Source organism: Sciurus carolinensis, chromosome 2 (assembly GCF_902686445.1).
Source record: "Sciurus carolinensis chromosome 2, mSciCar1.2, whole genome shotgun sequence".
Taxonomy (NCBI): domain Eukaryota; kingdom Metazoa; phylum Chordata; class Mammalia; order Rodentia; family Sciuridae; genus Sciurus; species Sciurus carolinensis.
The window spans coordinates 119,479,713-119,550,109 of NC_062214.1; the positions used below are offsets into that span (position 1 = coordinate 119,479,713).

Consider the following 70,397-nt stretch of genomic DNA (forward strand, 5'->3'; position numbering starts at 1 on the left):
ATATCTTTGCCAACCATGCCTCAGATAGAGCGCTAATTTCCAGAATCTATAAAGAACTCAAAAAACTCTACACAAAGAATACAAATAATCCAATCAACAAATGGGCTAAGGAAATGAACAGACACTTCACAGAAGAAGATGTACAAGTAATCAACAGATATATGAAAAAATGTTCAACATCCCTAGTAATAAGGGAAATGCAAATCAAAACTACCCTAAGATTCCATCTCACCCCAATTAGAATGGTGATTATCAAGAATACAAGCAACAACAGGTGTTGGTGAGGATGTGGTGAAAAAGGAACACTCATACATTGCTGGTGGGGTTGCAAATTAGTGCAGCCACTCTGGAAAGCAGTGTGGAGATTCCTCAGAAAGCTTGGAATGGAAACACCATTTGACCCAGCTATCCCACTCCTTGGTCTATACCCAAAGGACTTAAAATCAGCATACTACAGAGATACAGCCACATCAACGTTCATTGCTGCTCAATTCACCATAGCCAGATTGTGGAACCAACCTAGATGCCCTTCAGTTGATGAATGGATAAAGAAACTGTGGCATATTTATACAATGGAATATTACTCCGCAATGATGAATGATAAAATTATGGCATTTGTAGGCAAATGGTCGAAATTGGAGAATATCATGCTAAGTGAGATAAGCCATTCTCAAAAAACTAAAGGACGAATGATCTCGCTGATAAGCGGATGAGGACATATAATGGGGGGTGGGAGGGGCTAGCATTAGGTTTAGGGTTAGGTTTAGAGTTAGGCTAAGGAGAGCGGTAAGAATGAAGGAAAGAAGGACTGTGTAGAGGGAAAAGAGGGGTGGGAGGGGTAGGGGGGAGGGGAAAAATAAAATAAACATCATTACCCTATGTAAACGTAAAAAAAAGAAAAAATAAAAAAAAAGAATCTTATATGGCAAGGAAAATCAATGAACTATGGTTATATGAAAGTTCACAGAAAAGGAATACTATTCAGTGATGAAAATCCATAAAGCGTCATTTTACTTTAATATATGAAAGTGCACAGATAAATATCAGAAATGTATGAGGGAAGGATTCCAGATACTATGAACACATTATATCATTTCATTTATGCTTATTTCTAAAACAGGAAAATTAAAAGAAGGATGATAATCGCATGTATGTCTTTTTCTGTAAAGTGTCTGTCCAGTTCCTTGGTCCATTTATTGATTGGGTTATTTGTATTTTTGGTGTAAAAATTTGTAAGTTCTTTATAAATTTTGGAGATAAGTGCTCTCTCTGAAGTATGTGTGGAAAAGATTTTCTCCTACTCTGTAGACTCTCTTTTCACATTATTGATTGTATCCTTTGCTGAGAAAAAACTTTTTAGTTTGAGTCCATCCCATTTATTGATTCTTACTTTGATTTCTTGTGATTTGGGAGTCTTCAACATATCTAGTAATCAGAGAAATGCAAATTAAAACAACTCTAAGATTTCATCTTACTCCAATTAGAATGGCTATTATCAAGAACACAAACAATATTAGATGTTGGCATAGATGTGGGGGAAAAGGCACAGTTTTACATTGGTGGTGGAGTTGCAAATTGGTGCAGTCACTCTGGAAAGTAGTGTGGAGGATCCTCAGAAAACTTGGAATGAACCCACCTTTGGACCCAGTTATCCCACTCCTTGGTTGATACACAAAGGACTTAAAATTAGCATACTACAGTAACACAGTCACATCAATGTTTATAGCAGCTCAATTCACAATAGCTAGATTGTGTGGAACCAGCCTAGATGCCCTTCAACAGATAAATGGATAAATAAACTGTGGAATATTATTCATTCATAAAGAAGAATAATCATATGGCATTTGCACATAAATGGATGGAATTGGAGAATATCCTGCTAAGTGAAATAAGCCAATCCCACAAAACCAAAGGCCCAATGTTTTCCCTGATAAGTGGATGATGATATATATAATGGGGGTGGGGGGAGTGGGGAGTGAGAGAAGATTGGAGGAATTTAGATTATGTAGAAGGAAATGAGAGGGAGTGGGGTATGAAAAATGGTGGAATGAGGCAGACATCGTTACCCTATGTACATGTATGATTACATGAATGGTATGAATCTACACCACATACAACCATAGAAATGAAATGATGTACCCCATTTGTGTACAATGAATCAAAATGCTGTCTGTAAAAAATAAAAAATAATAATAATAATTTTTAAAAAAGGATGATAGAAAATTTTAAACCAGACCATTTTGTTTTCTGCTCAAATACTGACCCTTTCTTACAGTGGAAGCAAAGTCCTTACAAACAGCCTACCCTAAGTGATGGGCCTCACCCTGTGTCCTCTGCTGTCCCCACTGCTTACACCAATACAGCCACACCAGCCTGCTTGCTGTTATGCTATCATTCTATGAGGCTTTCTTCTGCCTGAGGGTCCTCTGACAGTTGTTTTGGCTTGAAACAGATATCCACCGGTTGTTCTTCCAATTCGGGACATTGCTTAAATGTCACATTCTCCACACAGCTCTCCTGTCACTGTTAAATCATGACCTCCCATTCTAACTTCTCCGCCACACTCCGTGTCTCATTTCTCTCCTTATTATCTTCAATATACTATATAATTACCTTATTTTTTTTTACTTTCCCTTTTACTTTATTATTTTTTTTAATTGTATACAAATGGGATACATGTTGTTTCTCTATTTGTACATAGAGTCAAGGCATACCATTTGTGTAATCATACGTTTACATAGGGCAATGATGTTTATTTTTTTCCCTTCCCCCCACCCCTCCCACCCGTCTTTTCCCTCTATACAGTCCTTCTTTCCTTCATTCTTACCGCTCTCCTTATCCCTAACCCTAAACCTAACCCTAAACCTAATGCTAACCCCTCCCACCCCCCATTATATGTCCTCATCCGCTTATCAGCGAGATCATTCGTCCTTTAGTTTTTTGAGATTGGCTTATCTCACTTAGCATGATATTCTCCAATTTCGTCCTTTGGCTACAAATGCCATAATTTTATCATTCTTCATTGCGGAGTAATATTCCATTGTATAAATATGCCACAGTTTCTTTATCCATTCATCAACTGAAGGGCATCTAGGTTGGTTCCACAATCTGGCTATGGTGAATTGAGCAGCAATGAACATTGATGTGACTGTATCTCTGTAGTATGCTGATTTTAAGTCCTTTGGGTATAGGCCAAGGAGTGGGATAGCTGGGTCAAATGGTGTTTCCATTCCAAGCTTTCTGAGGAATCTCCACACTGCTTTCCAGAGTGGCTGCACTAATTTGCAACCCCACCAGCAATGTATGAGTGTTCCTTTTTCACCACATCCTCGCCAACACCTATTGTTGCTTGTATTCTTGATAATCGCCATTCTAATTGGGGTGAGATGAAATCTTAGGGTAGTTTTGATTTGCATTTCCCTTATTACTAGGGATGTTGAACATTTTTTCATATATCTGTTGATTACTTGTACATCTTCTTCTGTGAAGTGTCTGTTCATTTCCTTAGACCATTTGTTGATTGGATTATTTGTATTCTTCGTGTAGAGTTTTTTGAGTTCTTTATAGATTCTGGAAATTAGCGCTCTATCTGAGGTATGGTTGGCAAAGATATTCTCCCACTCCGTAGGCTCTCTCTTCACATTTCTGATAGTTTCCTTTGCTGAGAGAAAGCTTTTTAGTTTGAATCTATCCCAGTTGTTGATTCTTGCTTTTATTTCTTGTGCTATGGGAGTCCTGTTAAGGAAGTCTGATCCTAAGCCAACAAGTTGGAGATTTGGACCTACTTTTTCTTCTATAAGATGCAGGGTCTCTGGTCTGATTCCGAGGTCCTTAATCCATTTTGAGTTTAGTTTTGTGTAGGGTGAGAGACAGGGGTTTAATTTCATTCTATTGCGTATGGTTTTCCAGTTTTCCCAGCACCATTTGTTGAAGAGGCTATCTTTCCTCCATTGCATATTTTTGGAACCTTTGTCTAATATGAGAAAATTGTATTTATTTGGGTTTGTGTCCATGTCCTCTATTCTGTACCATTGATCTACCTGTCTATTTTGGTACCAATACCATGCCATTTTTGTTACTATTGCTTTGTAGTAGAGTTGAAGATCTGGTATTGCAATACCCCCTGCTTCGCTCTTGCTACTGAGGATTGCTTTAGCTATTCTAGGTTTTTTATTCTTCCAGATGAATTTCATAATTGCTTGCTCTATTTCTGCAAGGTACATCATTGGGATTTTAATTGGAATTGCATTGAATCTGTATAGCACTTTAGGTAGTATAGCCATTTTGACAATATTAATTCTGCCTATCCAGGAACATGGGAGATCTTTCCATCTTCTAAGGTTTTCTTGAATTTCTTTCTTTAGTGTTCTGTAGTTCTCATTGTAGAGGTCTTTCACCTCTTTGTGAGATTGATTCCCAAGTATTTTATTTTTTTCGATGCTATTGTGAATGGGGTAGTTTTCCTAATTTCTCTTTCTGAAGATTCATCACTTATGTATAAAAATGCATTGGATTTATGAACATTGATCTTGTAACCTGCTACTTTACTGAATTCACTTATGAGTTCTAAAAGTTTTCTGGTGGAATTTCCCGGTTCCTCTAAATATATAATCATGTCATCAGCGAACAGGGATAGTTTGAGTTCTTCTTTTCCTATTCGTATCCCTTTAATTTCTTTGGTGTGTCTGATTGCTCTGGCTAGAGTCTCAAGGACGATGTTGAATAGAAGCGGTGAAAGAGGGCATCCCTGCCTTGTTCCAGTTTTTAGGGGGAACGCTTTCAGTTTTTCACCATTTAGAATGATATTAGCCATGGGCTTAGCGTAGATTGCCTTTATAATGTTAAGGAATGTTCCCACTACCCCAATTTTTTCTAGTGTTTTGAGCATGAAGGGATGCTGTATTTTATCGAATGCTTTTTCTGCATCTATTGAAATAATCATGTGATTCTTAACTTTAAGTCTGTTGATATGGTGAATGACATTTATTGATTTCCGAATGTTGAACCAACCTTGCATCCCTGGGATAAAACCCACTTGATCGTGGTGCACTATCTTTTTAATATATATTTGTATGCGATTTGCTAAAATTTTGTTGAGAATTTTTGCGTCGATGTTCATTAAGGATATTGGTCTGAAATTTTCTTTCCTCAATGTGTCTCTGTCTGGTTTAGGTATCAGGGTGATATTGGCTTCATAGAACGAGTTTGGGAGGGTTCCCTCCTCTTCTATTTCATGGAATAGTTTGAGGAGTATTGGAATGAGCTCTTCTTTAAAGGTTTTGTAGAACTCGGCTGAGAACCCATCTGGTCCTGGACTTTTCTTTGTTGGTAGGCTTTTGATGACCTCTTCTATTTCATTGCTTGAAATTGGTTTATTTAAGTTGTGTATGTCCTCCTCGTTCAGTTTAGGTAATTCATATGTCTCTAGAAATTTGTTGATATCTTCGAGGTTTTCTGTTTTGTTGGAGTATAGATTTTCGAAATAGCTTCTAATTATGTTTTGTATTTCACTCGTGTCTGTTGTGATGTTTCCTTGTTCATTCCGAATTTTAGTAATTTGAGTTTTCTCCCTCTTTCTCTTTGTTAGTGTGGCTAAGGGTTTATCAATTTTATTTATTTTTTCAAAGAACCAACTATTTATTTTGTTAATTTTTCCAATTGTTTCTTTGTTTCAATTTTGTTGATTTCAGCTCTGATTTTAACTATTTCCTGTCTTCTACTACTTTTGGTATTGGTCTGCTCTTCTTTTTCTAGCACTTTGAGCTGTAGTGTTAAGTCGTTTATTTGTTGATTTCTACTTCTTTTTTTGAATGCACCCCATGAAATAAATCTTCCTCTAAGTACTAGCTTTCATAGTGTCCCAGAGATTTTGATATGATGTGTCTTTGTTCTCGTTTACTTCTAAGAATTTTTTTATTTCCCTCCTGATGTCTTCTGTTATCCATTCATCATATAATAGTGTATTATTTAATCTCCAGGTATTGGAGAAGTTTCTGTTTTTTATTCTGTCATTTATTTCTAATTTCAATCCATTATGATCTGATAGAGTACAAGGTAGTATCTCTATCTTCTTGTATTTGCTAACAGTAGCTTTGTGGCATAAAATATGGTCTATTTTAGAGAAGGATCCATGTGCTGCTGAGAAGAAAGTGTATTCGTTCTTTGTTGGATGGTATATTCTATATATGTCCGTTAAGTCTAAATTGTTGATTGTGTTGTTGAGATCTATAGTTTCTTTATTCAATTTTTGTTTGGAACGATCTATCCAGTGGTGAGAGAGGTGTGTTAAAATCGCCTAGTATTATTGTGTTGTGGTCTATTTGATTTCTGGAATTGAGAAGGATTTGTTTGACGTACGTGGATGAGCCAATGTTCGGGGCATAGATATTTATGATTGTTATGTCTTGCTGATTTATGCTTCCCTTAAGCAGCATGTAATGTCCTTCTTTATCCCTTCTGACTAGTTTTGGTTTGAAGTCCACATTATCTGAAATGAGGATGGATACTCCAGCTTTTTTGCTGTGTCCGTGTGCATGGTATGTTTTTCCCCATCCTTTCACCTTTAGTCTATGGGTGTCTCTTTCTATGAGATGGGTCTCTTGCAGGCAGCATATTGTTGGATTTTTCTTTTTAATCCAATCTGCCAGTCTGTGTCTTTTGATTGATGAATTCAGGCCATTGACATTCAGGGTTATTATTGTGATATGATTTGTATTCCCAGTCAATTGACTCATATTTGTTTTTGACATGATTTGGTTTCTCCTTTATTTGGCTATTCCTTTAGGCTAGCGCCTCCTGTTGCTGATTTGCATCGTTGTTTTTCATCTCTTCCTCATGGAATATTTTGCTGAGAATGTTCTGTAATGCTGGCTTTCTTTTTGTAAATTCCTTTTACTTTTGTTTATCATGGAAGGATCTTATTTCATCGTCAAATTTGAAGGTAAGTTTTGCTGGGTATAAGATTCTTGGTTGGCATCCGTTTTCTTTCAGGGCTTGGTATATGTTGTTCCAGGCCCTTCTAGCTTTTAGGGTCTGGATTGAAAAATCTGCTGATATTCTTATTGGTTTCCCTCTGAATGTAATTTGATTCTTTTCTCTCGCGGCCTTTAAAATTCTGTCTTTATTTTGTATGTTAGGTATTTTCATAATAATGTGCCTTGGTGTGGGTCTGTTGTAATTTTGTATGTTTGGAGTTCTATAAGCCTCTTGTACTTGGTTTTCCATTTCATTCTTCATATTTGGGAAATTTTCTGTTATTATTTCATTGAATAGATTGTTCATTCCTTTGGTTTGTTTCTCTAAGCCTTCCTCAATCCCAATAATTCTTAAATTTGGCCTTTTCATGATATCCCATAATTCTTGTAGATTCTGTTCACGATTTCTTACCATCTTTTCTGTTTGGCCAACTTTGCTTTCAAGATTAAATAATTTGTCTTCAATGTCTGAGGTTCTGTCTTCCAGATGTTCTATCCTATTGGTTACGCTTTCTATGGAGTTTTTAACTTGGTTTATTGTTTCCTTCATTTCAAGTATTTCAGTTTGTTTTTTTTTTCAGTATCTCTAACTCTTTATTGAAATGATCTCTTGCTTCCCGTATTTGCTCTTTTAACTGTTGATTGGTCCGATCATTTAATGCCTGCATTTGCTCTTTCATCTCCTCCTTCAATGCCTGCATTTGCTCTTTCATCTCCTCATTAGCTTCCCTGATCATTTTAATTACGTACATTCTGAACTCCCTTTCTGACATTTCTTCTGCTGTGCTGTCATTGGGTTTTATTGATGTAGTATCTAGGTTTGTTTGGGACATTTTCTTCCCTTGTTTTCTCATATTGGTCAGCTGTCAGTGGGACCCTGAGATATTGCAGTTTTCCGCTATTGGCTTATAGTGTCCCGGTAGATTTCCAGTGTATCACCTCCCAGCCTTCAGTAGCCTGATGTCTTGGAGGAATCTGATAAAGCAGCGCATCCGAAGAAAACTGCCCCTAGCCCCCTACTGGTTCCATGGTTTGGAACTGGTTCTGTGCGGAAATGCTCTCACTGTGGGCCTGCACCGTGCAGCTGGCCGTGTGGGAGGAGCCCACTGCCGGAGTGTGGAAGGCTACCTTGGGAAGACTCTAGCTTCCCTGCCCGGCTCCGATAAGCCACCTCTATCTGGGCCTGCCACCCGGGCCGAGGTTTACCCAGTGGGCAGACTCACCTGTGGCTCTATTTCAGTCCGAGTCTCTCAATGCCTCCCTTAACTCCTGGGTTCTGGAGCGACTGGGGGTGCAGTCACCCTCTAGGCCACCATCTTGGATCGCCCCGTGAAGAGAGCCTGCGGCCGGAGTGGGCAGAGCCGCCTGAAGAGGTCTCTGGCTGCCCTGCCCTGATCCCAGAGGCTGCTTGCGGATCGAAGCTCTCTGTTGGTTCGGGGACTTGTGGCTGGTTCTATGTAGAAAACCTCTCACTGGCGGTCTGGTCTGAGAAGCTAGCCTTGAAAGGCACCTCCCACCGCAGTGGTCCAGGCTACTTGGGGAGGTCTCTGGCAGTCCTATTCTGGTCCCTGAAGCTGCTTGTGTGCCGGAGTACGCTGCGCTGCACTGGCTCCATGACTCGGAGCTTGTTCTGGTCAGAAAGGCTCTCACTAGCGGTTATAATTACCTTATTTAGGTCTTCATTTTCTTCTCTCTTTAAGAGAATATAATAACTGTGAGAGTTGAGTTGTTTTCTACAATATCTCCAGGATCTGAGAGAACATTTGGCCCTTTATACACATTTGATAAATAATTGTGGAATAACAGTATGCCAATTAAATTCCTTGAACTGTCCATGCTTTGTGGTCTATATAATGTCCAACTCAAATATCTCCAACAAACTATACAAATACAGATATTTGATAAGCAAAGAATGATTTCTTCTTCTTTGAAATGTATGTAGGGAACCTAACAGTGCTTCCTCTGGTAGCTATTAGGATGAGCTCTTTCACTATTTAGTTAATTCACAGGAGCCTTCTGTAATATGTGAACACTAGAGAAGAAAGAAAGAATCTACTTCTACATCTTCACTTTTCTTTGGGGAACAGTAAAATTTGGTGTTTGATTATAAATAAAATTCACAAATTACCTCCTCTTTTGAGAAAATAGAATCAAATCATTGAGAGAGCCTCAAACCCCAAAAGACCATGATGCAAGCAAATAAATATGCATGACACCTTCATCTGGACTTTCATCTCCTCTTCTAATATGTACCCTGAAGTTAGCAAAATTATCTTTAGTGCTCACTCTTTGCAACCTGTGGGTGATACGAACTGGATGATCCAATTTCTTAGAAGTCTCCCACTTGTCTTTTGCTCTGTGGAACATTATTTTCTCCCCTATCTCTGACCTTCTCAGCATTCATCCAGGATGTGAGTGGAAACTTTATAACATGTGAGCCATGCACTCTCAATGTTTTTCAAAAATAACAAGAAACATTTTCTTCTTGTCTTTGAGAACAATGAAAATACTTCATTAGAATAAAACTGACAAAAAGTTAAGGTTAAAATAGTGGATTTTCTTGTTTACCTGAGTTCTGATGGATACTTTTTACTTAGTTATCATTTCCCTCTAAAATGTGATCTATATATGTATATATATGTGCACACATGCACACAGATATATACATATAAAGAGGCTTAGAATTTTATGAAAGGATTATATTAACTAAGTAACCTAATTTATTTATTTTGATGATTTTTTTTACTTGATGAATAAATATGGCATATTTCTCTTTCCAAAGATAACATCTCTCCCAAGCTTATATATTGCTTTTCATTTCCATTTTTGCTGTTGTTGCACTACAGGATTTACTCTAAACTGCAGTTCTGGACAAGTATTATTCCCAAGAAATACTCTGAAACAAAAGGCAAGTATCAATAATGACTTGAAACAAATCCTTTGTCAGTGATACTTCTCTATATAAAATAAATTAAATGACTAAGAGAAGGATCCTCAGTAAATAGAACAAAAGAATGTCTAAGAACAAAAACATAACACACTGAAGTATAAGTTATTGAAACAAGATATTAGGGGACATAATTTCTCAAAATACTTTTGTGACTGAGTGAATTATTTTCTTAGAAACATTTAACAGACTAAATTGAGACAAGGCATAGACTCAAGGATTCAGCAGTCCCAATTTGCTACACTGGTTTTCATGCAGGTTCAAGGGCAATCAGAGTCTTAAATAGTAGTCCTTCCGATTTTAGTGCCATCTCAATGGATCTCAAAAGAGTCAATCATCTTTGTGTAATATGGCCTGAGAAACTCTGATATTGTCTCCCCATAAACAAATATGACAAGAATTTCTCTAATTAGGGTCAGAGAGTCTTACTTTTGAGAAGCGTTCCTTGACTTTCTATTATTTATAAAATCTAAAGATATTTCCAGGAGTGAAAAATAAGTCAAATTTCACTGAAAATGTGTTAAAAATTTACTATCAGTTCCATAATCATAAAACTTAACCAATCTTTCAATTACTCCTGCAGCTGACTGGACTATGGTTAACAAGTACAGGCACTTTGGACTTATCCACAGTCACTCAGACCAGCTGATCTCCCTAAGGCCAATTCCACAAATGGTATGTAATATTCATATATCCACCTGGAGGTATATAAAAATATTTAGGCAGATCAATTTAGAGACCAAAGCATAGAATTCTTCCTAACAATATACACTGCACTGAGCTCTCTACAAGGGAAAAACGTATTTTTTAAGTACTAAATCTTGCTAGGATACACAAAGTAACATAAAAACCTCTTTATCCTAAAGTGACAGAGGTTTTTTTAGTATCATTATAAAACACTGTAAGTAACCAAAAGTAAAAATAAATATTAATTTGTTCCCTATTAGGCAATATATTGAGATGTGGTCTCTTAAAATATCTTGATTTAGTACATTATTATTATTTCACTGTCATAAAAAATAAATGTAAAGTATCCATAATAGTGTCAAAATAATTCCACATATGCAGAAAAGCAGTACAATATCAATAATGCAGGTAAAATGAGTATATTCCTAGTATCTAATCTAGGGTTCCTGGTGAAGTAAAATTTGTCTCCAATTCATATTTTTTCCTCCTTGCTATTATTGTGACTTTTAAAAATAATATTGTTTGTTCAGAACTGAGTCTTGCAAGTTTGCAGGTCAGTTTTGCTGCTCAAGAAACACTTTGTTTACCACCTTATAAAATTAATAATAAATTCTATGTCTCCAGGAAAAAACAACATTCGACATTAAACAGCGATAACCTCTGTCACCTCCATGACTTCTACAACAATGAATGTGTCCGACCAAGAACACAAGCTCTCTGTTAGCCACTTTATCCTCATGGGCTTTCCCTCCAGCCCACAAAGGCAGCTCCTCTACTTTGGGCTCTTCTTCGTAACCTACACTCTGACCCTGACGGGCAACGCAGCCATCGCCTGTGCTGTGAGGGCAGACCGGCGCCTTCACACTCCCATGTACATCCTCCTGGGGAATTTCTCTCTCCTGGAAATATGCTATGTCACCTCCACCGTGCCTAACATGTTGACCAACTTCCTCTCCACAAGTAAGTCCATCACTTTTGTGAGTTGTTTCGCACAGTTCTACTTCTTCTTCTCCTTTGGGTATGATGAGGGCTTCTTCCTTTGCTTCATGGCCTTTGACAGGTACCTGGCCATCTGCCATCCTGCATTACTCACGCATCATGACCCAGCAGCTGTGCACTGGACTCATCATCTTTGGATGGTCATGTGAGTTCATCCTCTTTCTAACTCCATTTATTTTAATTTCCCGGTTACCCTACTGTGATCCAAATATCATCAACCATTTTGTGTGTGATCCTGTCCCACTGATGATGCTGTCTTGTGTGGAAGACACCACCACCCAGTCCATTTACTCTGCCTTCAATGCTTTCTTCATGATTGGCACTTTGCTCTTTATCCTTTGTTCTTATGCTCTGGTGATTCTAGCTGTGGTGAGGATGCCCAGAGCAGCAGGCAAATGCAAGGCTTTCTCCACTTGTGCTTCTCATTTGGCAGTTGTCACCCTTATTTATTGTTCTATCTTGATGATGTATGTTGGACCTGAATCAGGACACACGGTAAAAATGCAAAAAATCATTACCTTATTTTATTCTGTGATAACACCTCTGTGTAATCCTCTAATATATAGCTTGAGGAACAAGGAGATGAAGGATGCTCTGAGGAAAATTTTCAGAACTGAACAAGGTGTTCATAAAATATAAGAGAGACAGACTACTTCTCTCAAATGCAACTTACCTTAGTAAGACAAGGATGATATGTGTCTACAAATTCATCATATTTTATTAAGGACTGATACAATGAAGTTCCATTATCATCTTAAACAGCATTGACCATGAGAAAATGGATTGAAAATATTGTCTGGACTTGGAGAGCAGAATTTATTATTTTTAGCATTATGGGGTTTTTTCTTTTCTTTCTTTTTTTCATCCTAGGGATTGAATTTAGGGTCTTCTATGTGATAGGCAAGTGCTGTATCACTGAGCTACACACCCAGCCCCAAATGTTTAATATCTAGTAAATGTAGATCATTTTTACTAGATCTCTTTCTTAAAATTTTCTTTGCTTTTTTATTCTTTCAGATAAACTGTAATTTAGTTTATTTCCACTTCAAAAAAGCTTTCTTTGTATTTTTATTGAAATTCTATTGCTTAAAATTTATTCACGAATTTAGGAAGAAATAATATCATATAATGTTAAATTTGTCTAATCAAGAATATTATCTTGAATTATTCTTGATTTATTTATGTGTTATTTCATGTATTTTAATAAAGTTTTGTAGTTTTTAGAGAAAAAAGAAAGGCAGGATTTATGTGAGTTCTGCAGAAAGGAGTGTTTTATGTTATACTTTGTGTAAGAAATATAAATGAAATAGCTGAACAATTGCCTAAAAACTACAAACTATAAATACTTTGGAAATTCCTTCATAATGACTTTAATAGTAAGTTTAAAGTGTTCATAATTTTAATACTGATTTTCATCTGTGGGTCTTAAGGAAAATTCATGCAATTTTCATTAGTCTTGATTATATGGAAGGAGCAATAAAAATGACTCAATAAATTACTGTGTTATTACAAAAGTGTTTTTTTATATTTGTAATTTTGTTTAAGTTAGTTATTGACCGCACTTTGTTCACCCAACTTATATTTGTCCTATTATTAAGCTCCTTGTCACTTGATGGAATTGCAAATTATTTGGTACATTAAGAAGCACTTCCTTGAGACACAGATAAGCTTTCATTATATCTCCTCCTCAGTTCATACCTCTGGCCTCAAGATGGGAAGTGGAGTCAGTTTCATATAACCTTCTGACTGAGGAAGAGAGGACCTCAGGTTTGGTTCACAGGTGGATTATCTGAATATGCCAATAGTCAAAAGATTCACTGTACTGGTCAGAGTGATTTATTCTAATTGTCAATGGTTGCTGCTACCTAACAGGGACATGGAGGAATAGGAATGGAATGTAGAGGATACACTGGGGCTTCTTTTGGTACTTTCATGCTCAGTGATATCATTGGATAAGAAAGTAAAATGTATACAGCCTTACAAGGCAAAGCAACTAAGCTCTCAGAATCCTGAGATCAATGTCTAGGTGACCCCAGAGGCAAATGACTTAGGTCATCTGAATTGTTCTTTGAAGATGAAGAGCTACAATAAGTGGTGGAGGAGGGAGATGATCATCATTAAATCAGTTTTGGAGTTGAGTTTGAGGTACCTCCAAAACATCCAAATAAAAATATCATCTAGCAGCCAGGTCAAAACACCGTATAGCAGTTCTCACTGGGAACTCTAGGAATATAACTTGTAATTTAATGTAATTATGGCAAATAAGTGGTAATGAAAGTTTTCAAGAATAAAATGGCCTAGGTGATAGCATAGCATTAAAAGATTTGAAGTCTTGGAATTCAGCCTCACAGAACTTTAATATTTAATGACCAAAGGGAGGGTGGCATCTACAAATGAGAGAGAGGAGCTGTAGCAGAAATGTGGAAATTTATGTTTTCGTGTATCCGTTGAAATTTTTTAAAATGTTAGAATGTGATAAATATATAGAATGGAATGCTATTCAACATGGAACCTTAATAAAACCGGGTGGGGGGGTGGAGTAAGTTGCATCCCTGACATCTCCTACACACAATCACGTAAACCTGTCTTTCATTATTTCTCTCCACCTAAACTCATTACCCTCTAGCTATATAGTTTACTTAATGTCAGTTAAGTAAAGCAAATGTCAGTTAAGAAAATCTGGGACTTTTAACCATTTTTTTTCATTGCTATATCCATGATCATTCAGAAAATTGCCTGAAACAGAGACAGTGAATTATTATTGTTAAATTAACAAATCAGTTCTCAATATTAAAATATGAATATAAATAAATAAACATGTACAGTCAATTTTATGTTTAAATACAAAGACAAGTCTAACTATAAATGTAAGACAGATAGAAGAGAAAACCTCCTATGTTAAATGGTTATATTATCATTTTTTTCTTGCTGATAGACTCTCTAGTGTTTTCTACAATGAACATGTAGTTCCATTTGTATAATATAAGCAGGAAATATTTGTTAAAAAATTAATCTTACAAGATATCCCCAAAATGGAAAGCCTTCACAAATCATTGCTCTAAAACTACACATAGGACAGAAGGGAGGTGGAGGGCGTGGAGAGTACCATGACCTGACTATGAGTCTCAAGACTTTTTCACCATAAAACTCCACAAAGAGGATTGTTTAAAAGGCCAATCCCATGCAAAAAGCTTAGGAAATTACCATGATGTATCAAAATGTTATCACTGCCCCATACCTGAAATTTGAGGATTCAACATTGCAACTTGAAAAAACCTAAAATTTGAAAAGCTACTTCAAAGGTGGGGAGACTCTCTAAGAAGTCTTAAATACATAGGTCTTAAACTCACTCTCACTGCAAATTAGTTTCAATGTGGTACAACCTATTGAGGGGAAGAGCAGCAGAGTTGTAAATTGTAAAAATCAAACCCAACTACAAATGATTGCACCTTGTCCTACCAGGTCAGTATTAAATGAAAGTATGCTCTTGTGAGTCTCTTTTCCTCCTCCCAAATGACACAAGGAAACAGGAAAGACTCAGAGCCACACGCACTGCTCAGGGGAGGCAGAAATGACCATGGAGGCATCCCAAATGTACTTCTCACAAAGGTGCCTGGTCCTCCACCAGCCTGGATGCTTCCAAACCTGTTCTCAGCAGAAGAATGATCCGGCACCCACTGCAGGTGGACCACTTCATTCTAATTGATGTCAGATGCCAGTTTCCGCTCCACAGTCACATCCAGAAACCCAATCAGGACCTACTGTCCATCAGGGGCCCTTAGCTTAGCTAGTAAATGACTTCCTGATTCCAAAGGAAGGAGCTGTTGTTTTTGCTCAATTATTTATTTGATTAATTATTTGCAATTCCACTAAATATTTGTTTTACTAGACAGTGAATGAGTTAGGATGATCCTGGCATATTCAGGCTACCTGGCTCAAGTTCTCCCTGTTTCACTGACTGAGGCCAGAGACCTGTGGTGAGGCAGAAGCCAAAGAGCTTGCTACAAGTGCCTCAGAGTCAGGGTTGCCATGCCATCACAAAGAAGAGAAAGATAAGAAAAAGCATGTGGAAAAAGCTGAAGAATTATTGTATAAACATACAATCTCTAAACTTGCAGTGGGGAAATGTGTGAAAATGTTCTGGAGAATGCTGCTTTTTCAGAAAGTTTGACTTTGCAACATTTTCTTGAAGTGATGTGATTTTATGGAAGCATTTTCCTGAGTTACATTTCACCTTAGACTAAAAAGGATGAGGACTGATATTGAGGTACACAGATTATTGTAATAATGAAAAGTTCATAGGAAAGAAGCTACATAGCCATTAAAATGGCAGAAAATCAATAGATGTTATCTATAACAGATCCTCGAGTTGAATGTGAAATGGTTTCGAGATGGAGTCTGGAACCCAAAATGCTATCTGGTGTCTCCCAAAGTATAAACATTCAGGGAGCCAGGACCACCAGGCAGAAGAGAGGCTCTCGCTGGTGACACATGGCTGGTCACGAGCCCCTCTTCCCTGGTACCTGCCAAAATGCCTCACTAAGAGAATATGGTCCTCTGTTGCAAGTCCCAAGTCTCCACCTTGCAGTCTCTGTTTGGAGAGAGGCATCATTTCAGCTTTCCAACGACTTTTATTTATGGACATACTGCCAGCGGAAAGACCTATGTAACACGAACTTTGTTGGAAACTTCAGCGCTCCCACATGTCTTTGTGAATTGTGTTGAAAGCTTTATCTTGAGGCTACTTTTGGAAAAGATTTTAAATGAGTTGAGTCATCTTAGTTCTTCAGAGGAGTCATGTTCTACTGAAATAACCTGTGAAACAGTTAATGACTTTGTTCGCTTGTTTAAACAAGGAACCAAAGCTGAAAGTCTCAAGGATCAGACTGTAAACATTGTTCTAGATAACGCAGAATTATCTAAGAGATATGGAAGCAAATCTTTTGCCTGAATTTCTTAGGTTTCAAGAATTGATAGGCAGAAATGTGACTGTTATCTCAGTGGAATTATTTGAGAAAAGTTTCATCCAAATACTGGGTACTTTGAGCCACTTGTCCTGTATTTCTCTGATTATATCATAAGGAACCTTCAAAAGATCTTATCCCATGATCCTTCTCTAGAATATTCATCTGATTTTTATGCTGCCTACCTTAATATTCTTCTTGAAGTTTTCTATACTATTTGTCGGGATTTGAAAGAGCTTAGACATCTAGCAGTACTTAATTTTCCTAAATATTTTGCATGTGTGGTTAAAAGAGAAGCAAGTAAATTGCGGCAGCGTCTGGAATTCCATCCAGTGCTTGACAAAGATCCTCTGGAGGATGATTGCAAAGGCTCATCCTAAAAGGAATTGCCGGATGTTTTGCTCCGGAGCATGGTGTTTTTTCTGCTGTGTTTTTCTGATAATATATTACTCATTTCAGTCTGAATGGATTGCTTAAGGGGATGAGGGGAATACAACAAAAATTCAAAAAAATATTACCTACAATCTGAAAGACAGTGGGTCTTTACCACTAACAAAATTAAAAATAATTTTACAACCATGCAATGAGTCCCTGAAAGCCTCTGGAGAAAATAGTTATAGATCTGCCTTTGTCTCCAACAGGCTGGTTAAATTTTAACAATGGTTTTTTTTTATGTGTGGTGGTGAGGTAAGAGAATAAGGTTCCAAAACATTCCTTCCTTCCTACAAAGAATATGTCACCCCTATAATAAATGTTGGTACACAATAACCATTGGGACCGCTGCCCTCCTGTAACCCTTAACTCAGCAATTTAGATATTAACCAGAGGGACCTAATAGAAATGGTCACATGAGATTACTTGTCTATCACTTTAACCACGAGAATAATAAGAATAGTCTTAGGTCACATAGAGTTTAGATGTTAAGGAAATAAACATTGTATTAGCTCATCAACGTAGTTAGATATTCTTAAAACAATTGTGATTAGGTAAGGATGATCTGTAAGGTTGTTGTTTTCTGCCTATGCTTTGGAAACCTCTTTAATATTAACCACAAGACTGCCATTATAGCCTGAAGAAAAATGTATATAAACCCAGCCTTCCCCAGAATAAAGTGGGATTGATTGCACCAGAACTAGAGTCTGTGTCTTTCATTCTCCATCCATCGCTGACGCTGTCTCCCCGCGCCCCATTTACCAGTGTGGAACCCATGGACTCCTGCTAGGGCTGGACCCCGGCAGTAAATGTGATACTCACAAACTGTGAAGAAAGCCACGTGTGGGAAGCTGTCCTTATTTAGCAGAATCAGACTAGGTTAAGCCATGGGACATAGAGGCCTGGCTTCTAGGAACTGCCAGGAAGTATGTGGCGCTGCATGGGAGTGGTTCCCTGTCTCCTTCTAGAATTTTCCCCCTAAGAGGATGATGCCCCTAAATTCACCCTATCCTGTCCATCACAGAAGCAGCTTCTCCTGGTCCTTGCCCCCTTTACCTGTATATTATAAATAAAGGAGAGTTGGGTGACTCCATAGGTAAAGAGGCCAGAGTTGGTATGGCCGCACCTGTCATACCCCCTCTCATAAAAAGAGTATTGGCTCTCATGTGTTTATTGAGTAGATAAGTTTTTTGGGTAATAGAAAAACCACCAACATCCTCCTCCGGCAGTCAACCCTTTCCTCCTCCACACCGGGATGTGACAGAGAGGACCCCAACAGCCATGCAGACTGTTTATCTCAGGGAAATATCAAGTTCCCAGTGGGAAAAGCTACAGAAAGATGATACAGATCCTGGACAACTAAAAGTTCTCTCAGTATATACTCATGTGAAACTTCCATACTACTCTAAGTTTATTCTAATTGCTGCATACCTTGCATCATACAATCCAGCAACAAGTGACAAGAGAGTCTTCCTTAAGCATAATGGAAAAATCAAGAAAACCAGCTTTCTAAATAAACATGAAAAGACAAGCAGTCATCTCCTGGGCAAAACCATTTCCATTAGACAAATTATTAGCAATATTATATATCATCATGGACAACAGAGTTGCTCCGACAGCAAATATCTTTTCCCAAATCACCTCTCTAGTGACCCTTCAGCTGTTAACCCTGGTTTGCCATGATCATCAGCTTGAAGGACGAAAATACAAATGCACAGTTTCACTAGACTTCATCAGAGCTGTTGCAAGAACAGTGAATTTTGACATAATAAAATACTTGTATGATTTGTGTGAAAACAAGCTGCAAAGCCATATAGACACTGGGACAATGACTAAGCAAAGTTGTGTTCATCCAACTACGTAGCTGGCCAGGGAAAGGAGTTCTTTGGCTCTGTTGGATTTGTCTAAACAGGTGCTGGCCCAGCATAGAATCTGATGGAAATATTCTGATTAGTCTGAGTGAATGTGAGCAGAAGATTATTTACCAGAGACCACGGAGTATTTGGAAGCAACGTGTTAATTATAAACAGCAGGGTTTGAGCACAATCTGTTCTACTCTTAATGATGTTATCCTAACACTGAAACCCACTTACTTAGGGCTGCATTTTGCTCTGTGAACTATCCCCTGCACTTTGAATGTGCCAAAATCCCTTGTTTATATGCCCAGTCTTTTCACTTCCTCTCCATAGGAGCCTCTACAGTTGCTTGCCAAAGCAGCTTTCCTAAGGTCACTGTTTTAAAAGATCATAGTTGCAAAATATAATAAATATAAGTTCTTTTTAAAAAAAAGTGTAAACTTTCAGCATCCATGAGTTGGCATTGAAAGGAGAATAAGATTGGGGTGGGTGACAGAAGGAACCTAGTGATCTAGGTGATGCCACTCTGGATAATTGCTCTAAATTTCTCCTAGCCAACAGGCAGAGTGAGTAGGCATTTAAAGGCCCGGGGCTTCCATCAGTTTGCTCAAGAAATTATGAGGATTATTCTGCCACCTTGTGGCTTGGGATCCACCTGCGTAAAGCTTGAAGAGTAAAAGATACTAAAAGGAATCACAGATGCCTCACTGAAGAAGGAAGGTTCAAAAAACTACCCTCCTCCCTCCTCTTTCCTCCTCTTTAGAAGTATGAACTTGTTCCAAACTGCCCATCGCTATCCTCAGGGGATGATGGTGTATTTACTTAATTGCTAAAAATGAATAGGATCTGAAGTTTACCTCTTGGATGGGATTTTTGCTGAGATAGAGTTCTAATTTTTTTTTTTCTGATTCAAGTGACTTGATGCACTATAAGCTCCTTGAGGTCCAAAATGAATTAATTTTCTCTCCAGAGTCCAACTCCCAATGTCTCTTCATTAAATCAAGCTGTTTATCAAAGCTAGTACTTCAGTAACAATATTATTTAAGAACTAAGCCCCCAAAATGACTTAAGTGTTAACCAGAGTGAATGAAAGGCATACATACAAATTTTACATCTGCTAGCAGTAGCCAGATTCAAATTAGATATAACTTTCACTAGTACTCTTGAAAAAAAGAGTCAAGCTGCACTTAAGCCCAGTCTTATCTCTAAGCCACTGTGAATTTGTTGTGTCACTTTTAACAGGTAGCACCTCCCTGACACTCTGCATGTAAAATCTTCTGGCACAGAGTCCCACATAGGACAGGCTTGTGGGAAAGGCCCAGGGGATCTGAGTGCAAAACGAGACCCCATGTGATTCTTCCACACACTGAAGTGTGATGGTCACTGGACCTTCAGAGGGAGCATCAGTCCCATTCCTGGGTGACCTATAGATGCAGGAGAGGGCAATAACTTTAAACCACCACATCTCTGGAATAAGAAGGGCCAATGAGCTCTCTCTTAGGAAGTAATTGGGAAGGTACTCAGGATTTGGGGAGTCAAATTTACTACCATTGAAAGGGGAAATTCAGGAGTCCTTGAAATCACTAGTGACATCCATTCTCAGTCTGACTTTTTAAGTCCTCAGGCAACCTGTAGGTAACAGGTGGGCCCCAAACCAGAGGATAAACTAGGTGACAGTCTCACTGATGGATTCAGGGAGGGCCTTCACCTTCAGGCACTGGAAGGAAGGCACCCTGGGAGGGTTAAGTGAAGCACTGTGATTGTCCCTAATGTTCCTAAAGGGCAGTGTCTAGCGGCAGAATATGGCCAGAGAGGGTACACAAGAAAAGGGAGGGGGGCTTTCCTGCAGTTTGCTATTTTTTGTATTACTGCTAAAGAGGATCTTTTGGGAAGATGAGCATGTGTCAAAGCTGCTTCAGGTATCCAAATCTTGCATGCCAAAGTTGGTTCTAGAAATATAAAGTGTACTCACCTGGGAGTCCCTTGCCTGTGCTGACTCAATGTTTACTTCATCATAAATATTGCTGCAAAAAGTGTCAGAACACTTATTATGTTTATCTATAAATACATTTTAGATTATAAAAAAAGACATGTGATATCATTCATTTTCAAATTCGCATGTCCATATGTTGGGCCCTACAATGGAATACACATGAAATATTTATTTGAAAATCTTGCCAGAGTAATCTTATACAGCACCTCTTTTTTCCCCTTATATTTTTTGGATGACATGATGACAGAACTCAGTGATTAAAACATGAAATTAGAATTTTAATTCCCTCTAATACCAAAGCCAGAATTGGGGACAGGTCGCTAGTGTAGAAATAAGGAATCAGGTCAAATGGAGAAAATGAAGGCCATGAAAGTCATCTGCATCTGGGAAGTTGGAGACTGCTCCTCCCCTCCAAGAGAATGGAATGTCAGAGACCTCTAGAGTCCACTGATTACCAAATTTACCTGCCCTTACCAAGGACTGCAGGCAAAGAGTTGCTAATTAATGATCCCTGGGACCTAACTGCCTAAATCGCTTTGGCCCTCCCCCTGCCCATCTGCTTCTCACTTTTTTGCCATCTCACCTGCAAAACAGCCTAGTCACTAGGCAGGAAAGAAAGAGATAAGGGGGAAGGAACAGGAGAACAAAACTTATAAAAAGGGCAAGATTTGTTCATCCCAGGGATTCTGCCTTTGGATCCCTTCTTCCCCCCAGGAGAAGTCTGTTTTTACTTTTCTTCAATAAAGTTTCTTACTTTCTACTCTACACTTGCCTCGGTGTGCTTCACTGCTGTTATACTTCAACATCTGAGGAAGTAGGACTCATCAAGATAACCGGCAGTATCAGTAGGAAAGGGAAAGTTGAATTTGTATTACCAGGTGGAAAATACAATGTTCTAAAGGAGAAACCTAATGATCCCTAAATATGATACACTTACAAAAAGAAGAAATGAGCAGAATATTTCTGAAAGACAGAGAAGTCTGTTCTTTAAATCAAGAGATGAAGAACAGATAATATTCTCAGACCTGGGATTACCCACAGGAAAGTAGGCTGAATGACAGATTCAAGATTCTTAACTTATTCAAAGTTCACACAGATGTCCCCATTTCACATTTCAGTATCCTAGCATGTTTGATTATTTATGACTGCAATATTAAACCGACCAAAGCTTAGTGACTTAGAACAACTGACATCATTTATCTTATTCAATGAGTCTGTGGATTTACTGCACTCATCTGGGAAACATTTTTGCTCCACATGGTAATAGCCCAGTGTGTAAGCATGATTACACCTGAAGCAGACAGGAATCATCACTTAAATGGCTGGCTGCTACTTGGTGTTGAATGTTGGCTGGAAGCTCAGATAATGCTTCAACTGGAGCATCTTAGTTTTGCTCCAAGTGTTTTGAGCTGCAGTGGTAGAAGCTATAGATCTCATAAGGCCAAAACTTGGAAGTTCCACAGCATCACTCGATCACATTTTATTAGTCAATAAGGGTCAGTGGACCAGCCTACATTGAAGAACAGGAGAAATAGATACAATCTCATGATAGGCCAATGGCAGTCACAGTATAAAAGATTATGATTCCTTGGGCCATCAGAAATAAAAACACAGTGTACCATGTTCTATCCTCACCATGACCAATCATCTCTCTGACTTGAAAGTTATGTGCAATGTATTCCCCAAAAGAGTCATCTCATTCTGCCATCAGGCATTAATGCACAATCTGTCATTTAAAATGTTCCATCAGGTTCTTGGGAGAAACAACATTACAGAATAACTATAATATTCATTTCTATTCAAAAGAAGGAAGCACTTTTCATCTTCTCCTTTCTTTTTCTTCTTCTTTCCTTCCCTTTTTGAATAATTCAGTCATCAGATCTAGCAGAGATGTGGGTGTCTGGTGGAGAGTATACATGCAGTGACCAAGATGGAAGTTTTGGAGTCCAAGAAGGTTTGGAGGGTGGTAGGGGAGGGATAATTGAGCATGCAGTTTTGGAAAATAATAAGAATTAGAAGTGTATCAGTGTGTGGACAGCCTGGTGAAAGGTGTCCATGCCTAAGCAGGGTGTCAAGTCCATCTTCACAGACAAAGAAATGGAAGGATGGTGGCATACAGGAAGATTAGCAAATAAGTTAATCATTACATATAACAGAATTCAGGTTTCTTGCTCCCAGAAAAGCGAGGTAACAAGTAAAGAAAGGTTGAAAGACTAGAATAAGTGGAATGGGATTGTATATATCAGCATGAACTCATTGTTTCCAATATATATGGATAAATATAGAAATAGACCTGTCAACATAGGGCCTGGGAGCAGTGATGCTCCAATAACAATGAGCACACCTACTGTGCTCTACCACAAGGAACAAGAACTTTCTGAAAAAAATGGCTAATTTGGGGGTTAGAATACAGAAAATACAAAACAATCCTGGAATGTGCACTTGGTTGCCAGAAATCAAGGAAGTGCTTGAAGAATTATAGGGGCAAATGAAAATGATACAAAAGTAAGCTGGTATAGGTTCCCACCAGCCAAATCAGGGACACTTTGGACTTCTAAGATGTGATAGTTACAGATTTGTAACATTTGGTAAATAATTTTGAGAACATAGGGATATAAATAAATGAGTAAATTGGACGCTTGATGAGCAATTCGATATTTATATAACTCAAAGTAGCTCCTCGTAATCTGCTAACTGATAATATATGGGAAAAGACTTACTTTATGGTGGGGTAGTCTAGCAAACACTGTTTGAATCAAAGTGAGCATTATCACAAATGGAAACTGAAATCATGTAGATGACACAATACACTAGAAGGATGTAGAGTCTCTGCCTGCCAAGATACTTACCCTGAATCTAATTCTGAATTATGTAAGGCAAATTGAAGAACATTATACAAAATGACTGGCCTGTGTGATTCACAAATGTCATGGTCAAGAAAAGACCTAAGAACTAGTACCTTTGGAAGAGAATAAAGAAACATGACAACATTGGCTACCTTGGAGGTATGCTACTCAGAGCTAGCCTCAAGGAATAATCTGCTGACTAGCTGTGAGGAGAGCAGTTAGCTGACAGCCTGATAGCCTCTGGCAGCAGTACATTTGGGATCCACCACTGTATTTCAGTAAAAATTAAAAGAAAGAAAGAAAGAAAAAAGAAAGGAGGGACAGAGGGAGGAAGAAAGGAAATAAGGAAGGAGAGAAAGATAGAATTTACTTATAGAAATACTGACTGAAAACTTGCCACATCTAAAAAGAGAAAGGAGCATACAGATTTATGAGGCCAATGGATACCAAATAAGATGTATCCAAGAGAAGTCCATAGTGAAACATATTATAATTAAGTCACCAAAAGTAAAATCAAAGAGATAATTTCGAGGCAACAAAATAATACTGACAGAGAAAAATTGCCAGAACTTCTCCGTCCTAGGCATCTAAACTCTACAGGTTACATTAGAGCTCAGATGAGATGAGAGAACATGATTATGAGAACATAATTTCTGTGCTACAGAAAATGAAGAAAAGGCAAGTAAGAGCTGAGCGAGCTAATCACTACACTTGCCCTACATAAACATATGAAAGGTCTTCAAATTTAAAACAAAAGACACTAAACATCAACACTAAAGCCTGTGGACACTGGCAAAGTTATATACATAAAAAAAAAATTACAGACAATGGTGGTGTAATGGAATGGTGCTGTGCAAAATGCTTTATTCTAATTTAAAAGTCGAAAGACAAAATGGTATAAATTACTATAATTTCAACAATACAATAGTAGATACACATATATAGAAGATGTAAATTGTGACATCAATAACAAAGTGGGGGAGGCTCTTTCCACAAGGTGATCCAAGATGGCGGACTAGAGGGTTACTGCATCTCCTGTCGCTCCAGAATGCAGGATTCCAGAAGGGGAGGCATTGAGAGACTCAGACTGAAATAGAGTCACAGGGCAAGTCTCCCCCACTGGGTGAAGCTCAGCCTGGGCGGCAGGCCTGGATGGGGATGACTTATCAGAGCAGGGCAGAGCTCCAGCCCGCAGGCAGCTTCAGGGACCAGGACAGGGCAGCCAGGGACTTTCCCAAGCAGCCCTGCTCCTTCCAGCGGCAGGCTCCTTTCACGGCCAGCTTCTCGGAGCAGACCGCCCAGTGAGAGCCTTTCCGCATAGAGCCAGCTTCAAGACCTGGAACCACTAGCGTGCTAGGGGCAGCTTTCTTCAGAAGCACTGCATTATCAAGTTCCTCCAAGACTCAGGCTACTGAAGGCTGGGAGGTGATATACTGGAAATCTACAGGGACACTACAAGCCAATAGAGGAAATCTGCAATATCTCAGAGTCCCACTGATATCTGACCAATATAAGAAAACAAGAGAAGAAAATGTCCCAAACAAACCTAGATACTATATCAATAAAACCCAATGACAGCACAGCAGAAGAAATGTCAGAAAGGGAGTTCAGAATATACATAATTAAAACAATCAGGGAAGCAAACGAGGAGATGAAAGAGCAAATGCAGGCATTGAAGGAGGAGATGAAAGAGCAAATGCAGGCATTAAATGATCACACCAATCAACAGTTAGAACACCAAATACAGGAAGCAAGAGATCATTTCAATAATGAATTACAGATACTGAAAAAAAACCAAACAAACAGAAATCCTTGAAATGAAGGAAACAATAAACCAAGTTAAAAACTCCATAGAAAGCATAACCAATAGGATAGAACACCTGGAAGACAGAACCTCAGACATTGAAGAAAAATATTTAAATTGAAAACAAAGTTGACCAAACAGAGAAGATGGTAAAAAATCATGAACAGAATCTACAAGAATTATGGGATATCATGAAAAGGCCAAATTTAAGAATTATTGGGAATGAGGAAGGCTTAGAGAAACAAACTAAAGGAATGAACAATCTATTCAATGAAATAATATCAGAAAATTTCCCACATCTGAAGAATGAAATGGAAAACCAAATACAAGAGGCTTATAGGACTGCAAATATACAAAATTACAACAGACCCATACCAAGGCACATTATTATGAAAATACCTAACATACAAAATAAAGACAGAATTTGAAAGGCCGCAAGAGAAAAGAATCAAATTACATTCGGGGAAAACCAACAAGAATATCAGCAGATTTTTCAATCCAGACCCTAAAAGCTGGAAGGGCCTGGAACAACATTTACCAGGCCCTGAAAGAAAATGGATGCTAACCAAGAATCTTATACCCAGCAAAACTTACTTTCAGATTTGACGACGAAATAAGATTCTTCCATGATAAACAAAAGCTAAAGGAATTTGCAAAAAGAAAGCCGGCATTACAGAACATTCTCAGCAAAATATTTTATTAGGAAGAGATGAAAACAACAATGCATATCAGCAACGGGAGGAACTAGCCCAAAGGAATAGCCAAATAAAGGAGAAACCAAGTCATGTCAAAAAACAAAAATGAGTCAAATGACTAGGAATACAAATCATATCACAATAATAACCCTGAATGTTAATGGCCTGAACTCATCAATCAAAAGACATAGACTGGCAGATTGGATTAAAAAGAAAATCAAACAATACACTGCCTACAAGAGACTCATCTCATAGAGAGAGATACCCATAGACTAAAGGTGAAAGGATGGGAAAAAACATACCATGCACATGGACACAGCAAAAGCTGGAGTCTCCATCCTCATTTCAGATAATGTGAACTTCAAGCCAAAACTAGTCAGAAGGGATAAAGAAGGACATTACATACTGCTTAAGGGAAGCATTAATCAGCAAGACATAACAATCATAAATATTTATGCCCCAAACATTGCCTCATCCATGTACGTCAACCAAATCCTTCTCAATTCCAGGAATCAAATAGACAACAACACCAATACTAGGCGATTTTAACACACGTCTCTCACCACTGGACAGATATTCCAAACAAAAATTGAATAAAGAAACCATAGATCTCAAACACAAACAGCAATTTAGACTTAATGGACATATATAGAATATACCATCCAACAAAGAACGAATACACTTTCTTCTCAGCAGCACATGGATCCTTCTCTAAAATAGACCATATTTTATGCCACAAAGCTACTGTTAGCAAATACAAGGAGATAGAGATACTACCTTGTACTCTATAATGGATTGAAATTAGAAATAAATGACAGAATAAAAAACAGAAACTTCTCCAATACCTGGAGATTACATAATATGCTATTATATGATGAATGGATAACAGAAGACATCAGGAGGGAAATAAAAAAATTCTTAGAAGTAAACGAGAACAAAGACACATCATATCAAAATCTCTGGGACACTATGAAAGCAGTACTTAGAGGAAGATTTATTTCATGGGGCACATTCAACAAAAGAAGTAGAAATCAACAAACACAGCTCAAAGACCTAGAAAAAGAAGAGCAAAACAACACCAAAAGTAGTAGAAGACGGGAAATAGTTAAAATCACAGCCGAAATCAACAAAATTGACACAAAAGAAACAATTGGAAAAATTAACAAAATAAATAGTTGGTTCTTAGAAAAAATAAACAAAATTGATAAACCCTTAGCCACACTAACAAAGAGAAAGAGAGAGAAAACTCAAATTACTAAAATTCGGAATGAACAAGGAAGTATCACAACAGACACTACTGAAATACAAAACATAATTAGAAGCTATTTTGAAAATCTATACTCCAACAAAACAGAAAACCTCAAAGACATCAACAGGTTTCTAGAGACATATGAATTACCTAAACTGAACCAGGAGGACATACACAACTTAAATAAATCTATTTCAAGCAATGAAATAGAAGAGGTCATCAGAAGCCTACCAACAAAGTAAAGTCCAGGACCAGATGGGTTCTCAGCCGAGTTCCACAAAACCTTTAAAGAAGAGCTCATTCCAATACTCCTCAAACTATTCCATGAAATAGAAGAGGAGGGAACCCTCCCAAACTCATTCTATGAAGCCAATATTACCCTGATACCTAAACCAGACAGAGACACATCGAGGAAAGTAAATTTCAGACCAATATCCTTAATGAACATCGACGCAAAAATTCTCAACAAAATTTTAGCAAATCGCATACAAAATATATTAAAAAGATAGTGCACCACGATCAAGTGGGTTTTATCCCAGGGATGCAAGGTTGGTTCAACATCCGGAAATCAATAAATGTCATTCACCATATCAGGAGACTTAAAGATAAGAATCATATGAATATTTCAATAGATGCAGAAAAAGCATTTGATAAAATACAGTATCCCTTCATGCTCAAAACACTAGAAAAAATTGGGGTAGTGGGAATATTCCTTAACATTGTAAAGGTCATCTACGCTAAGCCCATGGCCAATATCATTCTAAATGGTAAAAAACTGAAAGCATTCCCCCTAAAAACTAGAATAAGAAAGGGATGTCCCTCTTTCACCACTTCTATTCAACATCGTCCTTGAGACTCTAGCCAGAGAGCAATTTGACAAACCAAAGAAATTAAAGGATACGAATTGGAAAAGAAGAACTCAAATTATCCCTGTTCACTGATGACATGATTATATATTTAGAGGAACCTGGAAATTCCACCAGAAAACTTTTAGAACTCATAAGTGAATTCAGTAAAGTAGCAGGTCACAAGATCAATGCTCATAAATCCAATGCATTTTTATACATAAGTGATGAATCTTCAGAAAGAGAAATTAGGAAAACTACCCCATTCACAATAGCATCGAAAAAAATAAAATACTTGGGAATCAATCTCACAAAAGAGGTGAAAGACCTCTACAATGAGAACTACAGAACACTAAAGAAAGAAATTAAAGAAAACCTTAGAAGATGGAAAGATCTCCCATGTTCTTGGATAGGCAGAATTAATATTGTCAAAATGGCCATACTACCTAAAGTGCTATATAGATTCAATGCAATTCCAATTAAAATCCCAATGATGTACCTTACAGAAATAGAGGAAGCAATTATGAAATTCATCTGGAAGAATAAAAAACCCAGAATAGCTAAAGCAATCCTAAGTAGAAAGAACGAAGCAGGGGGTATCGCAATACCAGATCTTCAACTCTACTACAAAGCAATAGTAACAAAAACGGCATGGTATTGTTATCAAAATTGACAGGTAGATCAATGGTACAGAATAGAGGACACGGACACAAACTGAAATAAATACAATTTTCTCATACTAGACAAAAGGGCCAAAAATATGCAATGGAGAAATGATAGCCTCTTCAACAAATGGTGCTGGGAAAACTGGAAAACCATATGCAACAGAATGAAACTAAAACCCCTATCTCTCACCCTGCACAAAACTCAATTCAAATGGATCAAGAATCTCGGAATCAGACCACAGACTCTGCATCTTATAGAAGAAAAAGTAGGTCCAAATCTTCAACATGTCAGCTTAGGATCAGACTTCCTTAACAGGACTCCCATAGCACAAGAAATAAAAGCAAGAATCAACAACTGGGATAGATTCAAACAAAAAAGCTTTCTCTCAGCAAAGGAAACTCTCAGTAATGTGAAGAGAGAGCCTACAGAGTGGGAGATTATCTTTGTCACTCATACTTCAGATAGAGTGCCAATTTCCAGAATCTATAAAGAACTCAAGAATACAAATAATCCAATCAACAAATGGGCTAAGAAAATGAACAGACACTTCACAGTAGAAGATGTACAAGCAATCAACAGACATATGAAAAAATGTTCAACATCTCTAGTAATTAGAGAAATGCAAATCAAAACTACCCTAAGATTCCATCTCACCCCAATTAGAATGGCAATTATCAAGAACACAAGCAACAATAGGTGTTGGCAAGGATGTGGGGAAAAAGGTACACTCATACATTGCTGGTGGGGTTGCAAATTAGTGCAGTCACTCTGGAAAGCAGTATGGAGATTCCTCAGAAAGCTTGGAATGGAACCACCATTTGACCCAGCTATCCCACTCCTTAGCCTATACCCAAAGGACTTAAAATTGGCATACTACAGAGATAGAGCCACATCAATGTTCATTGCTGCTCAATTCACCATAGCTAGATTGTGGAACCACCCTAGATGCCCTTCAGTTGATGAATGGATAAAGAAACTGTGGCATATATATACAATGGAATATTACTCCGCCATGAAGAATGATAAAATTAGGGCATTTGCAGGCAAATGGATGAAATTGGAGAATATCATGCTAAGTGAGATAAGCCAATCTCAAAAACTAAAGGACAAATAATCTCGCTGATAAGCGGATGAGGACATACAATGGGGGGTGGGAGGGGTTAGCGTTAGTGTTAGGGTTAGGTTTAGGATTAGAGATAAGGAGGGTGATAAGAATGGAGGAAGGAAGGACTGTATAGAGGGAAAAGAGGGGTTGGAGGGGTGGGGGGGAAGGAAAAAAATGACAGAATGAATCAAACAACATTACCCTATGTAAATTTATGATTACACAAATGGTATGCCTTGACTCCATGTACAAATAGAGAAACAACATGTATCCCATTTGTTTACAATAAAAAAAGAAAAAAATAACAAAAAAAGGAAAAATATTGAATGATTATTTTACAATACACCCAAAAATCTTCTCAAAATAGATTAAAAACTGATGTATAAGACTTAAGAATGGGGCTGGGGTTGTGGCTCCGCTGTAGACGCTGTGTGAGGCACTGGGTTCAATTCTTGGCACCACATATAAATAAATAAAATAAAGGTTCATTGACAAGTAAAAAATTTAGAAAGAAAAAGACTTAAGAATGTCAAAGACCTAGAAAACATACAGATTTCTTCATGACCTTGGTTGGTGATAATTTTATGATCAGGATGCCAAAGTCACATGCAAAAAAGGAACAAAAATAAACAAGTAACACTCCATCACAATAGAAAGCTTCTGCACAAAAGAAGAGCAAGTCGAGAGTGAAAAGGCAGCCTATGGAAGAAACAGGCTTGCGTGATGGAAACATGCAACACAGTACCAGAGAAAACAGACACGACTAAGGTTATGGGATGAGTCATCCTTCCAATCTCCTCTGCGCTGCTTCCCAACGTTAATATCAGGTCCATTCCAGGAACAAAATGAATAAGAATTTTCTTGCTCAACTTAGATGTTTCTTTTATTTATTTATTTGCTTTGACATTCGGTGTGTACTGAAACCATCTGCTGTTTAGAATATCACAGAACTATAAGGCTGCAGAATGTCAATGGCTATAATCAGAAAAATTAAAGCTAATCCAGAGAATGCTTTGCAAATGTTGGTTAAATTCTAACAGGTCCTATGGGAGAATCAATTATGTTGAAATCTTGAAATCTTGTGGAAAACAAAAATGTGAGTTAAAACTACAGTGACATATAGATGCTATAAAAAGGAGATAGGAAGCCCGGCATCAGAAAGGGGCCATGTCCCTGGTTCATGTTGCTGCAGTAACGATCTCCCTGCTTTTCTCTGCTATCTCAGGCATATGCCCCCATCTAGTCTCCAGCAGCTACTGTTCCTCCTGCCTGTCCCTGTCCTCATGGGTCTATTCCTCCGCCTTTTCAAGTCTGCTTCAAACTCTGTTTAAAATTACAAGACCAATATCCCTACTGCAATCCCCAACCCACTCCACCTTTCATATTTCTCAAGTGAAACATATATATATATATATATATATATATAATTTACTTATTCCTTAATAATTTTGTTCATTTTCTGTTCACACACACACACACACACACACACACACACACACATTGAATTGAATTGAATAGAACTGAACTGAACTGAACTGAACTTCTCTAGGTAGACAGGATTTTTCTCTTTTGTTTCCCCCACTGGGGGCACACTATCTGTTAATCACTCCATACAAGTTTGTTAAACAGCACAGAAACTGTCTTAGCACCTGAAATGCTACCTTTCCAATGGTGAACATGATGCAACTGACATGTCCTTGAACAACAAATTTGAGATCTCTTAATGGAGGGCAAAGGATATATTGTCCTTCAAAATAGAAGGTAGCTCAGATGGTAGATCTTCTTATTGTAGTCTTACAAGTTTTATTTCATTTAATTATTCCCCAGGAACCTTTTGCAATATCTGTTATTTAAAGCCAAGAGGGGGTAAGAACCTATTTCTGCAAGTGCTGTATTCCTCAGGGAATGGCTGGTCTTAGGATTTCACTGTGAATAAATAAAATTACAAAACTGTCTTATGTGCCAAAGAAGTACTTTAATAATATCAGGGGAGGATCCTTAACTCTCAAAAGGCCATGATGTAAGTAAATAAATACAGAAAGTTACCTTTATCTGGACTTTTATCTTGACCATAAGTATGAGTACTGAAGCAAAGGAGATAAAAATCTTTTCATATTTACCCTCCAGAACTCATGGCAGGTTCCAAACTGCATGGTCCAATTCTCAGAAGCCCCTCACACTCTTCCACCCTCAGGGGCACTATTTTAATAACCTAGAAGAACTTTCCTCTCAGCACATACCAGCAAGTGAGTTAAAATTTGCCATACCATATCACAACAAGTGTCAAGTATTATGCATAAGTGGATTTACTGGCAAATGCTTTGTTTTTGCTCTAAATATGTAAATATTTGATTTAAAAAAATTCAAAAGTGAAAACTTAAAAATATTAATTTTTTGTTTCAATGTTGGGGAACATATTTATCTACTTTCCTTATCTTTTTAAAATATTATTGAGTATTGTTTACAAAGAGACCTGGGAGTTTTGTGTGAAAATGTGTAACTGATAAATCTTTAGAGGTAGATTTAGTATCAGTATCATATTAATTTTGTTGCTTCTTCAATGGAGGAAACATGGAACTCTCTGATTCTACTCTAATATCTTATCTGAGCAGCCATCATGTTGCTGTCAGTTTCACTTAGTTTAATTTGCTTTGGTTTCATGTGGCACAACCCTTCTTTAGAAGACAAACCCATGTTTCATCTGTGTGCTTTTTTATTGGTGCACTATATGACCTTCTTTGGATTGTAATTTAGTATCCCTGAGAAATACTACAACAAAAGATTCAAGCAGGGTAAGTATTGTCTTTAATTTAATATATGAGGATCGGGTTTCAATGTCAGTGAAATAAATCATTAAAGTTGAGTAGAATCCTGGGGGCATAATACAAAATAAGTTTTAAACATTCAGGCAAATTAGTTGTGAAGAGATCGAACAACTGCTAAGACTTACAGGGCAGCTAAGTGAATATCTGCTTCAATAAAAGACTGCAACATTATCATGTGTAAGCATCCCCCAGGTAAGGATGTCTTTGAAACTTATTCACTGTCTTACACTAACATCATTGCCTTCTCTCTGCCTATGCATATAATCACAATATATGTATACAAGTGAAATTTAAAGGTTTCAACTTGAAGGCACTAAGTTTTTCACTTTTAATAATTGACTGGAAATGGGTAAGATTCATCTTGCTGTCTCAAAAAAAAAATGGCATTCATTCTTCCTCCAATACTGTACAACAGCCTCCCCTGAGAAAAATCATAGTCATTCAGGATAAAAAACGTAAGTAAGCATTTTGTTTTAATCTTACTATATGATCAGAACCAATCAATGGAGACTTCATATCCATTAAAACAAACAAAAAATACAAAAAAATACAGACAACCCTTGCAGTTAGAGATATTACAGTATCTGCCATATTCCCATACTTCTCCACCTGTCATGGTGTGATTGATAGATGAAACAAATAAACTGAGCCATCAGGTTGCATGCACGCTTCACACATTCTGCATAGTTCTACAGGCAATGAGATATCGGTGCTCCTCAATATCTGTGGGGTTGATTCCAGAATGCCCCATGGATACAAAATCACCAGATATCCAAGCCCTTTGCAAAAAGTGTTGTAGTGTTTGCATATAACCTACACACTTCCTCACATATGCCTTTAACCATCTCTAGATGATTTATAATATGTAATACCATGTAAATGTTTTGCAAACAGTTGTAAGACTGTGTTGTTTGAGGAACAATGACAAGGAAAAACATCTCTGTTTAGCACAAATGCTATTTTTTTCAGTCTGCAGTTTATTGAAAACACAGCTGTGGAACCCACAGATACAAAGGACAGACTGTACCAACAGAAGTCTTTCCACTTTAGACACAAAACGTGATCACCAACAGCAGGATCCTAAGCAAAAAAGATATGTAAAAGTTAAACTTCATTTCAGTAACAACAGACTGTGAAGGGGTGGTACAGGTGAGTGAAGTAAAAAATCACGTTTCAAGGTTGTTTCAATGGAGAATACCTACAATGAGTATTAAAAAAAATGTGTTTTATGCAAAAAGGAGGCAAAAGAGCAAGTACAGAAATCAGCTATTAAGAAAATAACATGGAAGCTACACACACACACACACACACACACACAAATAAACAACTTCCATGGTGTTTTGTTTTGCTTTGTTTTGGCACAAGGGATAGAATCCAGCAGTGCCTTACCACTGAGCTACAAGGTTTTTCTTTTTGGAGGGTTAGGGTCCTTGCTAAATTGATTAGGCTGGCCTTGAACTTAAATCATCCTGTCTCAGCCTCCCAAATCACTGGGATTACAGGTTAGCACTTTTGCAGCAAAATTGTCCACATTACATATTATAATCCCTCACAGAAATTTCTCTTCCAAAGGTCATTTGCTCCAAGTAGCACATCTCATTTTCACACTCACATGGGAATGAATCAAAATTTTCAACCAGAGAACCTCAGGCACAAAAGTGTAGGACTCTTCCTCTCTACTGTGTAGCTGAAACCAGCAGTCTTGATAGAGAGAAAAACACTTCTTAAACACCAAAACGTGCAATGAATATCATATAAAACCATATGTTGTGGAACCAGAAAAGTCCTTTCAATCATTTTAAATACCACAAGAAGGCAAGAAGAGGAATAAGCCGGCTTCGTTCATTGTATCAACGTGAGTCAGGACCTTTGGAAATATTTTAATGTGAGTAGCACTTCACTTAGTACCATTATCAATATGACCAATTTTAATAAATTATCTTTATATCATACTTTAGAAAGAATTTCACATGCACTGATTTGTATGCACTGTGCCCTACATGGTAAACATATAACAAAACACAGAAATAGAGATGAAGCAACTTATCAATTACAAATACCACCTTATTTTGGCTTTGTTTGGTTTGCTCTAGTATGTTTTTTATTTCTTTATTATTTGCAATTTACAAAATAAAATCATACTCTTGAGGAAAAGGTTCTGGAAATTACAACTTATTGAATTTGAATAGACACTTCATTGTTTATTACTTCATCAGAATATTTAAAAGTTAATACCACAATTCTACAAATATACATAATTATAATATACTAATTTAAATTAAAGTAATAATAATAGAAAGGAGATTAGTAGAACAAGAGGTCAGAGGAAGGTACTAGGGAATGAGATTAATCAAATTATGTTACATGCATAGATGAATATGGCATAATGAATCCTATCATTATGTATAATTATAATGTAAGATGGCAAGGAAAATAATAACAACAAATAAGAAATTTGATGTCTCCAGGAAAAAACAACATTCAACATTAAACAGCAATAACCTCTGTCACCTCCATGACTTCTACAACAATGAATGTGTCCAACCAAGAACACAAGCTCTCTGTTAGCCACTTTATCCTCATGGGCTTTCCCTCCAGCCCACAAAGGCAGCTCCTCTACTTTGGGCTCTTCTTCGTAACCTACACTCTGACCCTGACGGGCAACGCAGCCATCGCCTGTGCTGTGAGGGCAGACCGGCGCCTTCACACTCCCATGTACATCCTCCTGGGGAATTTCTCTCTCCTGGAAATATGCTATGTCACCTCCACCGTGCCTAACATGTTGGCCAACTTCCTCTCCACAAGCAAGTCCATCTCTTTTGTGAGTTGTTTCACACAGTTCTACTTCTTCTTCTCCTTTGGTTGTGATGAGGGCTTCTTCCTTTGCATCATGGCCTTTGACAGGTACCTGGCCATCTGCCGTCCTCTGCATTACCCACGCATCATGACCCGGCAACTGTGCACTGGCCTCGTCGTCTTTGGATGGTCATGTGGGTTCATCCTCTTTATAACTCCAGTTGTTCTCATTTCCCGGTTACCCTTCTGTGGTCCAAATATCATCAACCATTTTATGTGTGATCCTGTCCCACTGATGATGCTGTCCTGTGCGGAAGACACCACCACCCAGTCCATTTACTCTGCCTTCAATGCTTTCTTCATGATTGGCACTTTTCTCTTTATCCTTTGTTCTTATGCTCTGGTGATTCTAGCTGTGGTGAGGATGCCCACAGCAGCAGGCAAACGCAAGGCTTTCTCCACTTGTGCTTCTCATCTAGCCGTGGTGTTTCTGTTTTTTGGCTCTATTATGTTAATGTATGTTAGCCCTGGATCAAGACACCCAGTGGAAGTGCAAAAAATCATTACCTTATTTTATTCTGTGATAACACCTCTGTGTAATCCTCTAATATATAGCTTGAGGAACAAGGAGATGAAAGCTGCCCTAAGGAGAGTCTTTGGGACTGAAATACTGTTCATAAAACATAAATCAAACATCGTGGTTATCTAAGTTCCATCACAACCTACCTAATCAGATGTAGGTGAGAACATTGTCTGGAGAATTAAGTTATTTTGGTTAGGTAACTGCTAATAAAGCCCCCTGTATCTTAAATATTACTATTTACTCTGATGGGTTAGCCTTATTGAAGAAATAAAATTGTCTTAGAAATTTCACATATAACTCAGTTTCTAAAAGGCAGCATAAATACACTTTGTATTTCAGAAATGGGTGAGCACATAAAAATGTAATATAGGTCCTAGACTTGCTTCAAAACTAAACCTACATGTATTGTTCTTCACTGGTTACCAAATTAGAGGAAGGATTTCTGTATGAACAAAGTCCAGCCATACTGGCGTCATCTTGTCATCCACCTCCAAAGAATACATGTTTTTACTGTAAGGATTTCAAAACAAAACAAACTAATAGCTTTACCTAGATGATAAATGGGAGGTCACTCAGGACCCACAATACAAATTGGAATTTCAGTAGCTATTTTTTATCCAAAATAGATGCACTAAATGTAAAGTTCTGGGCACGCATCAGGATTTCACTCTCCTTGCTATAAACTAATGTCATAACAGGTGCAAGACCAGATTCTAGTTCACCATTTTTGCTTTGAGACATATTTAAGGATTATAATAATCTTCTCTAAAAATCTTTTCTTCTTTAAAGTGTATGTAATCACAATTGTTAGTTTGACAATATTTTTTATTTTAACCCTGGTCATCAATCCTTTCATTAACTCTCTAAAATGTAATGAAAGACAGTCAGTAAATAAGATGCAATTTCCAGAGCTGTATTTACGCTGGCAGAAACTTACTTGCATTAGAAAGCAAGGTACAACTATAGTTGTAGGTCTTCTTTTAAGAAAGAAGAAAGAATTTGAGGCTGTCTGGACTTTGACAGAAATGCTTTCTGAGGAGTTTCAAGAGAGAGGAGATGTTGCTATGGTCTCAATCTAAAATATCCCCTAATGGTTGATGCGTTCAAGGTGTAATCCCCAGTGTAGCAATGTTCAATTCAGAGATGGGTACTTGGGAAATGATTGGATCATGAGGGTTCTGAACTCATCAATGAACTAATGCATTGATGGGTTCATAATTGAATGAACCATTGGGAAGTGGTGGAAGCTATAGGAGGTAAGCCTTGCCTTGAAGGAAATAGATCACTGGGGCCATGCCCTGGAAGAGTATATCTTATCCCCAGTCCCTTCCTTTCTCTCTTTCTTCATGGCTCCCATGAGCTAAGCACCTCTCCTCCACCACATGCTGCCCACCATGACAGTCTGCCTCATCAAAAGCCCAAAGCAATGGGAACCAGTGACCAAGCACTGAAACCTCTAAAACTGGGAGTCAAAATAAATCTTTCCTCCTAGGTATTTTGTCACAGTGACAAACATCTGACTAACCCAACTCTCTTGAGGCAGGTTCTTTTTTGTTTTTCTTTGTATTTCACTGAAAGAAAGTGAATAAAATGTGAATAATTTCCTGAACAAATTGTTTTCATTAGATAAATGCTTAATTTACAACCACACCCAAAATATTTTCAGTGTAGTTATAAGATGCTGACTCCTTCCTGATTATTTTTAACCTTGAATTCACTTTAGATTCCTAAGTTTCATTCATTCTATAGTCATTTATCTTTCTGAGACAAAGAGGAAAGGAGATGAAAAATGGGTGGTGTTTAGTTAAGCTGTTTATGAAGGTGTGTGTAGGCTGTTTGTAAAGATGTGTTTTTCTGTAATCAACTGTGAAACAATAATTAACTTGGCTTTGCATATCTCAGACTAGCTGTATCCCAGGAAAACTTTTACCTCATAACTCAAATTGTTGCCACTTAATGTAATGAAATCCAAATTAGTAACTTTTGTTAAATTTTGAACTTATAAATTAAAAATATTATAATAACAAAATTTTAACTTCGAAGTTGTCTAATATATTTTAAGACATGAACTCTTTTTTTTTAAGACATGAACTCTTTATAAGGATATAAATAAAAAGCTCTTTTACTTAGTACATGATTTCTTGTCTCTACACACTCTCCCCAACTGCTACCAAAATCTGAAGTTTTTTTCTTAAATGACTGTTTTTTTTTTTAAACCAAATAAACACTTACCTTCCTTTTATGCAGATTGTAGCACTGCAGCCTACTTCATTTAGTTCAATAATGTGCACTATTTCGGAGTATTCATCAGTTGATTATATTAAGACAAACCACTTGTATTCATGGTCTCCAAATTTTCAAGTATCTGTTTCTAGACATACTCCATGTGAAGCAAATAGGAAATGGGAGAATTCATATTTAATACAGCAGATGTTGTATTACATTTAAAAAAGGCAATTTGTGAAATGTTCTGTAATATCATAAGCATAGTAACTCTTCAAAGTAGATGTATTTCGTAAAGATCTTTATCCAATGTATACAGAATAATTTCCTTTCCACTCAGTGCCCTCATGGAACTATTATACCCTGAATATGATTTGAGGACAGTCACTTCATACTTCATTTATTATATGCACCTACAATTATATCCTACAACCCTCTGGGGCATATTTTTATCAATATCTTACTAATAGGTTAGAAAACTAACCTAACAGTTTTAGTGAGGTTCCATAGTTTCATAATGTCATGCAATTAGTAAATAACAGTAGAGAAAAAAGATTATTGTAGAAGATGCTTTTGGTGAGCTTTTATTTTCACCTGCAGGTATTTTGTACAGTTTAATGTAAATCTCAACTCAATGACCACGTTCCACTCAAAACATACCACATAACTCTCAAACCCAGTTTCTCAGAAGCCACCAGAGACCCACAGCCTATGCACAGATTCAACTTGAGATGTTATGGAGGTCAATAGAGATAGATGAATACATCAAGCATTCCTCTTTCTGGGAGACATTTTCTGTGCTGTCCAGAGGCCCTGATCTCCAGTCTGCATTTTCTGCCATGACTTTTTATCCTGTCCTCACTCTCCCTGCTTTTTCTTCCTTAATGTGACCACCTCTCATAAGAAACAGCCCACTCTTTCTCTTGGGCTCTGCTTTCAAAGTAGACTATAAAAACACAACTAGTTTCATAAGTGACCCTAACAATTATCCTCACTCTAAAATTATGGAAATAGATCATTACTCCTGAATGACCACAAAGAGCCCCAGTAGGTTATAAGTCAGGTGGTAGTAACCCCTAAATAGCTGAGCATCAGACTCACTAGGTTTTCACTCATGATAAATTGGGAGGAGGTCACATGGAAGAGGAAGCCCTGCCCAAGAAACAGCTCTAGCACAGCACATCCTCTCTGTCCTGAGTCTAGCCTTTCCTGGGACGTTCAGAATAGGGCAACCCAGAGCTTTATTCTCTGAGCTCCGTGAGCTCCAGCAAGCAAACTGGAGATGCAATGGAGCCTCAGCTAATTACCTTGGCAGTGATTCCAGAAGGAGAAGAAAGGACAAGGAAAGCAGGTAATGGAAAAGGAGAAAAATGTGAGAATCATGAAGAGTCGAAAGAAAAATGGGATTCACACTTATGTTTGAAGAATTTATCTGAACCTCAAACACCTAAAAATCTCCCTTGTTTTTAAGAATGACTGTCTTCTTGGAATAGGTTACACAGCAGAGATAACTGGTTTCTAAGTTACTACTGAAATTAAAAGGATAAGAACTGATGGGAAAGGTCACATACTAACAGAATCCCAATGTAAATATTATTAAGAAAAATATGCATACACATATTTATATTGTACTCAAAAAGTTAGATGGTTGACCATCAAAGTGACAAAGAATCAACAGACTTTTTTCCATAAGCAGGTCATTGGAGGAAGATATTAAAAAAAGATTCTCCAAGTACAATATGAAAATATCCATGAGTCCAAAACTTTTAGATACACCAATAGTATTTCCAAGAGTCAGCACTTGAAGAAGTCACAGGACATGGAGACTGCAGTAAAAGAACCTGGCTAGTGCTACTCAGAAATGTATTTGGTCCACGTCACCCACCCTCTGCAGCAACCAGTGGACACTAGCAGAGTGATTGGGCTGCTTCTCTGCCTTTGTCAGCTTGGGCAAGAGCTGACTGATTTCTGCCACCACATAGCTCTGCTAAAGCTTCAAGTCTTTAATAGAGAGGAGTGTGAATCAAGTTACAGAACCTAACCAATGATGACATCTGAAAGGGGTCCAACTCCCACATTCTAAGATCCATGACAGGAGTTCAAGTAAACCCCAGTGTCAACATGAGCTTCTATTGTGGATCTTCTCAAGGAGCAAGGAAAGAAAAGGATCTGAAGCTTTGCCCTTACAAGGGATTTTTCAGGAACTACTTTGCTAAAATATTTTCAGGAATTATTTGTTAAAGTAACTCATTACCTTGAAAGTTCCTTCTGGAAATGATCAATTTGAATAATCTTTGCTTACCCCTGGCATTCCTTGTTCCAATAAAATTGGCTGTACTTAAATAACAGGAATTGAAGCCCTAGAGCCCAACTTCTGAATAAATTTTCAAATATAATGTTTGAAGTACGAATATTTAAATAACCCAAAATAACATTCGAAGATTTCCAGTGACCAAAAAGCATAATAATGACCACAAAGTCATAACCAGTTGAAGCCATTGGCGTATTAGACATAATTATTCACTTCAGACATATTCATGGAACAAAAGGAAACCAAACTGAATCACAATCAAGTCTAAACTCTTGGCTTTTTAAAGCTTCTGTTTAACTATTTTAAAATGGTAGAGCTCTCTTCAGAAGAATGCGATGAGCCTTATATTAGATGGTGTGTGTTAAATCTGCTAACATTAATCAAAATTTAACAGAGACTAGAAACTATTATCTAAATATGATAGGAAAGCCTGGAGAGAGTGTTGGGTCAGAGGAAGGATAATTTTAAAATATAAAAGTACACCTGTGCAAGGGTGTCAGAGGAGGTTCTGAATGCTACGTAGACCCCAGGAGTTCCTGTACTCACTGTCTGAATGCAACTGGAGAATACCAGCATGCATCATTTCTCTCCTCCAGGAGTCTACCAGAGAAATAAAGGAGACCAACTTTCTATAAATTTTTTTTAATTTTTATTGACACACTTAATTGTACATATTTATCTGGTAGAGGTTGGTATTTCCATACAGGTATATAATAGGTAATGATACAATTATGGTAAGGACCTCCTTTTAATGTCACTACACTGAATGATAAGAATAGTCAGAGAGGTTACTCTTATTGGGTAAGAGTTCAGCATTAGGGGATTTGCTGAAGTAGATTTTAATCATCACTTGAAGAACTACGCAGGGTGAAATGGAAACCCCCAAAGTCTAAAGTAACTGGTAACATCCAACACGGTACTGGCTTTTTAATCTAGAACCACAGTGGAGGTGCCAGGTGAGCAGCAGACCAGCAGGGTCATTACTAGGTGACAGTCTCACTGTTGGACTCACAGAGATCCTCTCTTCTTTGAGTTTATCAGTGAAAGGAAAATACTGGGGGTTGAATGGTGCCCTGTGATTATTCCTCTGTGTCTGAAGGGCAGCCTCCAGTACAACAGAAGGCCAGAAATAGGTGCATATGTAAGTGGAGAGTTGCCTGGCGCTCTGTTCCTTTTTGTGTAACACCTAAAGATGATTTTACATTGTACATGAAGCACAAACTGTGGCAGGATGACTCAGAATCCAAAATCCTGCACACCTGGGATCTCTCAGAGGACACAGGTGGGATCTCCTTGAGTACAGCATCTACTGTCTGTAGGGCTGCTACAAAAGGGGGCTATAAACGTTCCCCTGTGTTCTGATCTATGAGTATAGTCTATATCACACAGTAGTACATCATGTAATAAATGATTACTTCACAAATTCCCCATTCCTCCTTGCAAGACTTCTAACTTGTCTATTCAGGGCACACATGTTTGAAAATCTCTTCAGAAAATCTGACCAATCTGTTTTGCCTTCTCTTTCAGATAAAAAGATGACAGAAGCTAGTGGGCTTCATATCACTTCAGAGAAGACAAAATGTTTGTAAGTGATGGGTCATTCTTTTATTAACTATCATTAAGATTCAAAGATTCCTGTCCTTGCAGTAAATGTAAAGATACAGTTGCAGGTGTAATTCACAATAACCCAAGGCAAGGAGGAAGTGGTCCTCAGCATGTTGATCTGAGAAGAGTGAGGCAGGAGGAAAGGGATTCTCAAAGAATAAGAAGTATGTTCCCAAATGGGAGAAGGAGGAAGAGCAGGCAATTCATACAGGCTGTATTACTCCCAAGAATTTGAAAGAAAATCATTCTTCTCTCTTTCTCAGTGTACTTCTTTTTCTCCTCCTTCAAATTTTGATTAACAAACACTCATTCAAGAACCACCTAGAAAACACCAAAGTCTTCTTCTTGAAGGCTCAATATTCTTCCCTTAAGTTTGAGGTGCATTTACAAGCAAATGTAAAACAGGGATTTCGCCTTCAAATACAACACCCATGAAACACGCATGTCTTTCACTCTCATCTTTTCCTTATCACATTTCTTTGCACTGTTAATATGCACTCTTTCTGGCTACAGTTAGTTTAAGCATATCAGTTTTATTATGGTCAAAAGAATGTGGGGACACTTACTACACACTCTTCAGTTAAATCTCAAGTACTGAAAATTCAGGTTGTCTAGATGATTTAAAGCATCATCGTATCCCTTCTAAACAATGAATTTCCAGTCCCAAACCTCCCTCAATGAGCCCATTATGACCTTAGATTTATGGACTTGAGCTGAGGCATTTCTGTTAGAGAGCCAGATCTCCCAATAAAAGGTTGAAGCCAACTACCATCTTTTTTCTCTATGTCAAACTAGCCATTGCTCAGCAAGCAGAATCAAACACCAGCTATAAGAAGCTAATAGGTCCAAACTCAAATAGAACAGAGATGAATTAGTGAATTCAGAACCATATGGAACATTTTCATAAAAGTGCATTAATGGAGGTGACTAGTCCTAACTGAAGTGCACTCTATGTATGAAGTTGCATGCTGATTGTGAACCCAATGTAATTAGAAGGTGTAAATATCTCATTAATAGTGCTCTTAGCAATTACTGTTGAAGTGATAATACTTTGGGTGAATTAGGTTAAATATATTACTTGAAATATTACCTGTTTCTATTTACCTTTATTAATGTGACTACTAGAATATTTTAAAAAATATATGTGACTCAAATTATATTACTGTTAGATTGCACTGATTTTGATTGATCTCAAAGAATTAAATAGCTTTAAATACCATTCCCCCAATCTCATATAAAGACTTGCATATTTTATGTATGCAACCTCATATACATAAAGACCCAACTGTCTACTTGAATCTCCACTTGGATGTTTATTAGTCAATTTTAAATGTATGTTCTTCTCCTTTATTTCAATAGACGTGCTTCAGGCTTTGTCTTACCACAGGATGAGAAACTCAGGATAATGTACATACTTCAAATATAGCTTAGTCTTGTTCTATCATGAGACAATATAAAGTATATCTCCCTATCATTTTTATAGAACTACATACATTACATTGTAAGTCATTCCATTTTTTTTTAATATGGAAACAACCACCCTCACTGAAAACTTGAATACTGGTTAAATCTACCTCTGTGTGTAAAATCAATTAAATATGTTACATACAATTTTTAAAAACCAGGAGAAACATTTCCTATTTTTTAACAATAATTGCTTAATGTTAGTTCTTTTTTGAGGCAATCTATCAAGCGTGTGATTTTTACCAGCCTAATGCCAACAAAGACCACACTTCCAAGGATTTCCACAGTGCTCCTCCCCTGGCAATGTCTTTAACTCTTATCAGCACTGAGTAAAAGAGTCCTGGGATCTGAGACATCTTAACCTGAACAGGTCGTGGATATTCAAATCAGTCTTGAGTCAGTCACATTTTTCAACAGTGTATCTTCTGAACCTAAATCTTCTTGCCTTTCTTAGTAGCAACCCCTTGAAGCTGGTGCTCTAATCACACGTGTTTAGTGTTTCCACACTCAGTTGACTTGTTTTCTTGCTCACAGAAAACTTGAAGTAATCCAGATCCAACTCCCTCACTTTTTTCTTTGGTTTTCCTCAAAATTCAGCTTAAGTTAAGCCTTCCCAGACCATCCTATTCAGAAGATCATCATCCCCTGCTACCATTGCTATCTATTCCTTTCAACTGCTTTATTTTTCTACAAAGAATTTATCTCTATTGGTCCAGTCCATTCACTTTTGTCCCATGTATACCACATTCTTTCCTAACTGAATTACTTCAGTATTGCCCTCCCTGTTCAAAAAAAAAAAAAAGAAAGAAAACAGAAAATAGCAGTCTGATGGCAAGAGAAGTTTCATGAGTGCTGTTTAAAAATGGGCAAGGTATGAACAGAACAATTTTAAGTTTGGCTTGTAAAACTATCATTATTCTACAGTTGGAGATAATAAGTCAAATAGTAAGGATAGGACATATATTTAGTAAAAAAAGGAATAAAATTTGAGGACAGGTGGAGAGAAACCTCAAATTACATACAAACTGAAGAATTTGGAATTTGTCCTGTGTATAATTAGAGTGGAAATAAGGGTGAGGACTGGTGGAAAGGAGGTTTAAGAAGATAATTCTGAAATACAACAAGGTCAGAACTAGAGAGACTATTTATGAAGTTACTATGACATCACAGGCACAGCATGCTGAACCTGGACAAAAATGATGAGTTAAGATAACTAAGGATCAGAGGGAAGATGCCGAAGATTAGTTGTGCATTCAAGAAGATGTGGAATTATAATGTTAAGATATCAAGTTCCAGTTATAGGTAAGTGGAACCACTGGAGAATAAGGATGGTAAGAGCTAATTTAAAAAAGAAACTAACAAATATAAGATGAAACATTTGGATTTAAAGTGAACCCTTGTGTAAAAATATCCAACAGAAGCCTGCAACTATTTGACTATAATTTGGAAGTAATATTACTGCTGAACATATCCCAGACCAGGATTTAGCCCAAGGTTACCTCATGAAGTGTTATACTGTAAATTAAGCTACTACCCTAGAAAATAAGAGGGTAGATAGTAGAAACTAAGTTTGGGGAACACTTATCCAGAGTTCTATTGAGAATTACATGAAAAATTAAGTGCACCTTAGACCTGGGTTGGTGGTGACCTCACAAATTCTACAGCCATTGGGCTCACACTGAGTACTAACACTCATGTGCCTGGATATGCTAATGTGATAGCAGAGGCTAAAAGGAAACAGGGTTTGTCAATCAACACTATTGAGGGCCCGTTTGTGGCTAAATCTATATTTGGAATCATGAAGAATACAAAGGTAGTGTTTTAAAGTTGTCCCTGATGTTGAAGGTTTGGATTTTGTGGGGTTTTCTAGTCTGACCACCTCATCTAGTCTAAACTTCTAATCCGGTCATTATTAGTAAAGTATTTGTGCATTTGCATTACATTCAATAACATTTTTTCTGGGAATAGGGGTACTGGAAATTGACTCCAGGGGCACTTTACCACTGAACTACCCTGTCCTTTTTATTTATTTATTTTGAGACAGGGTCTCGCTAAGTTGCTGAGGCTGCCCTTGAACTTGTGATCTTCCTGCCTTAGCTACAACTTGCCTCAGTGAAGGCAGAATTCAAGGATGCTGAAATACACCAACAGAATGAAATAAAAAACCCAAAGAGTAAGCAGAACCTCAATCATAAAGAAGTATATCAAAGTCCTGTTAAGTTGAAGTGCAAAAACAAAGAAGTCTCTATACAGTACAGACATATCAGGAACATAATAGCAATAATTTCCTAAGATTTATATCATAGGTCTAATGAATCCTTTAAAATTGTCTCCCCAACATATAAAAATAGAATAAGAGGAAGGGGGGGTGGAAACTTGATCTCATCTGCCTTGTGATCTTTTCATCCTCCTAAACATTAAGATTATTTTAAATTTGACTCTTGAGTCCCATAGAGATTTCCTATCATAAGACATAGAGAAATTTCTTTAATGCCTCCTTCATATCTTTGTTCCAGAAGTTGTAGATAATGGGGTTAAAGAATGGAGTTGCCAAAGCATAGAACAAAGTCACAAATTTCTGCATCCCATGATAGTCCCCAGAACCTGGGCTAACATACATCACCATGACCGAACCATAGAACAGAGACACCACAGCAAGGTGGGAGGCACAAGTTGAGAAAGCCTTGCGCCTTCCCAAAACTGAAGGCACATTTAACACTGTGCTTAGGACACAGAAATAAGTACCAAGGATGTACAGGAAGGTAAGGAAGATGATGAGAGAGCTGATGACACCACAAGCCAAGGTAATTCCAGGTACAGGAGCACAGGACAATGCCAGCAAAGGCGCCAAATCACAGAGAAAGTGGTCAATAGTGTTTGGACCACAGAAGGGGACCTGAGATATTAGGGTCACAGGGGTCAATAACCAAAGAAAGCCACCCAACCAGCAGAAGATGACTAACCAAGCACACAGGCGATTGGTCATTATGATGGAATAGTGCAAAGGTCTACAAATGGCAAGAAATCGATCAAAAGACAAGGCCGACAGAAATAAGCTCTCAGCAGCACACATGGAGAAGAAGAAGTAGAACTGGAGCAGGCAGCCAGCATAGGATATGCTCTTGGTCTGGGAGATAAGGTTGGCCAACATTTGGGGCACATCAGAGCTGACATAGCAGACCTCCAGGAAGGAGAAGTTGGCCAGGAGGACGTACATGGGTGTGTGGAGCTTCCGACTGGACCACACAGCACAGATGATAGACGTGTTCCCTGTGAGAGTCAGCAGGTAGATGAGGGAAAAGATCACGAAGAGAAGGATCTGGATCTCCCAGCTGCAGGGGAAGCCCAGGAGGAGGAACTCACTCACAGACCCAGAGCTATTAGTCTCTAAGGTCCTCATTGGTCTGTCCTGTTGAGGTGACAGAGATATTTACATAGTTTTCCTGTTCTTGGGGAAGAAATACATTTTTTTTATTTTCTTCAATCTGAGTTTGTGGATTACCATCTTCTCTTTAGAAAGATGGGCTGTTCTTTCCTCTTGTCTTCCTTCCTTTTTAGTTTACTCAATAAATATATATTTACACATTGTAATCGTCAGGCACTGTTCTAGGAAATAAGGAAAGAATAATGAATAAAAGAAGCAAAACCTTTGATCTTATTGAGCTCAGGTCAATTACCTTCTGTTCAAATCAACTTCAAACAGTATGTTGGTGACTATAATTTCTAAATACAGGGAGCTTAGGCACTTGAATTGGATTAGAAGAAATCTGAGGAGATTTCATATTGGCACTTCATTTGCAAGTCAAATATACTATTTTTACTTAGAATGTCTGTTCATTTGTGACAACTCCATGGAGAACTGATACAGATTGTGGGGTAGATGTTAGTCAGCATCCCTCCACCTTTATTCTGGTGCTACCATGGGCACAGTAACAAAGGAATATGACAAAAACATTTTTTATTGTTGCTTGAGAATCAATATTATACTCAGCTAAAAATAATAACAAAAGTTTTGTGAAGTAAAATGGAAAATGAATCTTGTCAAAGATAAAATTTCCACAACCAATGAGGAAGGAAAAACATTACTACATCATAATAATACACACACACACACACACACACACACACACACACACACACAAAAGAGAGAGAAGAGTCCAAAAGATAAAAGTTAGAGTACTTTCAAAAGAATTATTGAGTAGAGGTAACAAAGGTAGGGCCATCAGACACACTGCCAATCTGACTAGTTCAATCTCATTTTGCTGGTAAGAAAAAAACAACTGGAGGTGGGTGAACTAAAGAAAGAGTAAAATTACCAAAGCTTTATAGAAACACCAGTTTTCAGGACAACTTGGTACAGGCTAATGAAATTAGCAGGAAACTATTTGAAAGTTACTTCAATAATCCAAGAAAAAAATATAAAGAGCTTGTCACGGGGTGAAGTATATAAAAACAGACCAAGACAGGACTCAGAAGATGTGCAAAGATAGAAACCTAATCTCCCTTCCTTTAAATCACCAGTGGTTACTAAATGCCACCCAGAAGGCAGAGGAGAAGAACAGGGGGAAAATCAAGACTTCACTTTCCATTTGCCACAGATTTCCCTCTGCCTGGGATTCCTTACAGGAAGGAGGAAGTCACTCCCTGCACAATAACCCCATTCTGTGTACAATATACCCTCCATCTTGCTCTTGCCTTTAGGTACCTCTCAGATCCCAACAGGTGATGCACAGCTCACTCTTTTCTTCTGACTCTTTTGAATATAAGTATGATATTTCATGAAATAAACTACTATTTACAGAGTTTTCCTCACCTGCACACCACACATAGTAGTTGAAGGTGGGCGATGCTGTGATCTGTGTGAAAGAGAAATGGAAACTTAGAGGGTTAGTCATCTAAGTTAGTGTGAAAGTCTTACACAAAGCTTTACCCATTTTTCTCTGGTAGGAATATACTCCTCTAGAAGATCACCTGCAAGAGCAAAACAACAAGTTGGCCAAAAAGATGTCCTTAATCCTCTGTCTTAATAAGGCTTATATAATAGGAAAGCTGTTTGTAAAGAATAATCAGGGAACTTCATGCTCCTTTTTCATGCAACATATAAAGCAAAGAGGACATTGAGACATAATAGGACATTATTGCTCACAGTTGGTTATCACAGCCCACCACACAGAGCCTAAATTCAGCCCAGCAGTGTGGAGGATCAGGTTCTTAGTAAAGCACCGTTGGCTCTTTTCTTCACAAGGTTCACTCACAGACTAAAACATGCCACAAAACTCTCTATTCCCCATTGCTTATCCCTGGACTCTGAGGCCCAGTCTCTGGAGACCTCAACCCTGGAAGCAGTGGGAACCATTAGTGTGCATGATACAGACCTGCATGTGTTTCTTTTCAGTAAGTATCACCCTGGAGATGAATGCTGCAGGAATACCTACATGCATATGTGTCACACTACACACATTCCAGTTTGCCAGCACAATAGTGTTTCTTCCAGAGTCTCTTCTCCTAATCTTAAATACCTCTTTTTATGAGTCCCTGGATTTGATCCCCATTATCACAAAAAATAAAACATAAATAAATTACCTCTTAGCAAACAAAATATTTCTAACATGAGATGCACCATTATATTCAAACATTAAGCTTAAAAACCTAAACCTAGAATTTCCCATTCATGTTGCCCAAATGTCAGCTTGTCCACTAAATCTAGAAAGATTCTATTCCCAGATACCAGAGCTACCAATCTCCTTTCCTTACAAACTCTTTTTTTTCATTTTTTTGTTTTGTTTTTTTTATTTTAATTTATTTTTATTGTAACAAATGGGATACCTGTTGTTTCTGTTTGTACATGGAGTAACAGCATACCATTTGCATAATCATACATTTACATAGGGTAATAATGTTTGATTCATCCTGTTATTTTTTCCTTCTCCCCCACCCCTCCCACCCCTCTTTTCCTTCTATACAGTCCCTCCTTCTCCATTCTTGCCCCCCTCCCACCCCCAATATATGTCATCATCCGCTTGTCAGTGAGATCATTCGCCTTTTGGATCTTTGAGATTGGCTTATCTCACCATGATATTCTCAAATTTCATCCATTTGTCTGCAAATGCCATAATTTTATTATTCTTTATGTTGAAGTAATATTCCATTGTATATATATATACAACAGTTACCTTATCCATTCATCAATTGAAGGATATCTAGGTTGGTTCCAAGTCTGGCTATTGTGAATTGAGCAGCTATGAACATTGTTGTGGCTGTATCTCTGTTGTATGCTGATTTTAAGTCTTTTGGGTATAGGCCGAGGAGTGGGATAGCTGGGTCAAATGGTGATTCCATTCCAAGTTTTCTAAGGAATCTCCACACTGCTTTCCAGAGTGGCTGCACTAATTTGCAACCCCACCAGCAATGTATGAGTGTACCTTTTTCCCCACATGCTCTCCAACAACTATTGTTGCTTGTATTCTTGATAATCACCATTCTACTCGGAGTGAGATGAAATATTAAGGTAGTTTTGATTTGCATTTCTCTTATTACTAGAGATGGTGAACATTTTTCCATATGTTTGTTGATTGCTTGTAGATCTTCTTCTGTGAAGCATCTGTTCATATCCTTAGCCTATTTGTTGATTGGGTTATTTGTATTCTTGGTGTAGAGTTTTTTGAGTTCTTTATATATTCTGGAAATAAGTGCTCTATCTGAAGTATGAGTGGCAAAGATTTTCTCCCACTCTGTAGGCTGTCTCTTCACATTGCTGATAGTTTCCTTTGCTGAGAGAAAGCTATTTAGTTTGAATCTATCCCAGTTGTTGATTCTTGCTTTTATTTCTTGTGCTATGGGAGTCCTGTTAAGGAAGTCTGATCCTAGGCCAACAAGGTGAAGATTTGGACCTACTTTTTCTTCTATAAGATGCAAGGTCTCTGGTCTGATTTCAAGGTCCTTGATCCATTGTGAGTTGATTTTTGTGCAGGATGAGAGATAGGGGTTTAGTTTCATTCTGTTGCATATGGAATTCCAGTTTTCCCAGCACCATTTGTTGAAGAGACTATCTTTTCTCCATTGCATATTTTTGGCACCTTTGTCTAGTATGAGAAAATTGTATTTATTTGGGTTTGTGTCCGTGTCCTCTATTCTGTACCATTGATCTACCTGTCTATTTTGGTACCAATACTATGCCGTTTTTGTTCCTATTGCTTTGTAGTATAGTTGAAGTTCTGGTATTGCGATACCCCCTAATTCATTCTTCCTGCTAAGGATTGCTTTAGCTATTCTGGGTTTTTTATTCTTCCAGATGAATTTCATAATTGCTTGCTCTATTTCTGCAAGGTACATCATTGGGATTTTAATTGGAATTGCATTGAATCTATATAGCACTTTTGGTAGTATGGCCATTTTGACAATATTAATTCTGCCTATCCAAGAACATGGGACATCTTTCCATATTCTAAGGTCTTCCTCAATTTCTTTCTTCAGTGTTTTGTAGTTTTCATTGTAGAGATCTTTTACCTCTTTGGTTAGATTGATTCCCAAGTATTTTATTTTTTTTGAGACTATTGCAAATGGAGTTCTTTTCCTCATTTCCCTTTCAGTTGTTTCATTGCTTGCATATAAAAATGCTTTAGATTTATGCGTGTTGATTTTATAGCCTGCTGTCGGGGCGCCGCGGACCCCTGGCCCTAGGTGTGGCTTGGCTGCCTGGGTGTGGCATAGCTGGCTTGGCTTACTTAGATGCGTATCCAAGATGGCGCCTGGCAGCTTGCCAGTGCGGCTGCATGCAGCTGACTTGTGAGACAACAACTAGCGTCACTTTGAGGAAGTTGTTCGGATTGGTTAGGCTCCTTTGTAAACACTGCATGTCTAGTGTATGCCCTAATTGCCTCTCTGTACCTGTCCACGCTCTCCCCACATGCACTTGTATCTGATTGGTTAAAGGATTGTATATATTGAGCTGCGGAAGGAGAACAAAGGGAGAACAAAGAGGAGGAAGTATGCGCGCAAAATAAAGAGCTCAAAAGAACCAGGTTTGCGTCTCGTCTCTCTGCGGGCAGGGAGCGCAACAGGTGGCGCCGAATCCCGGGAACCCTAAAAATAACTCTAGAGTAAGTATAAGGTAAGTATTTAATAAAGTAAATTAAACAGTAAAAAGGCCTTAAAAGTTCGCGCAACAGCGACTAGTTAAAGTTCGCGGTGCAGCGACTAGTTATAAAGGTTCGCGGAGCAGCGACTAGTTATAAAAGTTCGCGGAACAGCGACTAGTTAAAGTTCGCGGTGCAGCGACTAGTTATAAAAGTTCACGGAACAGTGACTAACCAAGGGGTTTTGTGTTGTCTGTGTGTATGAAGTGGTGGTAGATTTTCTGTGTAGTAAATGTCTTTGTTACATCAATTGTGTGGTTTGTTCGTGTGATTGGGTTAGCTCTTAGTGTTGCAAGTTTTAATCATGGGAACAGAACTGTCTAAAAATAGAATGCAGCAGCCTCTTAGAGAGCTGTTAAAGAACCATGGAACACCGTTAAAAACAAAAACAGCACGAATGTTCCTGGATACCATAGAAAAAGTCTCTCCGTGGTTCTTAGATGAAGGTTTATTAAACATTCCTCAGTGGGAGCATTTGGGAGAGGATTTAAGAATAGCAGATAGACAAAAAACATTACTGGTGGGAACACTGGCCATTTGGTCTCTGATAAAATCTTGCCTACAACATAAAGACAAACGAAATATTAAGGGACCCCTAGAAGAGGGAAGCCAGGTTTTAGAAGAAATTAAAGAGGAGCGTTCTCACCGCTCGGAGGGGAAGTATGACTCAGATGAGGGAAAAGAGTCAGAAGGGGAACTGTCAGGGGGGGAGTTAGAAAAAGCTCTTGAGAAGTTAACCACGCGGGCCGAGCGCCCCCTAGTGCCTTTAATACCTAATGCACCTCCCAGGGACTCTATGGATGGGGAGCAATCTAACAGACACCTAGACTGGGCATCTCATACACCCACCATGTTTCCGGTGTTTGAGGATGTACAAAATCAACGTTTCCATCAACCACTAGACTTTAAAATTGTAAAACAATTAAAGGAGGCAGTAAGTACTTATGGCCCTCAATCTGCCTTTACAGTGGCTCTGGTAGAAACTATGATGTCTCAGAATCTCATACCTTTAGATTGGGCTAATTTAGCTAGAGCCACTTTATCAGGAGGACAGTACCTTATGTGGAAAACAGCCTGGCAAGAGCTTTCCATGGATACTGCAAGGCATAATGCAGCAGCAGGGAATCCACAGATAGATAGAGATATGTTAATGGGAACAGGACCATATGAAGGGTTACAGGCACAGCTTAATTACCATCCAGCAGTGTTTGCTCAAATTGCTGTGGCTGCTACCAAAGCATGGAAAACCTTACAAGGATCTGGAGACTTACAGGGACAATTGTCCAAGGTGACCCAGGGAAGTAATGAGCCTTATGCAGACTTTGTAGACAGATTAATTCAAACAGCTTCAAGAATTTTTGGAGACGCTGACCAAGCAATGCCTTTGATAAAACAGTTAGCCTATGAACAAGCTAATAAATGGTGTAAGGAAGCTATTAGACCATGGAAATCTAAAGATTTATCCACTTATATAAGAGTTTGTAAGGATATTAATGAGTCCACTGGACAGAGTGCTGCATTTGTGGCTGCAATTGACAGACAGACCTCAGCGCTTACTACAGCCTTAGCTTTAGGTGGTCAAGGAAAGCAAGGGTTTAAGAGAGGACCTCTAGGTTCCTGTTTTGTATGTGGACACATGGGTCATCTGAAGGCTACTTATCCTTATAAAGCTCCTGTGCAAAATCCTAGCCACAATCCAGCCCCGGGCATTTGTCCCCGATGTAAAAAGGGAAATCATTGGGCGAGAGAATGTTACTCTGTAAGAGATAAAGAAGGAAACCCATTGCCACCAAACCCCAAGTTACAAAAAAACGGGGTGAGGGGCCCTCCCCGGGGCCCGCAACAAATATACGGGGTAATTCAGCAGATGCCGCGTCAATGGTACCCGCCAACAGAAAAAGGGATGAAAATCAAAAAAGAAGGGCAATCACAGGAAGTGCAGGATTGGACGTCTGTGCCACCTCCAGACTTGTACTAACACCAGATATGGGAATTCAGATGATAGACACGGACTGGGAAGGTGATATTCCTGCAGATTCAGTAGGGTTGCTTTTAGGTAGGAGTTCCTCTACTTTAAGAGGTCTGATAGTCCATCCAGGAGTAATTGACCCTGATTTTAAAGGACAAGTTAAGGCTATAATTTCTTCACCTAATGGGATTACAGTCATTTCCCCGGGAGATAGGATAGCACAGATGTTAGTTTTACCTAGTCAGCATTCCCAGTGGCCTAGTAAGCAGACAATAAGAGGAGCTAAAGGATTCAGGTCTACTGGAGGACCCTGGGCTAATTTTACTATGGATCTTCAAGACAGGCCTATCATGCAATTGATAGTAGGGCACAAACCTTTCATAGGGCTATTAGACACAGGAGCTGATAAAAGTATAATCAGTGAGGCTGTTTGGCCTAAAGGATGGCCAGTAATTACAGCTAGTCAGAACCTACAAGGGTTAGGTGTAGCTCAGTCGCCTGGCCAAAGTGCAGCTTCGTTGTCGTGGAGAGACAATGAAGGACATTCAGGAATTTTTCAACCATATGTCTGTAAAATACCTATCTCTTTATGGGGAAGAGATGTCCTCACCCAAATGAATGCCAAATTAACTACAAATATTAATTCTGAGCCTGTACAACATATGATGAAGAAAATGCAATATACTAAAGGCCAAGGACTAGGACGAGGACAACAGGGATTGTTACAGCCCTTGCCATTGCCTCCTCCAAAAAATAACTTTCAGGGTTTGGGTTTTTCGTAGGGGCCACTGTTGTTACACCGATTCCAATAGTTTGGAAAAATAATGAGCCACAATGGATCCCACAGTGGCCCCTTACTACAAAAAAGTTACAAGCGGCTCATGATCTAGTAAAAGAACAATTTCAGGCAGGACATTTACAACCCTCTACTTCTCCTTGGAATACCCCTATATTTGTCATAAAAAAGAAATCCGGTAAATGGAGACTATTACATGACCTGAGAGCCATTAATGCTCAAATGTTTCCCATGGGTCCTATACAAAGAGGATTGCCTCTAGTTACAGCTCTTCCAAAAAATTGGCCTACTATTATTTTAGATTTGAAAGATTGCTTCTTCTCTATTCCGTTACACAAAAGGGATTGTTGGCGGTTTGCGTTTACTTTACCCTCTCTCAATCATGCACAGCCTGACCAGAGATTTGAATGGACTGTATTGCCACAGGGCATGGCTAATAGTCCTACGTTGTGCCAGATATATGTAGACAAAGCTTTGAAACCTATAAGAAATGACTTTCCAGATTTACTGATTTATCATTATATGGATGATATCCTTATCTGTCATAAAAACAAACAATCGTTAGAAAATGCCTTGCAAATATTGATCTCCACCTTAAAACAGTATAGTTTAAATATTTCTCCAGAAAAACTACAAATGGGAGAAGCACAAGAATATCTAGGTACCAAACTTACAGCTACTATGGTAAGGCCCTTAAAGCTAACTATTAGAACTGGTGCACTTAAAACTTTAAATGATTTTCAAAAACTTCTTGGGGATATTAATTGGGTTAGACCATATTTAAAGCTTACCACAGGAGAATTGAAGCCTTTATTTGATATACTTAAGGGAGATCCTGATCTTAACTCTCCAAGAGTCCTTACTTCAGAAGGAAAAAGAGTCATTGCTATAGTGGAACAAAGATTACAAACGGATTACACAGATAGGTGTGATCCATCCCAGCCTCTTATGTTGATTATTATCTCAGAACAACATAGTCCATATGGAATTCTGTGGCAGGGAGGACCTTTACAGAGTATTAATCTCCCAGCATCGCCTACAAAACAATTACAAACATTTCCAAAAGCAATAGCTCAGTTGATTTATAAGGGGTTAGAGGCCTGCGTTACTATATTTGGAGGCCACCCTAAGGTCATTATTATCCCCTATACCAAACTACAAGTTCAGTGGTTAATTCAACATGATGATGACTGGGCTGTTTTGTATTGCTCAACTACAGCAACATTTGATAACCATTATCCTAAACATCCCTGGATACAATTTTGTAAAAATGTTCCAATTATATTTCCAAAAGTTACTAAAACACAGCCTTTGCCTCATTGTCAAACTATATTCACTGATGGATCTAAGAATGGAGTGGGAGCAGTGATAATTGGTGATAAAATTGAAACTATAATTCTTCCTCCTTCATCTGCTCAAGTGGTAGAACTTGCTGCAGTAGTCTTAGCATTTAATATCATGGTAAATCAGCCTTTTAATTTGTTATCTGATAGTTATTATGTGGTACAATCAGTGCCTTGTTTAGAAACTGTGCCATACATTCCTGATGGATCTGCAGTTACTCCTTATTTTCGAACTTTGCGTGCCTTAATTTTAGACCGCAAGGATCCCTTTTATGTAGGACATATTAGAGCTCATTCTGGACTGCCAGGACCACTAGCTAAAGCAAATGCTCAAGCTGATAAGGCTACAAAAACTATCTTTGCTTTTACAGTAACAGAACAAGCTAAGCTGTTTCATTCTCAATTTCATGTTAATTCTACCACTCTTAGAAGAAAGTTTAATATTTCTAAGGATCTTGCCAGACAGATTGTTAAAACATGTCAACACTGTGCTCCTCTATCACCAGTACAGTCTGTTGGGGTAAATCCCAGGGGACTGTTACCCAATCATATTTGGCAAATGGATGTTACTCATTTTTCAGAATTTGGAAACCTTAAGTATGTTCATGTTTCAGTAGACACCGCTTCAGGGGTGATCATGGCTTCTGCTCACACTGGTGAAAAGGTTAAAGATGTTATACAACATTGTTTACAAGCATTTGCAGCCTGGGGCGTTCCAAAAATCATCAAAACTGATAATGGGCCGGCTTACACATCCAAAAGTTTCCTTCAATTTACACAAAATTTTGGTATACAGCTTATCACAGGAATTCCCTATAATCCTCAAGGACAAGGCATAGTGGAACGCACTCATTTAACGTTAAAAAATTGTTTAATAAAACAAAAAGGGGGAATAGGTGCTGACTTTAGAGCACCTAAAGATAAACTAAATTTAGTACTTTTCATTTTAAATTTTTTAAATGTGGATAAGATTGGAAGTACGGCTGCAGAGAGGCATGCTAATCCCACAAGTACTCAAGTGTGGGTAAAATGGAAAGATATTCTCACAGGAACATGGAAAGGCCCAGATCCAGTTCTTCGGTGGGTCCGAGGGTCTGTTTGTGTCTTCCCGCAGGATCAGCAAACACCGATCTGGATACCTGAAAGGTTGACTAGACTGGTGCATCAAAGCAATGATGAAGAACATCGTGCTGATAAGCATCCTATTGATGATGACAATGACGCCGGTGAAGACTCGAGACCTGTGGGCAATAGTTAAAGCTTGGCCATATCCTTTGCCGCTAACTAACACCTCCTCTACCCTCCCACCTTTGTTTTCTACAGGACCTAGGACTGGATTGCCAACTGTCATCATGGATCCCAAGGAAGAACCTTATAATTTTTCTACCCTTTCTTTGCCAGGTACCCTTTGCTTTGATATCTCTACCAATAACAAATTTGTTAATGACGCTTCTTTTAGGCCTTGCATTCAATTACAGCGTGAAGTGCAAGGGTTATTTTTAAGACAGCCTACTAAAGGGATTGGTTTCCAAGAGAGTATGACTATAACCCAGGGTAAAGTTACAGGGACAAGTAAGGTTATTACTTCAGGGCAAGTTGTCTTTCTTGAAGGATTGATTCCAAAGCGACTAAAACTGCCATCTACTGGATTTCATACACCTCGTATTTTCCCTCCTTGTGATCCCAAATTTTCTAGTCCTCCCGTTTGGACAGGTTGCCAACATGCTGAAAGAGCAGCTCCTATTCAACATGGATTTTATTTCACCCCAAACTTTACATACCAGCAATCTGTAAACAATTTTATCCAAAACCTCGCCTACTTTGGTTTTTGCCAAAGTATAAATCCTTTTGATAATTGGTTTCTATTTACTTCCCAAGCAGGATATACTAATCTTCAGCCTTTGTTTGCTCTGCAAGGAGGTTCGTTTAAGGCCTGTTATTGGAATCACACTTCAGATTATATGGGCACAGGCCCTTCCCAGGTCAATAAGATAGCTTGTAACAATACTGTAACATTGTATTCCACTCCTGTATGTGTCTACCCTCCTTTTATGTTCCTATTAACTAATGTTTCTAATGGCACGACCCTCAACTGCTCTGGAACTAATTGCTATCTTTCTCAGTGTTGGGACGCAACAAAATATTACCGAGCTGTCATTATGCGTATTCCTACCTTCTTGCCTATGCCAGTCTCTGTTACGGATGATGAATTGCCAGTATTGCTTTCCAGAAATAAGAGAGATTTTGGAATCACCGCAGCAGTCATCACCGCCGTAGTTGCATCAGCGGCAGCGGCCACTGCGGCGGCTGTAGCTTTAACTACGTCAGTGCAGTCTGCAGCTACGCTCAATAATGTGGTTCAGCAGACTGCTACTGCCTTATCTACTCAGCAAGCAGTGGATCAACACTTAAAAACAGGGATTCTTTTAGTAAACCAGCGAGTGGACTTGCTTCAGGAACAGATGGATATCTTACAAGAACTGTTAAACGTGGGATGTATTTATCATCTGACGGGACTGTGCGTTACACCTGTAGCTTACCATAACTTTAGTTATGCAGCAGACTTGTCTAGGATCTTATCTGTTCAGCTACGTACCAACTGGTCTTATAAATTTGATAATCTTACTGCTATTCTTAGATCTCAAATTGTTAGCCTTAACGCTACTAGAGTTGATATAGCCCCAATGTCTGAAGTGCTAAGTTGGTTATCCTCTTCTTTCAGTTTTGTAAAGCAATGGGCAGGAATGGGAGCTTTTTGTATGTTGATGATTATTGCTGTTGTCTTCCTCACACGCTTTATCATGCGCATGCGCCAAGATCAAGATAGAGATCGCATCATCTTCCATCAGGCCATGGCCGCCCTAGAGGTCGGCAGTTCCCCACAAGTATGGCTCACGATGCTGGACTGGTAGTCATACGGGTAAGGAAGGAGGTGATCCCGTACCAAACTAAGACAGGAGCTGTAGCATGCTCTGCAGTTATCCGATGACGGGTAAGGACGGTGGTCGACCACTCCGCCTAAGACAGGCACGGTCCCGAGCCTTTTTCTTGTAAAAGAAAAAAGGGGGAACTGTCGGGGCGCCGCGGACCCCTGGCCCTAGGTGTGGCTTGGCTGCCTGGGTGTGGCATAGCTGGCTTGGCTTACTTAGATGCGTATCCAAGATGGCGCCTGGCAGCTTGCCAGTGCGGCTGCATGCAGCTGACTTGTGAGACAACAACTAGCGTCACTTTGAGGAAGTTGTTCGGATTGGTTAGGCTCCTTTGTAAACACTGCATGTCTAGTGTATGCCCTAATTGCCTCTCTGTACCTGTCCACGCTCTCCCCGCATGCACTTGTATCTGATTGGTTAAAGGATTGTATATATTGAGCTGCGGAAGGAGAACAAAGGGAGAACAAAGAGGAGGAAGTATGCGCGCAAAATAAAGAGCTCAAAAGAACCAGGTTTGTGTCTCGTCTCTCTGCAGGCAGGGAGCGCAACAGCCTGCCATTTTGCTGAATTCATAGATGATGTCTAGAAGTTTTCTGGAGGAGTTTTTTGGATCCTCTAAATATAGAATCATGTCATCTGCAAATAGTGACAGCTTAAGTTCCTCTTTTTCTATTTGTATCCCTTTAATTTCTTTAGTCTGCCTAATTGCTCTGGCTAGAGTTTCGAGGACAATGTTGAATAGAAGTGGTAAAAGAAGACATCCCTGTCTTGTTCCCATTTTTAAAGGGAATAGTTTTGGTTTTTCTCCATAAAGAATGATGTTGGCCTGGGCTTAGCATAAATAGCCTTTACAATGTTCAGGTATGTTCCTACTATCCCTATTTTTTCTAGTGTTTTGAGCATGAAGGGGTGTTGTATTCTGTCGAATGCTTTTTCTGCGTCAATTGAAATAACCATATGATTCTTATCCTTAAGTCTATTGACATGATGGATTACGTTTATTGATTTACGGATGTTAAACCATCCTTGCAATCCAGGGATGAGCCCCACTTGATCGTGGTGCACGATTTTCTTAATATGCTTTTGGATACAGTTTGCCAATATTTTGTTAAGGATCTTTACATCTATATTCATCAAGGATATTGATCTAAAATTTTCTTTCCTTGATGTGTCTTTTCCTGGTTTGGGTATGAGGGTGATATTAGCTTCATAGAATGAGTTTGGTAGGGTACCTTCCATTTCTATTTCCTGGAATACTTTGAGAAGTATTGGAATGAGATCTTCTTTGAAGGTCTTGTAGAACTCGGCTGAGAATCCATCTGGTCCTGGGCTTTTCTTGGATGGTAGGTTTTTAATGGCTTCTTCTATTTCATTGCATGATATTGATTTGTTTAAATTGTGTATGACCTCCTGGTTCAGTTTGGGAGGAACATATGTCTCTAGAAATTTGTCAATGTCTTCGGTAGTTTCTATTTTGTTGGAATACAGATTTTCAAAGTAGCTTCTCATTATGTTCTGTATCTCAGTGATGTCTGTCATGATATTTCCTTTTTCATCACGAATTTTAGTAATTTGAGTTTTCTCTCTCCTTCTCTTTGTTAGTGTGGCTAAGGTTTTGTCTATTTTGTTTACTTTCTCAAAGAACCAACTTTTTGTTTTGTCAATTTTTTGAATTGTTTCTTTTGTTTCAATTTCATTGATTTCAGCTCTGATTTGAATTATTTCCTGTCTTCTATTACTTTTGCTGTTGCTCTGTTCTTCTTTTTCTAGGGCTTTGAGCTGTAATCTTAGGTCATTTAGTTGTTGACTTTTCATTCTTTTCTGGAATGCACTCCATGCAATGAACTTTCCTCTTAGTACTGCTTTCATAGTGTCCCAGAGATTTTCATATGTTGTATCATCATTCTCATTGACCTCTAGGAATTTTTTTATCTCCTCCTTGATGTTTTTTGTTATCCATGTTTCATTCAATAGCATATTATTTAGTCTCCAGGTGTTGGAGTAATTTCTCTTTTTTATTTTGTCATTGATTTCTACTCTCAGTCCATTATGATCTAAAGAACACATGGCAGTATCTCTATTTTTTTGCATTTCCTAAGGGCTACTTTGTAGCATAACATATGGTCTATTTTTGAGAAGGTTCCATGTGCTGCTGACAAGAAAGTGAATCCGCTTGTTGATGGATGGAATATTCTATATATGTCTATTAAGTCTAGGTTATTGATTGTGTTATTGAGTTCTATGGTTTCTTTGTTCAGTTTTTGTTGGAAGATCTATCTAGTGGTGACAGTGGTGCATTAAAGTCACCCAGAATTATTGTGTTGTGGTCTGTGTGATTCAGAAAATTGAGAAGGATTTGTTTGATGTACAGGGATGCACCATTGTTTGGGGCATAAATATTTACTATCGTTATGTCTTCCTGATTTATGGTTCCCTTAAGTAGTATGAAATGTCCTTCTTTATCCCTTCTGACTAGCTTTGGCTTGAAGTCCACTTTATCTGATATAAGGATGGAAACCCCTGCTTTTTTACTGAGTCTATGTGTGTGGTAGGTTTTTTCCCATCCTTTCACCTTTAGTCTGTGGATGTCTTTTTCTATGAGATGAGTCTCTTGCAGGCAGCATATTGTTGGGTTCTTTTTAATCCATTCTGCCAGTCTATGTCTTTTGATTGATGAGTTTAGGCCATTAACGTTCTGGTTTATTATTGAGATATGATTTGTATTCCCAGTCATTTGGCTTATTTTTGGTTTTTAAGTGGCTTGGTTTCTCCTTTGAGTGGTTTTTCTCTAAGGTAGTTCCTCCCTTTGCTGACTTACATTGTTGTTTTTCATTTCCTCCTCATGGAATATTTTGCTGAGAACATTCTGTAGTGCAGGCTTTCTATTTGTAAATTCTTTTAACTTTTGTTTATCATGGAAGGATTTTATTTCATTTTCAAATCCGAAGGTTAGTTTTGCTGGGTATAGGATTCTTGGTTGGCAACCATGTTCTTTCAGAGCTTGAAATATGTTGTTCCAGGCCCTTCTAGCTTTTAGAGTCTGGGTTCAGAAGTCGGTTGCTATCCGTATTGGTCTCCCCCTATATGTAATCTGATGCTTTTCTCTCGGGGCCTTCAAAATCCTATCTTTATTTTGAATGTTAGGCATTTTCATTATAATGTGTCTTGGTGTAGATCTGTTGTGAATCTGTGCATTTGGTGTTCTGTCAGCCTCTTGTATTTGATTTTCTATTTCATTCTTCAGGTTTGGGAAATTTTCTGATAGTATTTCATTGAATAGGTTGTTCATTTCCTTTGGTTTGTATCTCTGTGCCTTCCTCAATCCCAATAATTCTTAAATTTGGTCTTTTCATGATGTCCCATAGTTCTTGGAGATTCTGTTCATGATTTCTTACCATCTTCTCTGTTTGGGAAACTTTATTTTCAAGATTAAATATTTTGGTTTTTCAAGATGGCGGACTAGAGGGCGGCTGCATTTCACGTTGCTCCAGGACGAAAGATTCAAAAGAGGAGATAGTGAGAGACTTGGGACCAACTCAAAGCCGCTGGGTGAGTCTCTCCCGTTGGGGAGGTGTCCTGGATGGGGCGGTAGCCCCGGAACGCAGGGAACTTTGTGAAGTAGAGTTGCTCGACGAGACACCCCTCCTCTGCTGGAGCGGTAAACACGGACAACTGGGATCATCATAGAGGAGGCGGCTCAGCACAGCGCTTGGACTCGGAGCAACCACTGGGGCTCCAGGCAGCGGCCTGAGGAGGAGCTGCGTGGTGAGCTGTTGGAACTCAGAATGACCACTTCTGAATACCGGGGGGCTGCCTGGAGGAAAAGGAGGAGCTTGCCGGGTCGCTTGGTCTAGGACTGACTGCATCAGAGCCACAGGCGGTTGCCAGAGGAGGAGCTGCGTGGTGAGCTGTTTGAACTCAGAACAACCGCTCCTGAACACCGGTGGCCTGCCTGTAGGAGGAGCGCAGTGGGTCGCTTGGTCTAGGAGTGACTGCATCAGAGCTACAGGCAGTTGCCAGAGGACGAGCAGCATGGCGAGCTGTTTGAACTCATAGCGAGCGCTCCTGAACACTGGGGGTGTTGCCCGGAGGAAGAGGAGAAGTGCGGTGGGTCGCTTGGTCTAGGAGTGACTGCATCAGAGCCACAGGTGGTTGCCAGAGGAGGAGGCAAGTGGTGAGTTGATGGACTAAAAGCGACCGCTCCTGAACACTGGTGGCCTGCCTGGAGGAGGAGCGCGGTGGGTCACTTGGTCTCAGAGCCACCGCTCCTGAACACCTGGGTGGCTACCCCGAGAAGGAGGAGGAACAGGGCGGGTCACTTGGATTTGGAGTGACTGCCTAGGGCTACGGGTGGTTGGCGGGAGGAAGAGATGTGAAGTGAGTTCCTTGGACTCCTAGTGACTGCATTGGAAACCGGGCACCTGTCTGGAGGAGGAGATGTGTAGTGGGTCTCTGGGTTTCGGAGATATTGTACGGGGCTCCAGGTGGCGGCTCAGAGGAGGGGCCACAGAGCCAGGCAATTAGGTGCAGAGCAGGGTCCCAGGAGCTAGGTGGCTTCTTGCTGGAAGAGCTGCACAGAGACACGCCTAGGGGCGGAGCGAAGTTTCCAGAACTGCGGGCAGAGTCTCTGGGAGAGGCAGCCTAAGGAGACTTGCCTGCGAAGGGTGAGGCTCCCAGGCCCAGGAGGTATGTCCGGGCCCCTGGGAATGTTGCAGAGGAAGACAGCCCAGCCCAGGCGGTAGTTGTAGATTGAGGGGAACCTCTAGGAGGGGAACTGACCAGCGAGATCTCCCCACCGGTGAGTCTTCCCTGCCGGATGAGGTTTTCCCACAAGGATGGTAAAACCAGAGACACAGGCACAAACAGGCCTTGCCTCAGCCTGCAGCCTAGTTCCCTGTTGGATGACCATTGGTCAAAAAGTGGAGGCACCTCTGCCCACTAGCAGGGAATATACCCCACCTGAGGGTCACCACCCCTAGAGAGGCAGCTTCTTCGTGGAGCTCCGCATTATCAACTTCCTCCAAGACTTCAGGCTACTGAAGGATAAGAGGGGATATACTAGCAATCTTCAGGGACATTATAAGTCGATAGAGGAAATCTGCAATATCTTAATGACCCACTGATTCCTGAACAATATGAGAAAACAAGGGAAGAAAATGCCCCAAACAAATCTAGATGTTACATCAATAAAATCCAATGACAGCATGGCAGAAGAAATGACAGAAAGGGAGTTCAGAATGTACATAATTAAAATGATCAGGGTAGCAAACGATGAGATGAAAGAGCAATTGCAGGCATTGAATGATGAGATGAAAGAGCAAATGCAGGCATTGAATGATCGCACCAATCGACAGTTAACAGAGCAAATTCAGGAAGCAAAAGATCATTTCGATAAAGAGTTAGAGATATTGAAAAAAAACCAAACAGAAATCCTTGAAATGAAGGAAACAATAAACCAAATTAAGAACTCCATAGAAAGCTTAACCAATAGGATAGAACACCGGGAAGACAGAACTTCAGATATTGAAGACAAAATATTTAACCTAGAAAACAAAGTTGAACAAACAAAGAAGATGGTAAGAAATCCTGAACAGAATCTGCAAGAACTATGGGATATCATGAAAAGGCCAAATATGAGGATTATTGGGATTGAGGAAGGCAGAGAGAAACAAACCAAAGGAATGAACAATCTATTCAATGAAATAATATCAGAAAATTTCCCAAATCTGAAGAATGAAATGGAAAATCAAGTCCAAGAGGCTTATAGGACTCCAAATACACAAAATTACCACAGACCCACACCAAGGCACATTATAATGAAAATACCGAACATACAAAATAAAGACAGAATTTTAAAGGCTGTGAGAGAAAAGAACCAAATTACATTCAGGGGGAAACCAATACGAATATCAGCAGATTTTTCAATCCAGACCCTAAAAGCTAGAAGGGCCTGGAACAACATTTTTCAAGCTCTGAAAGAAAATGGATGCCAACCAAGAATCTTATACCCAGCAAAACTTACCTTCAAATTTGATGATGAAATAAAATCATTCCATGATAAACAAAAGCTAAAAGAATTTACAAATAGAAAGCCAGCATTACAGAACATTCTCAGCAAAATATTTCATGAGGAAGAGATAAAAAACAAAGAAGCAAATCAGCAAAGGGAGGAATTATCCTAAAGGAACTGTCAAATAAAGGAGGAACCAAGATGTGTCAAAAAATAAATAAATAAATAATAAAATTTTAAATATGAACCAAATGACCGGAAATACAAATCATATCTCAATAATAACCCTGAATGTTAATGGCCTGAATTCATCAATCAAAAGACATAGACTGGCAGATTGGATTAAAAAGAAAGATCCAACAATATGTTGCCTGCAAGAGACTCACCTCATAGAAAGAGATACCCATAGACTAAAGGTGAAAGGATGGGGAAAAACATACCATGCACATGGACTAAGCAAAAAAGCTGGAGTATCCATCCTCATTTCAGATAATGTGGACTTCAAGCCAAAGTTAGTCAGAAGGGATAAAGAAGGACATTTCATACTGCTTAAGGGAAGCATAAATCAGCAAGATATAACAATCATAAACATCTATGCCCCAAACAGTGGCTCTTCCATGTATGTTAAACAAATCCTTCTCAATTTTAGAAACCAAATAGACCATAACACAATAATACTAGGTGATTTTAACACGCCTCTCTCACCACTGGACAGATCTTCCAAACAAATATTGAACAAAGAAACCATAGATCTCAATAACACAATCAATAATTTAGACTTAACAGACATTTATAGAATATACCATCCAACCAAGAGCGAATACACTTTCTTCTCAGCAGCACATGGATCCTTCTCTAAAATAGACCATATATTATGCCACAAAGCTAATGTCAGCAAATACAAGAAGATAGAGACACTACCCTGTATTCTATCAGATCATAATGGATTGAGGTTAGAAATAAATGAAAGAGTAAAAATTAGAAACTACTCCAACACCTGGAGATTAAATATGCTATTATATGATGAATGGATAACAGAAGATATTAGGAAGGAAATTAAAAAATTCTTAGAGGTAAATGAGAACAAAGAAACATCATATCAAAATCTCTGGGACACTATGAAAGCAGTACTTAGAGGAAAATTTATTTCATGGAGAGCATTTAATAAAAGAAGTAAAACTCAACAAATCAACGACCTAACACTACAGCTCAAAGCCCTAGAAAAAGAAGAACAGACCAAGACCAAAAGTAGTAGAAGACAGGAAATAGTTAAACTCAGAGCTGAAATCAATGAAATTGAAACAAAAGAAACAATACAAAAAATTGACAAAATAAATAGTTGGTTCTTCAAAAAAATAAACAAAATTGATAAACCTTTAGCCACACTAACAAAGAGAAGACGAGAGAAAACCCAAATCACTAAAATTCGGAATGAACAAGGAAATATCACAACACACACGACTGAAATACAAAACATAATTAGAAGCTATTTTGAAAATCTATACTCCAACAAAATAGAAAATTTCGAAGACATCAACAGGTTTCTAGAGACATATGAATTGCCTAAAGTGAACGAGGAGGACATACACAATTTAAATAGACCAATTTCAAGTAATGAAATAGAAGAAGTCATCAAAAGCCTACCAACAAAGAAAAGTCCAGGACCAGATGGGTTCTCAGCCGAGTTCTACAAAACCATTAAAGAAGAGCTCATTCCAATACTTCTCAAAGTATTCCATAAAATAGAAGAAGAGGGAACCCTCCCAAACTCATTCTATGAAGCCAATATTACCCTGATACCTAAACCAGACAGAGACACATCGAGGAAAGAAAATTTCAGACCAATATCCTTAATGAACATCGACGCAAAAATTCTCAACAAAATTTTAGCAAATCGCATACAAAAACATATTAAAAAGATAGTGCACCATGATCAAGTGGGCTTCATCCCAGGGATGCAAGGTTGGTTCAACATCAGGAAATGAATAAATGTAATTCACCATATCAATAGACTTAAAGTCAAGAATCACATGATTATTTCAATAGATGCAGAAAACCCATGGCTAATATCATTCTAAATGTTGATAAACTGAAAGCATTCCCCCTAAAAACTGGAACAAGGCAGGGATGCCCTCTTTCACCACTTCTTTTCAATATCCTCATTGAAACTCTAGCCAGAGCAATTAGACAGACCAAAGAAATTAAAGGGATATGAATAGGAAAAGAAGAACTCAAACTATCCCTATTTGCTGATGATATGATTGTATACTTAGAGGAACCAGGAAATTCCACCAGAAAACTTTTAGATCTCATTAGTGAATTCACTAAAGTAGCAGGGATATAAGATCAATGCTCATAAATCTAAGGCATTTTTATACATAAGCGATGAATCTTCAGAAAGAGAAATTAGGAAAACTACCCCATTCACAATAGCTTCGAAAAAAATAAAATACTTGGGAATCAATCTCACAAAAGAGGTGAAAGACCTCTACAATGAGAACTACAGAACACTAAAGAAAGAAATTAAAGAAAACCTTAGAAGATGGAAAGATCTCCCATGTTCTTGGATAGGCAGAATTAATATTGTCAAAATGGTCATACTACCAAAAGTTGTATATAGATTCATTGCAACTCCAATTAAAATCCCAATGATGTACCTTACAGAAATAGAGCAAGAAATTATGAAATTCATCTGGAAGAATAAAAAACCCAGAATAGCTAAAGCAATCCTTGGCAGAAAGAGTGAAGCAGGGGGTATCGCAATACCAGATCTTCAACTCTACTACAAAGCAATAGTAACAAAAACAGCTTGGTATTGGTACCAAAATAGAAAGGTGGATCAATGGTACAGAATAGAGGACACGGACACAAACCCAAATAAATACAATTTTCTCATACTAGACAAAGGGGCCAAAATTATGCAATGGAGAAAAGATAGCCTCTTCAACAAATGGTGCTGGGAGAATTGGAAATCCATATGCAACAGAATGAAACTAAACCCATATCTCTCACCATGCACGAAACTAAACTCAAAATGGATTAAGGATCTCGGAATCAGACCAGAGACCTTGCAGTCTTATAGAAGAAAAAGTAGGTCCAGAGCTTCAACATGTCGGCTTAGGACCAGACTTCCTCAACAGGACTCCCATAGCACAAGAAATAAAAGCAAGAATTAATAACTGGGATAGATTCAAACTAAAAAGCTTTCTCTCAGCAAAGGAAACTATCAGCAATGCGAAGAAAGAGCCTACAGAGTGGGAGAAAATCTTTGCCAATCATACTTCAGATAGAGCACTAATCTCCAGAATCTATAAAGAACTCAAAAAACTCTACACCAAGAATGCAAATAATCCAATCGACAAATGGGCTAAGGAAATGAATAGACACTTCACAGAAGAAGATCTACAAGCAATCAACAAACATATGGAAAAATGTTCAACATCTCTAGTAATAAGAGAAATGCAAATCAAAACCACCCTAAGATTCCACCTCACCCCAATTAGAATGGCGATTATCAAGAATACAAGCAACAACAGGTGTTGGCGAGGATATGGGGAGAAAGGTACACTCATACATTGCTGGTGGGGCTGCAAATTAGTGCAGCCACTCTGGAAAGCAGTGTGGAGACTCCTTAGAAAACTTGGAATGGAACCACCATTTGACCCAGCTATCCCACTCCTTGGCCTATACCCAAAGGACTTAAAATCAGCATATTACAGAGATACAGCCACATCAATGTTCATAGCTGCTCAGTTCACAATAGCCAGATTGTGGAACCAACCTAGATGTCCCTCAATTGATGAATGGATAAAGAAACTGTGGTATATATATACAATGGAATATTACTCAGCCATAAAGAATGATAAAATTATGGCATTTGCAGGCAAATGGATGAAACTGGAGAATATCATGCTAAGTGAGATAAGCCAATCTCAAAAAACCAAAGGATGAATGGTCTCGCTAATAAGTGGATGATGACACATAATGGGGGGTGGGAGGGGTTACTGTTAGGGTTAGAGTTAGGGAGGGGGGCAAGAATGGAGGAAGGAAGGACTGTATAGAGGGAAAAGAGGGGTGGGAGGGGTGGGGGGAAGGGGAAAATATAACAGAATGAATCAAAGAACATTACCCTATGTAAATTTATGATTACACAAATGGTATGCCTTCACGCCATGTACAAACAGAGAAACAACATGTATCCCATTTGTTTACAATAAAAAAAAAGCACACAAAAAAAAGATTAAATATTTTGTCTCATTGTCTGAGGTTCTGTCTTCCAAGTGTTGTAGTCTTTTGGTGACGCTTTCCATTGAGTTTTTTATTTGGTTTATTGTCTCCTTCATTTCAAGTATTTCTGTTTGGTTTTTTTTTTGAGAATCTGTATCTCTTCGTTGAAATGATCTTTTGCTTCCTGCAGGTGTTCTTTCAGCTTATTTGTATTATCATTCATTGCATGCATTTGCTCTCTTAACTCATCCTTTGCTTCATGAATCATCTTAATCATGTATAATCTGAAGTCCTTTTCTGACATTTCTTCTAACATACTGTCATTGGATTCTATTAATATAGAATCTAGATTTGTTTGGATCATTTTCTTCCCTTGTTTTTTCATGTTGTTCATGTATCTTCCCCTCTAGCAGTGCAGATGTGGAGTATTGCAGATTTCCCCCTATAGTCTTATAGTGGCCCTATAGGTTTCCAAAACCCTTTCTTTAAGGGGAGATCAATATTAGCAGTGCCCAATTCAGACACTATGCAATCCTAGACCAAATAGCCCCTATGAGGACAATAACAATATTGTCATAATAAACAGAATGAGTTCAAATATTATCTTTGGTAAAACAAACAGATTTGCAATAAGATCTGCAGTTTCTAATGGAGGACAAAGAGGATGCAGAGGGATGTAGAATGTGGCTGTTAATGGGATAAGAAAAGATTATACATAAGTTCTAGATAGTAGAAAGTGTGACAGTGTAATCAAAAGAAATTGAATGTTAGCATGCAAAAAAGGGAGAAAGAGACTCTAAGGGAACAGGTAAACAAAAGGAAAAGAGAGCAAGAAAAATAAAGACATAAAAACTTAAATTTTTTCTATAAGGAGAAAAAAGAAAATCTACAGTATAACAGTCATATAGTAATGAAACCTCCCAGTGTTCAGTAGCCTGATGCATGAGAGGTACCTGACAATGAGCTTCAAGCCTCCAGCAGGCATCTCAGGATGGGTTTTGCCCCACCTAAAGATCAGAGCAACGGCTTCCAGGATTATCCAAGATGGCCACTGTGGCTTTGAAATGTGTTGGCAAATGGGAGCTGCAGCTCAGGGTGAGAACGTGGTCAGCTGGAGG

At 38.4% G+C, this 70,397-nt stretch overlaps 2 protein-coding genes and 1 pseudogene across 2 annotated transcripts; 2 read left to right on the top strand and 1 right to left on the bottom strand.

Annotated features, from left to right (window-relative positions):
• The first annotated feature begins 16,138 nt into the window (after nt 1-16,138).
• LOC124976415 (origin recognition complex subunit 5-like) lies at nt 16,139-18,867 on the top strand (annotated as a pseudogene).
• Nucleotides 18,868-35,417: 16,550 nt separating this feature from the next.
• On the top strand, nt 35,418-36,392 carry LOC124976416 (olfactory receptor 11G2-like). The gene has a single exon (XM_047539300.1). It carries the CDS (start codon nt 35,418-35,420, stop codon nt 36,390-36,392), a length of 975 nt encoding a protein of 324 aa, XP_047395256.1.
• A 9,941-nt stretch (nt 36,393-46,333) lies between these two features.
• LOC124976417 (olfactory receptor 11G2-like) lies at nt 46,334-47,269 on the bottom strand. Its single transcript, XM_047539302.1, has one exon. The coding sequence runs from the start codon at nt 47,267-47,269 to the stop codon at nt 46,334-46,336; it is 936 nt and encodes a 311-aa protein (XP_047395258.1).
• Between the last annotated feature and the right edge of the window lie 23,128 nt (nt 47,270-70,397).

Bases quoted from the DNA above. Each gene is read 5' to 3' on its own strand.
- LOC124976416 (XM_047539300.1), top strand. From the start codon at position 35,418: ATGAATGTGTCCAACCAAGAACACAAGCTCTCTGTTAGCCACTTTATC.
- LOC124976417 (XM_047539302.1), bottom strand. From the start codon at position 47,269: ATGAGGACCTTAGAGACTAATAGCTCTGGGTCTGTGAGTGAGTTCCTC.